Here is a 72,089-nt window from a genome sequence, read left to right on the forward strand (position 1 = left end):
TCCACGCTCAGACAACAACTCACTAGAACAAAGGACCCAATACCCAGCATGAGCCAAACTAACGTAGTTTACAAAATACCATGCAAGGACTGCACAAAACACTATATAGGACAAACAGGAAGACAGCTAACAATCCGCATCCACGAACATCAGCTAGCCACAAAACGACATGACCAGCTATCTCTAGTAGCCATACACTCAGACAACCAGCAACATGAATTTGACTGGGAAAACACCATTATCATAGGACAAGCCAGACAGAGAACAGCCAGAGAATTCCTAGAAGCATGGCATTCATCCCCAAACTCCATCAATAGACACATTGACCTGGACACCATATACAAACCACTACAGCTGAAACTGACACCCGGAAACGGCAAGAACATCCATCAACAGACACATCGAACTGGACCCCACATACAAATCACTGCAGCTGAAACTGACACCCGGAAGCGGCAAGAACAAACCAATATAAATACCGGAAGAAACATCAAAGCAGCGCTTCACACGAGGCTCCCACCGCACTGATGATGTTCCCTAGCCAGGGAACGAAACGTTTGCAGCAAAAACTTCCAGCTCGGCGAGCAGAACCACAACATAGTCTTTTTCTCTTTGCCATGGTATGAGTGGTGTGCCACTGGGATCAGTCTTGGATCCAACTTTTCACAATTTATGTGAATAACTTTAATGAAGGGACCACATGTATAGCTTCTAAATTTCTGATGACACAAAGACAGGTTGAAAATTAAGAGAACATAAGGAAACTAAAAGGGAATTAAAGATAGGTCCAGGGAGTGGGCCAAGTGCTGGTAAATGGAGTATAATGTGGGTGAATGTGAAATTGTCCATTTTGACAGAAAGAGTAAAGAAGAATTATATCATTTAAGATTCGGAGGTGCCAGTGTTGGACTGGGGTGTACAAAGTTAAAAGTCGCACAACACCAGGTTATAGTCCAACAGGTTTAATTGGAAACACACTAGCTAGTTGTGGAGTATAAGATCGTAGGACACAGAATTTATAGCAAACGTTTACAGTGTGATGTAACTGAAATTATATTTTGAAAAAGACCTAGATTGTTGTTAAGTCTCTCATCTTTTAGAACAGGCATGTTACTGTCAATTCTTTCATATGTAAATTGCAGAACTTTCTTAAAGTTACATTCTCAAGCGAACTTCAAAAATAGGTGCCATGTTGGCCCAGAAAATGTATTAAAGGTGTGAGATGCCCTGTGTGAGGCTGTCTGTGCCACAATGTTCAGACTGATTCTAATGTAAAAAAATGGATTTACGGAATCTTACATGAATTCATGCAGTTTTTGAGTTAAATAAAATGTAATTCTCCAAGTACAACATCACCCCACAAATTCATGTGTGTGCGCGTGAGGGGTGGGGTGGCATGAGTGTCTGTGAGACTGTGTGTGTGTGTGAGAGAGAGAGAGAGAGAAGGGGTATAAGTTTGTGACAGGATGCGTGAGAGAGTGTGGATCATATGTGTGAGCGTATTAGAGAAAGCTTGTGCATGGGAGAGGGTTTGTGTGAGTGTACAGGTCTGTAGGAGTGTGTGTGTGTGTATGTAGTGCAGTCAGGTCACCTGTAGTGTGACATGAACCCAAGATCCTGGTTGAGGTCATTCCCATAGGCACCAAACTTGGCTATCAGCCTCTGCTCGGCCACTTTTCATTGTTGCCTGTCCTGAAGTCTGCCTTGGAGGACGATCACCTGAAGGTCCGAGGTTGAATGTCCCGGACCACTGAGGTGTTCTTCTACAGGGATGGAACACCCCTGTCTGGTGATTGTTGTGCGGTGTCCATTCATCCGTTGCTGTAGCCTCTGCTCGGTTTCAACAATGTACCATGCCTCAGAGCATCCTCGCCTGCAACGCATGAGATAGACAGCGTTGGCCGAGTTATGAGTACCTGCCACGTACAAGGTGGGAGGTATCCCCACATGTAATGGTGGTATCCGTGTCGACATTCTGACACATCTTGCAGCATCTACCGTGACAAGGTTGTATGGTATTGTACTGAAAGCCGGGCAGTGCAAACAATGATCTGTTTAAAGTTTGGTGGTTGTTTAAAGTCAAGACGTGGAGGCATGGGGAAGGTCTCAGTGAGGTATTCATCCTCATTGACAATGTGTTTCAGGCTGCAAAGAACATGGCATAGTTTTTCAGCTCCTGGGAAATATTGGACAATGAAGGGTACCATGTCAGTTGCAGCAAGTGTCTGTCTCCTGAGGAGGTCATTACGGTTCCTCGCTGTGGCACGTCAGAACTGGCGGTCAATGAGTTGAGCATCACACACTGTTCTTGTGAGGGCAACATTGAGTACTTCCAAGTGGCCATCATGTTCCTCCTCATCTGAACAGATCCTGTGTATGCATGGCGATGACCTCAACCGGGAGCTTGGGTACACACACACACAAACACACAACTTCTCTCATACACAAGCTCTCTCTCATATGCTCACACGTACACTCTCACACTCCCCCTCTCGCAGACTTATACCCCTTTACACTCACACACGAACACATACATACACACACATTCTCAGAGACACTCATATTCCCCCTGCACACATACATGTCTAAGTTTGTTAGGTGAATTTGTACTTGCAAAATTACATTTTTTTTTACTTAAAATCTGCATGAATCCATGTAAGATTCTGTAAATCCATTTTTTACATTAGAATCAGTCTGAACATTGTGGCACAGACAGCCTCACACAGGGCATCTCACACCTTTAATACATAATATGGGCCAACATGGCACCTATTGTTAAAGTTCACTTGAGAATGTTACTTTAAGAAAGTTCTGCAATTTACATATGAAAGAACTGAAACCAACATGCCCACTCTAAAAGATGAGAGACTTAGCAACAACCCAGGTATTTTTCAATATATAATTTCAGTTACATCACACTGCAAATGTTTGCTATAAATTCTGTGTCCTACGATCATATACCATACAACCACTTGATGAAAGAGCATCGCTCTGAAAGCTAGTGCTTTCAGATAAACCTGTGGGACCATAACCTGGTGTTGTGTGATTTTTAACTTCATATCATTCAAAGATTGCAGAGATCTGAGATACAGAGGGATCAAGGTGTCTTGGTACATGATTCACTGGTTAGTTGAGAGGTACATCAAGTAATTAGGAAATTTATTGGAATGTTCTTTGTTTATTATAAGGAGAATTGAATACAGATGTAGGGGATTTATGCTAATCGCTGGAATGAACAGGTCTGCTTTTGAAGAAATGTTGGACAGACTAGATTTATATCCAATGGAGTTCAGAAGCAAAAAAGGCAACTTGTTTGCAGTGTACAGGATCCTTAGGGGCCTGACAGGGTTGATGTGAAAAGAATATTTCCTGTTGTGAAAAGTCGAGGATTTGGGGACTCTGTTTAAAATAGGCTACATGTATTGACAGCCAGAAGCATGGAGTATCCCGCATAAATATATTGAAACAAAGATTGGCAAATATGTAACAGATACCAAATAACAAAAGAAATTATGAAAGTGTATATAGGGTAGGAGCAATGCAGTGTTAGAAAAGCAAAACTTTGATTTTAATTTTTAAAAATTAGCTTAATATTGTGCATGCTGAGTCATAAATAATAAATGGAAGATATGTGAAGTCAGCAATCATCATTGGCTCATTGGTGTCAGCAAACCTATTGTTTAAAATAAGGAATACAGTGATGTTGAGAATTTCTTTTCTCCTAGAGGATTGTGGACCTTTGGAACTCTCTTCTTCACAAGGTAGTGGAAGCAAAGTCTTTGAATTTTTTAAGGCAGGGGTAGATTGCTTCTTGATAAAGAGGTGGAAGGTTAACAGGGGGAGGCAAGAATGCTTGCTGTTTGATTCATTGTTGTCACATACAGTGAATAATGGCGTCGAGGTTGTAATCAGATCAGCTATGATTTACTCTTGCTGCTAATTCATATGTTTTATTTTAAAACGTAATTTATATACTTTATTTTATACCGAAATTGTAAGTTTACATCTACCTTGAACCCGAATCAGGTGAGGCTTCTGACCGTCCAGCATCGACAACCCTCCAGTTCCCCTGAGGGAGACAGGGAAGCTGACACCATACCAGAAAGGGCTCATTCACTACAAAATCTCGAATTAAAGCAATTTCCCACCAGAAGGAAGGTTGAGAGCTGAAATCAGTCTGACTCCTGTCTCTTCTTTCCTTGGGGAAATTTCAGCCCCAAAGACATTTGCTCAGTTTTACTGCCTTTATCATAATCTTTACAACTAACTAATGAACAAGGCAAGCCGACTCCTTGAAGATTGTTAAAAAAAAACAGTTTGTGCAGTGACAAACAGTGAAATGAATGGTTGGTCATATAAAAATATTAGTTTTTATATAATTGGTTCACATATAAATGTTTATACATGAACATACGCAACATAAATATGAAAAATCAAAATGCTAAAGTATTGTCACAGCATAGTCCTGGCAAAATACTTTTTAAAAAATTCTTGACTTCACTGTTATCCTTGAAAATGATGCACTCCACTAGTCCATCTGGCATATTAATGGAGAATTTCACCATCTCTAGTTAGATGAAAAGATCAAATGTGAAGAGATAAAGAACCAAGTAATCAGATACCAACCTGAAACATCATTTATCAATTCAGGCAAATATTCAATTTGGTTTCCATCAAAATCGGTAACAGAAGAAAAATGAAGACATGCTTTAATATAGATTATTGTGTAATGAATATGGCAATGGCAATATAAGGAATTCTCACTTTAAAATAAGGACAGAGCTGCTGTTTACTTTGATCATTTTATATTTTTGTTTTGCATATTTATAATTTGCTGTTTTAATTTTCTTTTTGTTTTAAGAATTTTAACTCAAGGTTTGAAATAGAACGCATGGCATGGGCTATCTGTCTCTCACTATAAACGTAGGATTATTGCAGGAGCACAGCTCTCTGAGTATCCTAAGCAAAATGGAAATGGGTTGTAGACTTTCCAAACATTGAATCACATCTGACATCTCCCAGGGAAATGAAGGGTTGGCAAAACACAAATCCTGTCGAATCACCTTAATCAATGTCTGTTGAGTTGACTGCTGCAAGACTGCTGCAAGACTGAATGGCTTTTAAGGAGAGCAATGCATACCAACCACTTAGGGGTGAGGAGGGCAATAGCCTTGTGCTACTATTAAGAGACAATCAATCCAGAGTTTGAGGTAATATTCTGAGGACCGAGGTTCAAATCCTACCATGGCAGATGGTGGAATTTGAATTCAACAAAAATCTGGAATTAAGACTCTAATCACATCCATGAAATTGTTGTCAATTGTTGGGGAAAATTCCATCATGTTCGCTAATGTCCTTTAAGGAAGGAAATCTGCCGTCCATACCTGGTCAGGCTCCGTACTCAGAGCAATATGGTTGACTCCTAAACGCCCTCTGGGCAAGAAACGCTTGCCTGTCTTGTGATGCCCACATCTCATGCGTGAATTTTAAAAATGCAGGAGATGCCAAAAAAGGGAAAAAGGTTGTATTCATGTCATGTCTTTCACAACCACTGGATATCACAAAGTGCTTTGCAATGAATAGAATACCTTTATAGCATAGGTACTACTGTAACATAGGAAATGTGGCAGTCCATTTGCCAACAATGAACCTCCACAAACTGTAATGAAATAACGACCAGATATTTTATTTATTGTGACATTAACTGAGGTGCAAACAATGGCCTGGGCACCAGGCTTAACACCCTAGACGTTCTTTAAAAGAGTCCCCTGGGCACATGTAGAGGAGATGGTTTTCAAACTAATACCACACAGTATTTCCCCTGAGGCCATTGCAAATCTGTGGAGTGAGAAACTGAATCATTCATAAACTGAGACCTCTCTCAGAGTTGTCTGGGGAGGGAGACAAAGAACTGTAGAAGCTACAGCATTCAAGGCAGGAGAATCAAGTCTGTAAAGTGATACGTGATGGAAGTAACTATTTGCCAATGTCAGGTTCAAATATGAAGCACCCATAGTTGTACAGCTACTGACACTCACACGTGGACAATATTTTACTCATATAACCAATCAAATACTGGTTTACTCTCTGACCTCTATGGTTCTCACACAATAGTCCTCTGTAATCACCCCAATTTTCACACTGAAGTGTGTAACTTCACATTAGCCAATCTGTCTCAATGTGTAAATTTCTTTTGTGGCCTAAATTACCCCCATTCCATCTTTTACCACCCTTTTCCTGCCTATATGCCTGGATGTAGGTTTCCTCACTGAGCTGGAAGGCTCATTTTCAAGCATTTCATCACCATACTAGGTAATTCCATCAGTGAGCCTCCAGTAAAGCACTGGTGTTATGTTCCACTTTCTATCTATGTGTTTAGGTTTCCTTGGCTTGATGGTGTCACTTCCTGTGGTGATATCATTTCCTATTCTTTTTCTCAGATGGGATCCAAGTCAATGTGTTTGTTGATAGAGTTCCGATTGGAATGCCATATTTGTAGGAATTCTCGTGCATGTATCTGTTTGTCCTGTCCTAGGATGGATGTGTTGTCCCAGTTGAAGTGGTGTCCTTCCTCACCTGTATGTAAGGAGACTAGTGAGAGCGGATCATGTCTTTTTGTAGCTGTTTGATATATCCTGGTGACTAGTTTTCTGCCTGTTTATCCAATGTAGTATTTGTCACAGTCCTTGCATGGTATTTTGTAAATGATGTTGGCTGTATAGGGCCATTCAAGTTCATTAGCTGCTGTTTTAGTGTGTTGGTGGGCTTATGGGCTACCATGATGCCAAGAGGTCCGAGTAGTCTGGCACTCATTTCCGAGATGCTTTTGATGAAGGGGAAGCATGGCTAGGGTTTCTGGGTGCATTTTCTCTGCTTATTTGGGTTTGTTGCTGAGAAATCGGTAGACTGTGCTCATTGGGTACCCGTTCTTTTTGAATATGCTGTATAAGTGACTTTCCTCTCCCTCATAGTTCCTCTGTACTACTGTGTGTGATGGCTCATTGAAATATTTCAACCTCAACCTGAGCTACAAATCTTCTCAAAACTGGCTAACTTATACACCTCTTTGCTTCTCTTAATTCCTTTCTCACCATCTCTCTGAATCTTCCAAGGTTACCTCAGATTAGCATGGGACCTCGATCAGATGAGCCAAGGAGTGGCAGATGGAGTTTAATTTCGATAAGTGTAAGGGTTGCATTTTGGAAAAGAAACCTCGAGCAGGATTTATACACTTAATGGTAAAGGTCCTGGGGACTGTTGATGAACAAAAAGACCTTGGAGTGTAGGTTCATAGTTCCTTGAAAGTGGAGTTGCAGGATAGTGAAGAAGTCTTTTAGTATGCATTCATCTTTTGGTCAGAGCAGTGAGTGTAGGAGTAGGGAGGTCATGTTGCAGCTGTACAGGACATTGATTAAGCCACTGTTGGAATATTGTGTGCAATTCTGGTCTCCCTGTTGTGGGAAGGATGTTGTGAAACTTGAAAGGGTTCAGGAAAGTTTTACAAGGAGATTGTCAGGGTTGGAGGGTTTCAGCAATGAGAGGCTGAATAGATTGGGGCTATTTTCCCTGGAGCATCGGAGGCTGAGGGGTAACCTCATCCATGTTTATAAAAACATGAGGGGGCTAGATGGGGTAAATAGACAAAGTCTGTTCCCTGGGGTTGGTGTCTCCAGAACTAGAGGACATAGGTTTGGGGTGACAGGAGGAAAATTTAAAAGGGACCTGAGGGACAACATTTTCACACAGAGGGTGGTATGTGTATGGAATGAGCTGCCAGAGAAAGACGTGGAGGCTGGTACAATTACAACATAAAGGCATCCTAGCACGTGAATCACAAAGGCTTGGTATGCGGTACGACAAGTAATTACAAAATGGAATGTTAATCTTTTTTGTCAGGGGAGTTGTGTACAAACGTAGGAATACAAAAGCTGGGGTAGGTGAAGATCTCGAATATTCAGATCAACCACAAACTTAGTGAATGGCAGTTCTGCTCCTGATATACATGTTCATAGGTAACACATTAAGGAAAATCAAGCATTATCAATATTTATTTTGAAAATGTAGCTACTTAACTTGTTGAGCATGGTTATTTTAATGTTTTTTTTGGAAATATTTAATAGTAAAGCATCCTCCTTTCCCCAGTTCATCATTCTGAGTTCAAAAATAATATATATGGATATCTTATGAAAGCAAGCTTTTATATTCGAGACCAAGTGTAAGTACAGGTTAAAGATATAAATCAGAAGTGTGGATATATATAAAATGAACATGCTGAGCTCACTTTAAGCACAATGTGACAAACAGAATTGCCATTATCCAGCCTCACTAATTGGTAAACATGGTTACTAATTTAATACCACTTATTTCTGGCTTGTTGTATAGCACTTTGGAATGCATGAGTAATGTCAGAAAATTAGATTTAAATGTCACTGCAGAGCTTAAGCAACATACTTATAAACCTACAGCCCATGTCTCAATTTCCTCTCAAGAAGAACACATTAAAGAGCAGGATCTGTCCATTATACCATCAACAGCACTCTGCTTTATGACCATTAGCAACAGTGTTGTCTGCAGTACTAATGACTCATTGTTAAACGTTTAGCGTTCTGAAGCATTTATTGGCATAATAGGTTTCTGCCATGGCATAAAATGGACTGTACCAAATGGCAAAGCCCCAGGTTCCATTCTGGTCCAACAACTAGCTTAGGTCAGAGGTGAGGACAATTGGCATTATTGTCGAAGAGCTCAAGAAAAGAGGTACTTCTGAATGACCATGGCTGTAAAATTCACAGGGTTCATCAAATGGGACAGAACTGGAATCTGCTCTGATGTCCCTCCATGACTGAGTAACTTCCCAGTAGATGGAGGAGCCGGTGTTGGACTGGGGTGGACAAAGTTAAAAATCACAATACACCAGGTTATAGTCTGACAGGTTTATTTGCAAGTCCAAGCTTTTTGGGCACTGCTCCTTCGTTCAGGTAGCTGATGGAGGAGCAGTGCTTCCAAATAAACCTGTTGGACTATAACCTGATGTTGTGTAGTAGTTCAGGCTCACATATGAATGATCACTTAAGTGAATCACCAGATTGTGGGACTGTTGGAGCTACGAAGAGGAGTTCTAGTTCCTTTAGTCTATCCACTGTTCAACTGGATCCTGGCTGATCTGTGACGGAAACAGAGTTACTCAGCTTTGCTCCATATCTCTTTACCCAATAAACCTCAGTCTCAAAAGCTCTGATTGTCTCCCAGCATCCACTGGATTTCAGGGGAAGGAAGAGCACAATCCACTGGCCTTTGTGTGAAAACATTTTCTTGATTTTTCTTAAGAGCAACATAGCTCTAATTTTGAGGTATTATCCTTTTGTTCTGGACTCCACACCAGAGAAAACAGCTTTACTGCTTACTGTCAAATGATTTCAATGTCCTGGGTTTCAAATCAATCCTTAGTTCATGATACAAACCAGAAGGTGACTAACATGTACCTTAGGGTTACAGAACACTCACAGAATCTGCACAGAGTTGATCTTGAAAGCAGACCTTTAAAAATACTATGGTAACAACGCTTGTGTAAGCTCTTGTTATTTACATTTCTTAACAGCAAGCCATTTTAAATATATCACCATAGAAACACCACCAGTAAAATCAGTCCAACATCAATAATTCAATTAACCTTTCTGACATGCTTTAATAATGAGAATAGAACAGCAATACTCATTTTTAGATACACATTGCATTTCCATGTCTCCCTTTCCAAGTCCAGCATGAGATAATCTTTACAAGGACTTCTTCAGACACTCCCATCTTGATCATTTTGGAAAAAAGTGGCTCACAGAGGAACAGGTGAAGACGACCAGATGTGATGTCAACTAGCAGCTCAATATCCCTGGATATGGAGTTTTCAGGCGGGATAGAATGAATGACAAAAAGAGGGGGAGTATCAGTAATGATTAAAGAATCAGCTACAGTTGTGAGAAGGGATGATATACTTGATGGGTTAACAAATGAGGGTTTATGGATTGAGGTTAGGAATAAAAAAGGGGCAATCACACTACCAGGAGTATATTACAGAACTCTAAATAGTGGGAGGGAGATAGAAGACAGAGTCATAGGGTCTTACAGCACGGAGACAGGCCCTTCAGCCCAAACTGGCCCATGCTGACCAAAATGTCCATCCATATTAATCCCATTTCCCTGCACTTGGCCCATATCCTTGGCAATATATGTAGGTATCTATGGGCAGTAACAATAATAGGAGTTCTGAGGAAGGGTCACTGGACCCAAAACATTAACTCTGATGTCTCTTCACAGATCCCTGCTGGGATTTAGGAGCAACTTCTGTTTTTGTTTCTGATTTATAGCATCTGCAGTTCTTTCAGTTTTTATATCAATGGACAGACTTCTGCCTGTAGGAAGAAGATGACAATGTTAGTGGGAGATTTTAGCTATCCCAATATCAACTGGGTTTCAAACAATGTAAGGGGCATGGAGGGTGAAACATTCATGTACTGTGGCCAGGAATATTTCTTTAAACAAAAAGTGACAAGCCCAACGAAGGGAAGATGCAATTCTGGATTTAGGTTTGGGAAATGAAGGAGGGCAAGTGAGTGAAATGGCAGTGGGTGACCATATCAGGGATAGTGACCACAATTCCATTAGATTTAGTAACACTGTGGAAGTGAACAGAGGTAAGTCGAGAGTAAAAGGTTTTAAACCGGGGAAGGTAAATTTTACAAACTGAGAAATGATTTGGCTCAGTGGACTGGACAGGACGGTTTAAGGATAAACCAACACTAAACCAACCAGTGAGAGGCACTGAAAAGTGTGATCCTTGGGGCACAAAGCAAACAGGTCTCCTCCAAAATTAAGAATGGTGCTGCCAAATCTAGACCCCCATGTTGTCTAGAAAAATATAGGGAAGATTAAACAAAAAAAAGAAAGTTGATGATAGTCACAAAAGACTCAAAATGGCAGTTATTCTCAAGGAGTATAGAAGGTACAGGGATGAAGTAAAACAAGAAATGAGGAAATCAAAGAGAGAAAAAATACTAGCAAGTAAGACAAAGGAAAGCCCAAAGATGCTTTACCAGTATATATAAAGAGCAAAAGGATAATTAAGGAAAAGGTGGGAGCTATCGGACATGAAGAAGGGATCTTATGTGTCACTGCAGAGCATATGGGGAGAACTTAATCCTTTGTCTCCATATTCACAAAGCAAAGGGATGATGTGAATATAATCATTAGAGTGGGGTTGGAAAAGCACAGGTAAGGCAGCATCCAAGGAGCAGGAAAATCAACATTTCAGGCAAAAGTCCTTCATCAGGAATTCTGTTGAAGGGCTTTTGCCTGAAATGTCGATTCTCCTGCCCCTCGGATGCTGCCTGACCTGCTGTGCTTTTCCAGCACCACTCTAATCTCCAGCATCTGCAGTACCCACCTCTGCCCTGATGAGAATATAATACAAGAGGAAGAGTGAGACATATTGGGAGGCACGGTGGCACAGTGGTTAGCACTGCTGCCTCACAGCGCCTGTAGACCCGGGTTCAATTCCCGACTCAGGCGACTGACTGTGTGGAGTTTGCACGTTCTCCCCGTGTCTGCGTGGGTTTCCTCCGGGTGCTCCGGTTTCCTCCCACAGTCCAAAGATGTGCGGGTCAGGTGAATTGGCCATGCTAAATTGCCCGTAGTGTTAGGTAAGGGGTAAATGTAGGGGTATGGGTGGGTTTCGCTTCGGCGGGTCGGTGTGGACTTGTTGGGCCGAAGGGCCTGTTTCCACACTGTAAGTCTAATCTAATCTAAATCTAATCTAATATTGGACAAAGTAATCATAATGAGACAGGAAGTGTTAGAAGAGTTGGAATCCTTGAAAGTGGATAATTCGCCACAGCTGGATGGATTGTTCCCTAGGGTGTTAAAGGTGTTCAGAGGGAAAATAGCAGATGCTTGGAGGCTACCTTCTAATCTTGACAAGGCACAAGTGATGTGCTAGAGGACTGGAGGAATGCAAATGTGGTTCCGCTGTTTAAAACCGGTACAAATGAAATGTGAAACAAATATACACCGCTCAGTCTTATTTCAATGGTAGAGAAATTGTTAGAATCAATCCTGAGAGATTGGATAATCTATAAGTTATAATTGCATGGACTAGTCAGGGATAGTTGAATGGTGTCGAATTGAATCCATAGTTGGCTTAGTGATAGGACTGTCTCACGTGGTGCTCCACTGGCCTCAGTGTTGGAACCCCTGCTGTTTGTTTTATGCATTAATGATTTGCACTTAAACATGGGGGGTATGGGGGGTGGGGGCACAAAATTTGCATAGACACAAGAATTGGATAATGTTGTGGATAGTGTCAGGGCTGTAATCTCCAAAATGGGTGGACTGGGCAGAAAGTGGCAGGTGGGGTTCAATTCTGATACGTGTGAGGTAGGGAGATTTACGGAGATCAAACAGTAAAAGGAACTACACAATAAACAGGAGTATACTGTGGTGGTAGATGAAACGAGAGCTCTTGGTGTTCAAGTACACAAATCCCTATGAGTAGCTAATGTTGTAAAGAAGACATATGGAATGCTCTCCTTCATTGGCAGAGATGTAGATTACAAGAGGATGGATCTAATGATGAAATTGTCTAAGACATTGGTGAGGCCACAACTGAACTATTGTGTGCAGTTCTGGTCACCACGTTACAGGAAGAGAGTAAATACTCTGGAGAGAGTGCAGAGATTGACAAAAATGTTGCCTGGGCTGGTGAATTGTAGCGAGAAGGACAGATTGGAGAGATTGGGGTTGTTTTCCTTGGAACAGAGAAGGCTGAAGTGCGATCTGACTGAGGTTTACAAAATTGTGAGGGGTAGAGATAGAGGAGACAGGATAAACCTATTTCCTTTGGTTCAAAAACCAGAGATCACAGATTCAAGCTTAATGGGAGAAGGATTGGGGGGATATAACAAATGGTTTTTTGGCAGAGGGTGATAGGTATCTGGATCTGAACTGGAGGCAGAGATCCTAAACTCTGAAAAAGTACCAGATCTGCACCTGAAGTGCCATAAGCTGCAGGACTATGGGCCATATTCAGCAAGGTAACAAAATAAATATCATTATGTTGTTATGAGAAATGATTTCTTTGGGTTTTTTTTCTAACTGATTCATATATTAAATATTAGATAAGAAAGACCATAAAATTTAAGACCAGAATTAGGCCACTCAATCCATCTAGTCCACTCTGCTATTCAATCACAGCTGATGCATTTCTCAACCACATTCTCTTGCCTTTTCCCCCTAACCCTTGATCCTCTTCCTAATAAATAACCTATCTAACTTGCTCTTAAATACACACAACAACTTGGCCTCCACAGCCCTCTATGGGAATGAGTTCCACAGATTCCCCACCCTCTGGCTGAAGAAATTCCTCCATATCTCAGTTCTGCAGGGTCATCCCTTCACCCTGAGGCTGTGCCCTCGGGTCCTAGTCTCTCCTCCTAGTGGAAACCTCTTCTCCATGTCCACTCTATCCAGGCCTCTCAGTATTCTCGAAGTTTCAATGAGGGCCCCCCACCACAGCCTTTTGAAATCCATTGAGTACAGATTCAGTGTCTTCAATCACTCCTCATATTACAAGCCTTTCATCCCTCGGATCAATCTTATAAACCTCCTGTAGACCTCCTCCGACATCAGCACATCTTTCCTTAGTTACAGGGTCCAAAACTGCTCACAATATTCCAATTGCCATCTGACCAGAGGCTTATGAGGCATCATTATATTCTAATCTTCTTGAAGTGAATGTTAACATTGTATTTGCCTTCCTAACTGCTAAGTGAACCTGCATGTTAACCTTGAGAGTCTTGGACTAGTATTCCCAAGGCACTTTGTGCTTTAGATTTCCAAAGCTTGTTTAGGAAATAGTCCATGCCTCAATTCTTCCCTGGGACTTTTTTCACTGGAGTGTAGGGGGTTGAGGGGGTGACCTTACAGAGGTTTGTAAATCATGAGGGACACAGATAATGTGAAGAGGAAAGGTCATTTACCCTACATAGGGGAGTTCAAATCTCGGGGTCATATTTTTGAAGGTGAGAGGAGAAAGATTTAAAGGGATCTGAGGGGCAGCTTTTTCACTCAGAGAGGGGTTCACATTGTAATAAACTGCCAGAGAAAGTGGTAGAGGCAGGTACAGTTCCAACACTGAAAACAAAATGGTTTGCTTCAATGCTGCATGCTCTATGAATCACACTTTCCCACATTGTATTCCATCTGCCACTTCTTTACCCACTCTCCCAGCCTGTCCAAATCCTTCTGCAGCCTCCCTCTTTCCTCAGTACTCCCTATCCCTCCACGTATCTTTGCGTTATCTTTAAACTTAGTAACAATGCTGTCAACTCCTTGATCCAGATCATTAATGTCTGACGTGAATAATTGTTGTCCCAAGACTGACCTCTGTGGGACTCCACTAGTCACCAACTGCCATCCTGAAAAATATTCCTTTATCCCCACCCACTGCTTTCTGCTGGTCAACCAATCCCCTGTCCATACTAGTATCTTGCCCCTACACCATGGGCTCTTACCTTGTGAAGCAGCCTCATATGCAGCACCCTGTCAAAGGCCTTCTGGAAATGCAAACACATCATGTCCACTGGTTCTCTTCTGTATAATTTGTTCGCTAACTCTACAAAGAATTCCAACGAATTTATCAAGCATGATCTCCCCTTGACAAAGCCATGCTGACTCTGCCCTATTTTACCATGCACTTCTACGTATGCCACAATCTCATCCTTAATAATGGATTCTAAAATCTTCCCAATAACTGGGGTCAGGCTAGCCTGCCTTCCTTCTTAAACAGGGATATAACATTAGCCATTTCCCAGTTCTCTGAGACCCTCCCTGACTGCAGTGATTCCTGAAGGATCACCACCAATGCCTCCACTATCTGCTCAGTTGTCTCCTTCAGAGATTTTTGGTGCAGTCCATCTAGTCTGGGGGATTTATCCACCTTCGGATGTTTCAGCTTTCTCAGCACCTTCTCCTTAGTGGTGGCTACTACGCTCACCTCTCTCCCTGACTCTCTTTAAATCCTGGTATGTTGCTGGTGTCTTCCAGAACTTAAAGACAGTGAAAACTGATACCAAGTATCTCTTCAGTTCTTCAGCCATTTCTTTGTTTCCTATTACTACTTCTCCATCTCATTTCCTTTTGTCTATCTCTTACATTTTAGATATCTGAAAACACTCTTATATTACTAGTTAGCTTATTTTCATATTTCATCTTTTCCCTCCTTATTGTTTTTTTTAAAAAAAAGTTATCCTTTGCTAGTTCCCAATCCTCCGTGTTCTCACTAATCTTCAACACATTATATGCTTTTCCCTTTGCTTTTATGCTGTTCCTCACCTCTGGCGTCAGCCATGGTTGCCTCATCTTCCCCTTTATACGTTTCTTCTTTCTTGAGAGGAATTCCAGTTGTGACTCCCCCGAAATCGTTCTATTGCTGCTCCACTGTCTATTTGAATTCAATCATATTATAGTCACTGTCCCCTAGAGGTTCTGTCAGCTTAAGCTCCCAAATCAAGTTAGGCCACTTTTGGAATGATATTGTGAAACTTGGAAGGGTTCAAAATGTTATTCAAGTGGATGTTGCCAGGGTTGGAGGGTTTGAGCTATAGGGAGAGGCTGAATAGACTGGAGCTGTTTTCCCTGGAGCTTCAGAGGGTGAAGGGTGACCTTATACATATTTATAAAATCATGAGGGGCATGGATAGGGTGAATAGCCAAGGTCTTTTCCCCAGGGTAGGGGAGTCCATAAATGGTGGGCATAGGTTTAAGGTGAGAGGGGAAAAGATTTAAAAGGGACCTCAGGGGCAACTTTTTGCACGCAGAGGGTAGTGCACGTATGGAATGAGCTGCCAAAGGAACTGGTGGATGCTAGTACAATTACAACATTTAAAAGGCATTTGGATGGGTATATAAATAGGAAGGGTTTAGAGGGATATAGGCAAAACACTGATTAATGGGACAAAATTAATTTATATCGGGTCGGCAGAGATGGATTGCAGGGCCAGTTTGTGTGCTGTAATGCTCTATGACTCTATGTTTGCCTCATTACAAATCAACAAATCCAGAATTGTCTTTTCCCTAATGGGCTCTACCACAAGCTGCTCCAGAAAAACCATCTCGTAGACATTTCACAAATTATTTTTCTTGGAGATACGCTACCAACCTGATTTTCCCAGTCCACCTGCATATTGAAGTCTCCCATGAATATTGTAATAGTGCCTTTCTTACATGCCTTTTCCATCTCCTGATTTATTTATTTCCCCACATCCTGACTCCTTCTCAGAGGCCTGTACATAACTCCCACTAGAGTTTTTTTTCTCCTTTGTGGTTCCTCAACTCTACCCACACAGATTTTGTGTCTTCCAACTCCATATCACTTCTTGCTATTGGTTTAATTTCATTTCTTACTAACAAGACAACTCCACCCCCCTGACTATCTGCCTGTTCTTTCAAAAGGACATGTATCCTTGGATATTTAGTTCCCAGCACTAATTCTCTTGTAGCTAGGTCTCTCTGAAACCCACAACATCATACCCGCCAATTTCAACCTGCCCTACACGCACATTTACCCTGTTTCCTACACTGTAAGCATTTACTGTGAGCTGCTGCATTTTGGAAAGGCAAATCAGAGCAGGACTTATACACTTAATGGTAAGGTCCTGGGGACTGTTGCTGAACAAAGAGACCTTGGAGTGCAGGTTCATAGCTCCTTGAAAGTAGAGTCACAGGTAGATAGGATAGTGAAGAAGGTGTTTGGGATGCTTTCCTTTATTGGTCAGAGTATTGAGTACAGGAGTTGGAAGATCACTGTACAGGACATTGGTTAGACCACTTTTGGAATATTGTGTGCCACTTTGGAATATTTTTATCAGAAGGATGTTGTGAAACTCGAAAGTGTTCAGAAAAGATTTAAAAGGATGTTGCCAGGGTTGGAGGATTTGAGCTACAGGGAGAGGCTGAATAGTCTGGGGCTGTTTTCCCTGGAGCATTGGAGACTGAGGGGTGACCTTATAGAACTTTATAAAGTCATGAGGAGTATGGATAGGATAAATAGACAAAGCCTTTTCCATGGGGTGGGGGAGTCCAGAACTAGAGGGCATAGGTTTAGGGTGAGAGGGGAGAGATAATAAAAGGAACCTGAGGGACACCTTTTTCATGCAGAAGGTTTTGCCTGTATGGAATGAGCTGCCCAAGGAAGTGGTGGAGGCTGGTACAATTGCAGCATTTAAAAGGCATTTGGATGGGTATATGAATAGGAAGGGTTTGGGGGGATATGGGCCAGGTGCTGACAAATGGGACTAGGTTAGGTTACAATTTCTGGTTAGCATGGATGAGTTAGACCGAAGGGTCTGTATCCGTGCTGTACATCTCTACGACTCTAAGTACAGCATCCTCGTTCTTGCACTGACCGCCCCTTCTCATAGTTGGTCCCTTATCTACCATGCCGGAGGTTCGATTCCTGAGCCTTTCCACTCTGTCTGGCCTATTACTTGTTCTGGAAACTTTGATAACCTCTTCTGAGCCTCCCTCCCCTTAACATTCTTCATCACTTTCAATGCAACTGAACCAACCCACTAATTATTAGTTCAAAGCCCGATCCACAGCCCTAGTTATATGATTCACCAGGACTCTAGTCCCAGCATGATTCAAATGGGGTCTGTCTGATCGGAACAGCTTCCTTCTTCCCTCGTACTGATACCAATGTCCCATGAATCTGAATACATTTCTCCCACACCAATCTTTGAACCACGCATTAACTACTTTAATTTTGTTGATCCTGTGCCAATTTGCTCATGGCTCAGGTAGTAATCCAGAGATTTGTACATTTTTGTTCATTTAGATATTGCAATTACAGAGCAACCAATGCATTCATTGAAACCAATAGTTTTACACCTTAATTTAAACTCATTTTACCTTCTTTTCTCTTTCTTCGTCATGAACAAACCCTCTCTCTTTGGCCTCTGCCTCTGTCAAAAGTATGGAATAAAACCCATTTTTCAACATCTTTCAGTTCTGAAGAAGGATCACTGGATCACAGCACCCAGCCCATGTCACTGGACTCAAAACATTAACTCTCCACAGATCTGGCCAGATTCACTAAATTTCTCCAGCATTCTCTACATTTCTTCCAGTTTTCCAAAATCCGCAGTACTTTTCCTTTTTGTAGGATTTTACAATGAAACACATCCACTTACAAGATTATTTTATATATTAACAAAGAGATTTGCATTTATATACTGTAGCTGCTTTCATGACTTCAGGACTTCCCAAAGTACTTTTCACCAATACAGTACTTTCTGAAGTGTATTCACAGTTGTAATGTAAGAAACATGCAGCTAGTTTACATGCAATAAACTCCCACAAGCTGTGACATAAATGACTGAACAGTTGTGGAAAGATCAATAAGTATTGGCAAGGACACTGGATAGGGCTCTCCAGGTCAACTTTGGAAAGTGCCATGGGACTTTTTACATCCATTTGAGAGATCAGACCCAGTCTAATGTCTCACCTGAAAGTCTTATCCAAAAACGTTATATTACTACTTAGGAACAGCGGCAGAAAATCTACAGGTACAGACTGAAGTCATGACAGAAATATTAAAATATGTACTTTGACAGAGTTTTAAATAAATGATAATGGAAATACAAAGAACAAAGTTTTTACTTTGCAAAGCCGAAAGTGAGTCAACATTTGGTGCAGAGAGATAGTGTATTCAGGATTGTTGAAAGAAGTCAGCAAGGAGGGAGCAAAGTCACCCAGTGCAATTGTTCAACCTCCTTAGAAATTTAATTGTGGGAGGGAATCAGAGGGGAATTAATGTTAACAGCTTCACTCAAGAAAGATAATGGGTTATTTATAAATGTACTGATCACAGTTATATTTAATATTTCAGATGCTCTATCTCATTGCTGTCACCTCGAATGCTATAACCTCCAGTGACTCCCAACCTATAACATAATTGTAGGGTGCCAGTCAAATCAATCTTCACTTTCACAATCTCGAACATTAGCTGAACCCCTCAATTTGATTCCTGCGAATGGAATATTCTCCATCTCCATTACTACAGGTAGTTCTCAGAAAAACACGTGTTTCGACAGCAATATTTGGCTAGAACGACACTGAGCAATCAGGGAGCGGTACTTTTGAGAACAGTTACCTCTGTTCACAGAGTGCGATTCCAGCGGGCATTGCTTCACATGCTTCATTCTGTGCATGCGGCGATGTCAGTGCCAGTCTTTGTGCCGTTTTGCACACTTGCTGACAGAGCAGCTTCCTGTGAGGGGTACTGTACAGAGAGCAGCTTTGTGTGAGGGGTACTGTACAGAAAGAGCTTTCTAACAGAGGTATTGAACAGAGAGCAGCTTTCTAGCAGAGGTATTGAACAGTAAACACAAAGTGTCACTACGTACTGAGGTTCTACTTGTCCCCGGTGTTGCGAAGGATGGGCCTGGCCTCGCTGCCGCGGAACGCTCTGAGTAGTTGGACCGTTCCGTACCACCTGTCCTTAGTGGAGAAGTTTATGAAGAAAAGCTCCTTTGACCACAAGTCCATCAGGAAGTGGTCAGCACGTAGTGTCCTTGAGACCCTTCGGGAAAAGGAGAGGGCGGATCCTATTGAGCGGTTCCCTGAGCAGACGGTCAAAGCCATTTGGCAGAATGCCTCATCGCCAGAACTTTTCAACAAGCAACAAGACATAGCTTGGCTGGTGGTGAGAAGGGCTCTGCCTGTGAGATCCTTTATGCACGCCCGGACTGTCAGCCACACCGCACGCTGCCCTCGAAGTGGATTGTCACACACCTCCTTCTGGAATGTGCCTATGCAGAAGAAGTCTGGAGAGGAATGAAGTGGTGTTTGTTGAGGCTCGTCCCGAGCAGCGCCGTGACGGCCTGTTCCCCGGGACGCACACCGAGACAAACATCAACTGCGCCTGGAGGATCATCAATTCGGTGAAGGATGCTCTCTGGTCAGTCCGAAACCTGTTGATCTTCCAGCTGAAGGAGTTGACCCCAACGGAGTGTTGCAGACTGGCACATTCCAAGGTCCAGGACTACGTGTTGAGGGACACGCTGAAGCTCGGGGCAGCTGCCGCCAAGGCGCGGTGGGGAAAGACCACCGTGTAACGTCTGCCTGTCTGAGCACATGGGGTTGACGCAGTAAGGGGGCTCCGCTGACCCCCCAGCTAAATATGTGGATAGTAATCGTACAGACCTGTATATATGAATGATTACTCTGTCTCTGTATGCAAAGAAATGGAATGTTTACGTATGTATGGCATGACCAATTGTACAGACCATCAAAATATTTTATGAATAAAGTATATTTTTGAAATTAAAAACATTGAACAGAGAGCAGCTTTCTGAGAGAGGTACTGTACAGGCAGCAGCTTTCTGAGAGAGATACTGTACAGGTGGAGCTTTCTGATGGAGGTACTGTACAGACAGCAGCTTTCTGAGATACATTGAGCAGCTCTGTGCATGGTACACTATTCCTAGATTATCCCTTTTTTGAAAAGCTGGAAGGGCATGGTGACAAGAATGTTAGCAAGAAATGTCCTGGTGATAAAATTGTGGGTGGTGAAAGCAAAAGGAAGTCTATAATGCTGGAAGAGAAATTGGATATTATAAAGCATTTGAGCAAAAGGAGAGAATATGAGATATAGCTCTCTTTACAGGAATAAGGGAGTCTACCTTACACACCATGATGATCCTCCATCCCTGTATTAATAATATTTTTAAAATGTGCTGTGTTAAATTTACTTTTGTTTCATTAACAAATATGATTTACCTTCATTCAGGCTGTACTATACTTTCTGTTAGACTTTTGGGTGATTTTTGACTGATCGTGAGTGATATACATTGCTGATCTGCTCCTAACCCCATTGGTCCCATTGCTTATATGAAGCAATTTTCTATTAAGCGAGGCATTGCTGGAATTATAGGAGAACTATCTGTACCAGTAATCAACTGCTAATTAGCATTTACATTTTACAGAATTAGGCAATGATCTTTGGTTTCCATCATATATGAAAAATTGAGCCTACTGTTTTTCAGAATTAAGAGAAATATATAAATCACCCCATCCCCTCTGTCATTTTTCCATCATTCGTACAATTCCTGGTTGGGTGAGGAGATCATTATTGCAGGGGATAGGGGTCAAAAAAATCCTTCAAGTTAATACACCAGCTCTTCTGTAATGCATACAGCAGCCTTAGTGGCAGAAATCTCACAAATTTCAATTGTCAAATTCATCATGAAATGGAATTTTTATCGCTTCATCTGTTGAGGACGCTGCCATCAGTAGCATTCAACCTCTTGACATGGTTGTTCTCATTAGAAAGCTGTACAGTGACTACTCTTTCAAACAAATTAATTTTTCATAGGAAGCAATCTCTATGTTCAGTACTTTGGTTCTTTCATACTGGTGCAAGTCTTGATTACCATCCTCCACCTCCTATGCTATAGTAGGTTAAAGCCCACACAGCACCCGTAATTGGTTGTGTGTGTGTCAACACCCAGAATCCTTCCCCATTGAACCTTGAATCTCTCAGCTCTTCATATAAAGTTCTATGTTACAAGATGTGAAGCTAGATGTGGCGGAGAGAGTGACAGTGTTGAGGGAGAGGGAGGAGGTGGGTGTGGAGCAGTTTTATCTTTTTATATTGCCTTCCACCCTGACTCAAGAGACACAGCAAACAAAAAGAAATTCAATTTTGTTGGTTTTCTTGAAGGAAGAATGACACTACAAAGCCATGTTAACATAACAATTCAAAACCAGTTCAACTCTGAACTGCTTCACTGCATCTTGCATCCCTGTTTCGGCGACTAGGGAAAAGTCAATCTAATCTAATCTCACAAATCGAGTTGAAGCTACAGTGTGCATGTAATATCCTCAAGTCTGTGGGCCGGCATCTGCTGCCTCGAGCGATGCATTGCCTCAGCTTAACTAACTCATAAGATTGGAAACACTGGAGATGACATGCCAGCAAAAAGCACTGATGCAAATGACTTCAGAGGGTTCAACATAATTTTCTTGAACCACGCATATAATTTAAATAAACATTACTGTGTAGTTAGACGATGATTAAAGAGTAGCTGTCAGCGGCACTGCAATTTTTATTGCTGCATTTATATTATAAATCTGCTCCAAGGAGAATAGGGTTTGTGAGATGCCGAAACTGCACATGCTCTGCTTCATAATGCTACAGTGGCTCTGGTGACTTCTGTATCACAATCCACTTCCCTGGAGGTCCACATCAGGTCAACAATGTGAAAAAAATGAGACAACCGACCTGTAGTCTGAAAGACATTTGGGAGCGAACCTTCCCAGGCGCTGAACAGCACAGGCATTGGCAAGAAAGTTGGGCAAATTGTGTCAGGTGGCTAGCGAGGAGCTGTTAGACATCAAGACGAAAAGATCCATTTTCCAACTAAATGCTGAACAGCCAGACAAGATTCCCACCAGTGAGCACCGAAAAGCCAATTTATCTGTATTAGCATGCATTAACATCCTCATTATTCCGTCAGTGTGCCTCATTGATACACAGTTTTCCATTCTGTCACTTGATGCAGAGAAACTAGACAGTAACAATTTTTCAGCCATGAAAACCACAGCTTGGTTACTTGGTGAGGCTGGCTTACTGCTTTCTCCTCTGGTCCTCCTTTCATCATTAACAGCCCTCAGCATATACAAGGGCAGCAATGGTACACAGAACCCTGCCCAAGGAGGATGGCAGCAAAGTGGAATGCCAGTTATCCTGTGTACAACGTGTCCAAGGCAAATAAGCCTCAACTGTGCAGGGCAGCTGTGGACTGGCAACACTTGACCAGGGCATGGCTGGCTTGTAAAGGTGGTGTAGGCACAACAGGCCAGGAGGATGAGATGAGGCAGCTGCAATCAGGGTGAGGTACCTAGGTAATGAGGCAGGTTAGAGAAGGTGACTGGGTTAATGGATAGAAACTTTCCACGAAACTCACCAAAAATGACACTTTCTGGTCAGATTCAGCCTTCAGTGACTGCTAGCTAACAGTAACATTAGCCATGTCCAACCTCTGCCCTTCTGGACAATACAGACGTAGCCCCATCCTTGTGCTTCTTCAGAGTTCTGTACAGTACAGAATCCTCACACTCCACGAGGGTTCCTATGACAGAGGAATACCGCTCACATTCTCACTCAATATATAGCCACAAACCCTCAAGACAATGTAGAGTACAGAAATCCTGTCTCTTTTTTGCAGCTTTACCGATGCCCTCCCTCTTTTGATCCAACACTAGAACACAACAATTCATTATTTTGGGGAAAGTCAGTGGATTTACCATTTACACAAAACCTAACTTCTATAATCAAAATGTTAGTAGGTATTATTGGCATCAGGAGATAGGAGCTTAGAGGAAAAAAGGCTAATTATCTTAAAATAACATCAGCAGTTTGTCCATTCATCTTCCAATAGGTTGTAAATACTACATAAAGATGCAGAGTAAGGGATGATGAGTGGAATAAACCTATGGAAGTGATAAGTAATAAACCTGATGTAGAAGCAAATTCCTGCAGATGCTGGAATCTGAACTGAAAACAACAAATGCTGGAGATCACAGCGGGTCAGGCAGTATCCGTGGACAGAGAGCACTAATGTTTTGAGTCAATTCAAGAACTGATGAAGAGTCATCTAGACTTGAAACATGAGCTTGCTTTCTCTCCATGGATGTGCCTGACCCTCTGTGGTCTCTAGCATTTTGTTTTCAGCGATAAACATGAAACTGTGTATGTAAAAAAAGTGCAGGACACCATCACACCATCACAGCCCATATTGAGTCTCCATTAGCATGAGACTGTAACAATGTTATAGCAATGGCTTTGACTGGGACAAGGGAAAACGTTTCAGCCTGCATCCCTTGTAGGCTTGGCAACTAGATTCACAAAAAACACAATAATGGACAGTGAGAGAAAAGAGTGATAGTGGGCAAGGTATAGAAGAACTGGTGGGACAAGACTGGGAACACCGGCTAAATTCCGAATTGACAGGGGGAGTGACTTGCCCATGATGAATTTAGGGACGTGTGAAAATGTTAACATTGTGGTAACAAACACAGCCGTGGTGAGTCTCTTTGTTAATGGAGTGTGGGGAAAGAAATCACATGATCATAAATGAGATACATCATCAATTCTCAGCAGACCAAACAGGTTGTAAATTAACAAAAGACAAGGACAGCGACAGAAATTCCTGGAAAAGATCAGCAGGCCTGGTACCATCTGTGGGAGAGAAACAGAGTTAACTTTTGGAGTCCAGTTCGGAAGACAGGCTACCTTTTTTCTCTGACATTGAGTTTTCAGAGAAAAAGGGGAGAGAAAAGATATAGGTAAGGATATAGGTAGAAGTGAAAATAAAAGTAATTTTACAGCAGAGCACCCAAATTGTTAGGATGTGTTCCTCATGGTCAATTGATACTGGTCACAGACTTACAGAATTGGAACAAGTCATGGAGAGAGATGAGGCATCATACACTTTGTATGCACATTTGTTGGACAATTTATGAGGACCAGATTATATCAGATGACAAAACATTGTAAAGTAATATAAAGATGCAGGACACGGCTATTGGGACCACCTTCTGTACCAGAAGGGGCCCATGAAAGGAGGAACGACCATTGTTAAAGACAACACTGGGAAAACCATCAACAAATACAAACCTAGACTCAGTGTGCTAGATAAGGGCTAGAAGAGAAGATCATGGATTGGGAAAATGAGGTAAACACGCGGGAAGTCATTAAAAAAAAACTGTAAATGTTCTGGAAGTGAACCTGGAATGAAATATGGTAAAAGATTGCTGGAAAAGATCACAAACTTGCAAAAGGAATTCTGATCATTGGAATGGGAGATTATAGATCAGTAGACCAGAACAAGGGTATGGACAGATCTTAATTTGACAAGAACAACAACTACTTAACAAACTGGGAAAATCATAAAACATAGAAGCCCTTATGACTGAGATATTTTCATGGCTACAAACTAATTAGAAGATCAGTTGATGAAGATTGCTAGACAAAAAGAGGTGTCCAGCTGGACAGAATGTGGTGGACACACTAATTGACCATAGCTGCCTTCCCAGCAGGCCATTGTAAGGTTCCAATTTTAAGGCTCTTACAGTGTAGTGACCATGTCCGTATCCCTTGACCGGGAGGCCAGGGTTCAGGTCCTACCTGCTACAGAGGTAGGTAACAACATCTCTGAACAGGTTGGTTAGAATAATATGTTAAATACAAAAGAAAACTCAAGGTACAAAACAGCAACTTTGTCGTAAAGATGAATATATGCAGTGACAATGCTTCCTGATGTTATGTGTAACATTCAGTTTTGAAGAAATACTTGCTGACCAAGTTGTTAAGGTGGAGTACTTTAACAGTGAGAGTTGAATGTGGTTTCTATTGATGTTCTGTGGGCTCGGTATTGGGTCCCTTGTGGTATGTAGTATATAATAAAGATTTGGACTGAAATGGAGAGGCATGATGAGGAAATTTTCAAGTGGTACAACAATGAATGCCCAGTGATGTTATTGCTACACTATTAATCCAGAGGCCCAGGAAATGTTCTGATGACCTGGTTTCTAATCCCTTGAGGAATAGTAAAAATTCAGTAAAAATCTGGGATTAAAAGTCTAATGAAACCCATCCAGTTCACTAAGGAAAGGAAACTGCTGTCGGACCCACATGTAACTCTGGACCCACAGCAATGTCGTTGTCTCTCGCCTTCCTTCTGGGTAAGTATAAATGGACAATAATGGTATGCTAGCTAGTGATGCCCACCTCCCAAGAAAGAATTTAAAAACATTGGCTGGGTAGTTGGTAGTGAAGTGGATGGTGTTGAGCTTCTTGAGTGTTGTTGGAGCTGCCCACATCCAGGCAAGGTGGGAGTATTCCATCACACTCCTGACTTGTACCGAGTAGATGGTTAACAGGCTTTGGAGAGTCAGGAGGTGGAACCAGAAAAAAGGTTCTGACACAGATTGTAGTCATTTCAGCCATCATGTATGGCTAATAAACTAGCTACTCACTCTGATCCCACCTTCAGGTACCTGCTTTGTAAGTTACGGCATTTCAGGTGCAGACCAGAGAACTATTAACCACCTCAACCACCAAACCTGGCAACAAATTCCAGATATCTTCTGGATGACAATGTTTTTCCTTTCGTCTCTTAAAATCCTTCTAGCAATTATTTTAAATCAGTGTCCCTAGACCTGTCATAATTTGACATAGCTCATTCCCAGCTTCCTCTGTTTCTAAGGATTAGCAACTCTATCTATTCCACCTAATTGTTCCACATATCTGTTATGTTCTTGTCAATGTCTTCTTCACTGTCTCCACAGCAATTGTTTCCTTCCTGTAATATGGTGACTAGACCTGTACACAAACTCTAGCTGTGGCTTAACTACTGTTCTATGCAGTTCCATCACTGCATTACTGCTTTTGCATTCTTACATGGTTCAATAAAGAGAAACGTTCCATATGCTTTCTCTACCACTTTGTCTACCTGTCACGCCAGCTTCAAGGACCTGGGGACATGTACTCCAAGGCTGTGGAAACAGGTCTTACGGCTCCACAAGTCCACACTGACCCTCCGAAGAGCAACCTACCCAGACCCATTTCCCTCCGACTAACACTACGGGCAATTTAGCATGGCCAATTCACCTGACCTGCACAGCTTTGGACTGTGGGAGGAAACTGGAGCACCCAGAGAAAGTTCACGCAGGCAGTCACCCGAGGCTTAAATTGAACCTGGGTCCCTGATGCTGAGAGTTGAAAAATGTGGTGCTGGAAAAGCGCAGCAGGCCAGGCAGCGTCCAAGGAGCAGGAGAATCGACGTTTCGGGCATAAGCCCTTCTTCAGGAATGTGGCTGGTCTGCCAAGCAGGCTGAGATAAAAGATAGGGGGGAGGGGATTTGGGGGAGGGGGTGCTGGGAATACGACAGGTGGAAGGAGGTGAGGGTGAGGGTGATAGGCCAGAGAGGGGGTGGGGGTGGAGAGGTCGGGAAGAAGATTGCAGGGCAAGAGGACGGTGCTGAATCCAGGGGTTGGGATTGAGATAAGGTGGAGGGGAGGGGGTGGGAAATGAGGAAGCTGGAGAAATCTACATTCATCCCGTGTGGTTGGACGGTTCCTAGGCGGACGATGAGGCGCTCTTCCTCCAGGCCTCGTGTGGCCAGGGTCTGGTGATGGAGGAGGCCAAGGACCTGCATGTCCTTGGCGGAGTGGGAGGGGGAGTTAGTGTTCAGCCACCTCTCCGCCCCCCACCCCTTCTCCGGGCTATCACCCTCACCCTCACCTCCTTCCACCTATCGTATTCTCAGTGCCCCCCCCCCCCAAATTCTCACCCCCCCTAGGCACACCAGCCTCATTCCTGAAGAAGGGCTTATGCCCGAAACGGCGATTCTCCAGTTCCTCGGATGCTGCCCGGCCTGTTGTGTTTTTCCAGCACCACACTTTTCAACTCTGGTCTCCAGTATCTGCAGTCCCCACTTTTTCCCTGGTGCTGAGAGACAGCATTGCTACCCACTGAGCCACCATGCTGCCCCATCACTTAAAAAAGTAGATATTAATCATGGATAGTCAACATTTCTTCTCACAACTTTCCCACCTATTGTGCATTCCCTAGTTTTGTTTCACTCCCTGAAACATATTACCTCACATTTCTTGGGATTGAGTTTGATTTTCCATTCCTCCACCCCACTCAACCATTGACAAACCCATTCACTTCATACTACCATTAACATCCATCCACTTCACCATCAACTACACAGCCAGTTACTGGATCATTTGGAAACATCCCAATCATGCCTCCCCCTTTCAATCCAGATCATTAATATGTACAATATACCATAACGGACACAACACTGGGTCCCATGAAATGTCAATGGAAACTGCCTTCCATTCTCAAACATCAATCATTACCCATGTCTCCTGTCACCAATCTAACTTTGAACCTAATTTGCCACATTCACCTGCATCCCATTGATTTTAAAATTTCTGACCAGTCTGGAATCTTCGAGTAAAAAATGAGGTCTGCAGATGCTGGAGATCACAGCTGAAAATGTGTTGCTGGTTAAAGCACAGCAGGTTAGGCAGCATCTCAGGAATAGGGAATTCGACGTTTCGAGCATAAGCCCTTCATCAGGAATGAGAGCGAGTAGCCAAGCAGGCTAAGATAAAAGGTAGGGAGGAGGGACTTGGGGGAGGGGTGATGGAGGTGGGATAGGTGGAAGGAGGTCAAGGTGAGGGTGATAGGCTGGAGTGGGGTGGGGACGGAGAGGTCAGTAAGGAGATTGCAGTCAGATACCTTACTGACTTGCATCTAAATAAAAACATCCACTGAACTGTCCTCATCAAGAGGAAGAGCCAGATCTTCAGAGAAAGAGAATCCTGTGTCCAAGCAAGAAATAGACCAGCTAATAAGCTAACTGGTCATTTCAACGGGTTTTGTACTCTCACTAGCCCTGGAGCCAGTTATGACCAATTAGAGCTCTGTGCCATGTTAAAAAATGCTACTGTTGAGGAGGTTCTGAAAGCAAAAAACACATTAAAAGAAATTAAATGCTGAGAAATGCATACTCCAGCTGCTAGCCTTGGATGATCCAAAAAGATATTTTTTTATTTAGACACACCAATCTTCCAGGTGAGTGTTGAAGCACAGCAGGGATTAATAATAATAATTGTTGTTCATTTTGCTGGGAAGCCCACAAAATAAAGTATAAGTTAAAAGCACCTTAGTTGCTAAAATACTGCTACTAGTTGAAGCAATAGACATTAGGATGTACTTCTCTAATATTCTGAACAAATTTTCTACAAGGTGCGGCCTGAGAAAGTAAACTACTGCGGTTATGTGATAATTACCCTCTTTGGGATGCCATTCACCAGACAAAGACGTCACAGATAAAAGGTTAAGAGTTGGCGTAGCTTGGATGAATATGTTGCAAAGAAAAGATTTCTAAAATGAAATGGGTTGATGCAAGTCACCAATTGTCAGGCTTTTTCACAAAGAGAAATGGTTGTTATAAGAAATTATTCAATATCCTCGAAGAGGGACATGTTGTGTTATGGTGAGAACATTGAATACTGTGTGATAAGAATACGGATAACAATTATCTCTAATTGCTTTGTAATTATTGTTTGCATATTTTTTAAAGAACAGGAAATGTAGGATCTGTTAATTGGTTGTATTATAATGTGTGACAGAGGAGGAGAAACAGTTTATTTCTTTGATCACATTTGGAAATATTGACCTGAATCATACCTTTATTAACCAAGTGGCAGTTGTGTCAAGTTTTTGGAGGGGGTGTTTAACCATTAGGCCTCACTGGTATCTCTCTATACAGTATAGATCCTGCCTGATTAACTATCTATCCTGCCCCTGCAGCGTCTCTCTCATATTATTCTAGCCCCATCATACCATGGACGGTTCCCAGATCAGCTTGCCACTGCCAGGATATCTACCTTAGGACTGGTGCCATCTTAAAAAGCCATACAAACCCCATCAGTCCTGACCTGCACTGCACCATTCGTGACATCTGCCCCAGGCATGGCAGGCAAAGGAAATGTGTTGCCTCCTTTGAGGGGGACCTGGGTTTCCCACTAGTTAGAGCAGTGTGGATAAGGAAGTCCTCTTCCTCCAGGACCAGCAGTGGAAGTCAGAACCAGACCATGTCAGTCTGGTTTGAGGTTACCACCTGGGTCCATGCTGTCTCAGCTACTGGGGGAATGCACAGTAAAGATGGTACAAGATGAATGATCTTCTTCATTCTTCAGTGTAAGTGATACCATCTTCCCTCACAAAGCTTATACTGAGTCTGAGTCTTTCTCTGCTTTTATACCCATCACTATACATCATTGTCTGCGACATTTTCCCCTCACTTTATCACCCATCCAACCACCCCCCCCCCCCACCCACCCATACCACAAGCACTGCACACCCTCTGCGCTACCTGCTCACTCACTCGGGACACTTCCCCACCACACTAAAACAACTGCATTACCATACCTTTTGGCAGGAGGAAACCGCACAAAAAGGCAGAATGGGTGGTGGACTGGGTGACATTCATCTTCTTGTACCTAAAGTGGACAATATCCTGAATCTGACTGACCATGTCCAAAGAATTCAAACTTTCTCTTCACTTTCTGGGCTGGGACTCACTGAGGTTACCTCCCCTAACTTGACTGAGGCCTGCTGACAACCATAGCAATCTGTCTGACTTTGTTAGTGCAAAACAACACATCAACAAGCAGCAGCCGTGAGGGCTTGGTATCCGAGGGCAAAGTACAAGAAGGAGGAATGTAGTGAGTGCTGAGGTAGTGAGTGAAGAGCCCAGAGATCCAGCCTAGGGCAGTCCCTGAGCACACAACACCCTTACTGCAGCCTAAGAATGAGAGTTACCAGGGTAGCCCAAGGTGCATCATTGAAGTGCAGTGTCTGGGAGGGGATCAGAAATGTACCATGAGGGTTCTTAGAGACTGGAATATATCAGGTGCCAATGTCCATGGACTTGTGGAGCACATGGCTGATAGCCATGATGCATGCCCTGAGATATTGGTACCTGGTGTTTAACACTTTGGAGTGACAAGTGAGCTAAATTGACAAGTGCCTGCTGTGACTTCATGTTGAGAATTCCAATGTCCACCTTATTTATTTATTTTTTGTGATGCTGCGAGATCAAACAGACACTCCTGTTTTTTTAAAGTGCTTATTCTTTTTTGCCCAGCACCCATGGTGTGTGTGCAGGTGAGAGATACAGTGAAAGACATGATAAGATAGGAGGGAGGTTAAATACTAATGAGATGAATTGTACCATCAACAAGACATTTCAGCAGCCATAATTCTCCTTAATTGGCAATTCACCATTCCGAGTGAGAAATATGCCTGACTGCTCAGCAAAAGCAAAAAATGCAACAAATTGAGGTAAGACCAAACTTCTCATGCAATTTTGTCACAAATCTCACCTTAGCCCATAACGTTCTGACCCGGATGAGAATGCACCCATTGTGTTCAAAAGGTTGAATTCAAAGAAAATAATCTGTTAATATCTAGTTAAATTTAACAATGTCTTTATTTAAAGTTAAGAAACAACAAATGATGCCCATTGATTGCTAGAGTTCAAATATTTGGATCATCTGTGAAATAGGAAGTCAAAAGGAGCTGTAAGATTAAGAAGTTTATAAACCTCATCCACAAAGTATCTTGGTTTTTGGTCTCACTGACTAGCTGGATTCAGGCGGATATTTCTGTGCAGTAACTTTAATGTAATTGCTTTTTTTTTAAAAAAAAGAGGTAGCAGTCCCATCTTTTCGCCAGGAAATGTATCAGCTGTAGTCAAAAGATATGAAGAATTTCAGAACGAAAAATGAGGAGGGAGTATAAACTAAATCATACAATTCTAAAGAGAATACAGAACAAAAGGCCTGAGGGCTGTTCATGCATAAATTGTGGAGAATGATAGCACATGTTGATAAAGCTGTTGGGAAGTATATAGAATTCTTGACTTTACAAACAAAGGCATGAAGCACAAGAAGCAAGGAACCTACCATAAACATTTATAAAACATCGTGAAATAACCGCAGAGGATAGAATCCCATCACCAAGTCACCAGTACACTAGCTGTGACCAGCCAGCTCAGAGTCAGTCCCTGAACTGAGGAGATTCTGAATCCCATATTTATTTTTAAGGGAACATTAGGACAGATGATGAAACCATTGAGCAATGAGGCAACTTTAAAACATTCCTTAAAAGTAGGAGAAATATTGAGGGGCAAGAAAGGATTAAGGAGGGAATTCTGAATATTACAGCTGGCACCTGAATTACAGCAGGGCTAGTGATGTTGGAAATCAGGAATACAGAAGATACCAGAATAGGTGGAACACAGACGACGTGGAAGGTTATGTGAGAGGAGGATGTTTACGAAGATGTGAAGAGTTGAAGGTGTGGAAGGACTCAAAAGCAAGGTGAAATAACTGCACACAAAAGGCTAATAACCTATCATCAAGTCACCCTTTATTTGTTTGCCCACAGTACACTGGCTCTGACCAGTCAGTTCAGAGTCAGTTCCTGAACTGAGGAGATTCTGAATCACGTTTTTTTTCAATGCCCTAAACTGGAGGACACTCTAAATCTCCATTTTTTTAAATTTTATTAAACAATACAGATAACAAAACAGTTAACATTAACAGCTGTATACAGAGAAACAGCTGTTTACAAGGGAGAGGAGCAGCAAAGCCAGACCCCAAACCCAACCATCCAACCAGTTTTCAGAGAAATGAGGACAAACCTCAAATTCCAGTTTCAGTCAGCACAAACAGTAACAAATGCATACAAGACATCCAATTAGATTAGAAACAATGATAGAATACAGACCTCCCTCCCCCTTTCTCTCGGGGATCTGGGGTGGAGGCTGCAGTCCCCTGCAACCGCAGATTGCGGTGGTTCACGGACTCCCAGCCCAACTGCTTGTTCTGTGGCGCTGTGGAGTCCGTGGACCATGTGTATACTGGGTGTGGGCGTTTGCACTCCCTGATTTTCTCAAAAACCTTCTCCTCTGCTTTTGGTTGCACTTCAGTCCCATGCTCCTGATCTTCGGGCACCTGGTGCGGAGGAGGGAGGGCAGGTCTGAAGACCTCCTCGTGGGTCTGCTCCTGGGCCTGGCCAAACTGGCCATAAACAGGTCCAGGCAGCGGGCCGTGGAGGGGGTCATGAGGGCCGACTGCCTGCCCCTCTTTTGCGGTTACATTAGAGCCCGGGTGTCCTTGGAGAAGGAGCACGCGGTGTCCACCAACACCCTGGAGTTGTTCAGGGAGAGGTGGGTGCCGCAGGGAGTGGAGTGCATCATTTCCCCCTCCAACTCTATTTTGATTTAGTCCCTGCCCTCCCCATCACTGTTTGATCACACAGCATTGCCCTTTGATGTGAGGGGCACTGCTGGTCACAGGCCACTCGGGTGTTTCCTTTCTTCCTGGTGGTGGAAATTGAATAAATATTCGTGCACCTTGTGTCTCTCACTGTGTCTCACACCTGCACACACACACCATGGGTGCTGGGGAAAAAATAAGCACTACTGCAGTTAGGTGGTAGTGTGAGGGTTAATTTTTTAAAAAGTGTAAATAGAGAAAAAAAAATAAATAGGGGAAAAAATATACAGACCTCCCCCCAGCAAACCGGCAACCCATCCATTCCCCCCACCTTCCGGCCATTCTAAGGCAGCCTACCCCTACACCTCTTCTGGTTCTCGGTCCACCCCATGCCTCTTCCAGCTACCTCTAGGGCAGCCCATCCTGTGTCCCCAATCCCCCAAGGACAGCCTACCCACTTTGACTTCCCTAATTGGCCTTCACACCTTCCAGCCACCTCTAGGACAGCCTGTCCTGGTACTGCCCAAGGTGACAGTGCTGAGGATGGCCTACCCGCTTTCTGGCTCTCAGTCTGGTCCTACATACCATCTGGCTCCCACTCACCCCAACATGCCATCCAGAACATGGACTGCCCTGACACACCTTCCAGCCACCTGTAGGACAGCCCATCCCCTTCCCTGGGATAATGATGCGCAGGACAGCCCACAGACCTTCCGGATCTCAGGCTGCCTCTACGCACTTTCTGCCTCTCAGCTGCTCTGACAGCTTCCAGCCAGCGAGTCCCTATTATCCCTTTTCGGGATGACAGTGCTCAGAATGGCCTACCCACCTTCCAGCTCCCGGGCAACTGGTATTGGGGCAGCATACCCACATTCTGGTGCACAGGATGGTCTACCCACCCTCCGGATCGCAGGGTGACTGCTTTCAGGATGATTTTTGAACCTCCCAGCTCACAGTAAGGCCTGTCAGATCCAGGGACACAGACAGTGCAGGTGAGAACCCCAACAAGCAACAAGACAGAGTCAATTAGCAACAGAGTCCATTACAAGCAAACCTTAGCAGGACGTATGCACTAAATGGTAATGTCCTAGGGAGTGTTGCTGAACAAAGACCTTGGAGTGCAGGTTCACAGCTCCTTGAAAGTGGAGTCACAGTTAGATAGGATAGTGAAAGTGGTGTTTGGTATGCTTTCCTTTATTGGTCAGAGTATTGAGTACAGGAGGTCATGTTGTGGCTGTACAGGACATTGGTTAGGCCACTGTTGGAATATTGCATACAATTCTGGTCTCCTTCCTATCGGAAGAATGTTGTGAAACTTGAAAGGGTTCAGAAAAGATTTACAAGGATGTTGCCAGGGTTGGAGGATTTGAGCTACCGGGAGAGGCTGAACAGGCTGGGGCTGTTTTCCCTGGAATGTCAGAGGCTGAGGGGTGACCTTATAGAGATTTACAAAATTATGAGGGGCATGGATAGGGTAAATAGGCAAAGCCTTTTCCCTGGGGTCGGGGAGTCCAGAACTAGAGGGCATAGGTTTAGGCTGAGAGGGGAAAGATCTAAAAGAGACCTGAGGAGCAACGTTTTCACACAGAGGGTGGTACGTGTATGGAATGAGCTGCCAGAGGAAGTGGCGGAGACTGGTACAATTGTAACCTTTAAGAGGCATTTGGATGGGTATATGAACAGGAAGAGTTTGGAGGGATATGGGCCAGGTGCTGGCAGGTGGGACTAGATTGGGTTGGGATATCTGGTCGGCATGGACGGGTTGGACCGAAGGGTCTGTTTCCATACAGTACATCTCTATGACTCTGTGATCATAAACAGTTCTTTTCAAAATGTAGAATCTATTCCCAAGAACAGAGTCCACTTCAGAATGTAGAATGCATCGTCAGAGATAGAGTCCACAAAAAAAAAGGCAGAATCCACTCTGGTATGCAGAGACCACTCTTGAAGGCAGCAAATACACACCCCACAGCACACACACCGATGTTCAGTCTCCAAAGAGGCCTGGTTTATCCACGGAGAACCAAGCCCACTCACAGGAACACAGTACATTGTGAAGATGCAGTTAACTCATAGGTTTAGTTCACTCCCAAAGGTAGGGTCCACTTGCAAGCCGCAGGACACAGCTCACCTCCCAATGTGCACCCGTAGGTGTTCAAACCTTACAGAGGCCTAGTCGACTGACAAAGGTCAGGCCTACCCACAGGAACAACTCATCTGGAAAGGTGCATTTTCTCACAAGGGCTCAGTCCAAACACCTAAAAAAAAGTGAAATAACATTTTAAAAAAAGCCAGAGTGGAAGGGCTAAGCCCTGCCACAAAATCAGCATAGTACATTTCTCAAAGTAAGAAAGAAAAGAGTAACACATATGCTGTAACCAGCCAGTGAGACAACAGTTCCCTAATGAGAACCGAGTTACACCTGAAACACATTGACTGTTTAAACTAGCCAGTTTAAAAGTCAGTCCTCAATGAAAAGGAATGCGACAAAGAAGCACTACCTCAATTAGGTGGGCGGGGGAAAAAATAACAAGGAATGCCTACCAAAACGCTGGAACTGAGCAGGGAGAGGTGGACACCACAGGGAGTGGAGTGCTTTATTTCCCTGTCCAACTCTATTTTGATTTAATCCCTGCCCTCCCCTTCATTTAAGTCATCATTGGACAAGCATATGGACATACATGGAATAGTATAGGTTAGATGGGCTTCAGATTGGTATGACAGTTCGGCACAACATCGAGGGCTGAAGGGCCTGTACTGCGCTGTAATGTTCTGTGTTCACTGTTTGATCACACAACATCGCCCTTTGAGGTGAAGGGCACTGCATGTCAGAGGTAAAACAATGACTGCAGATGCTGGAAACCAGATTCTGGATCAGTGGTGCTGGAAGAGCACAGTAGTTCAGGCAGCATCCAAGGAGCAGCTTGTCAGTGGTCACTCGGGTGTTTCCTTTCTTCCTGGTGGTGAAAATTGAATAAAAGATTTGTGCATCTTGTGTCTTTCACTGTGTCTCACACCTGCGCACACACCCCCCCAAGGGTGCTGGGGATAATATAAGCACTACTGCAGTAAGGCTGTACGGGGGGGGGGAAAGGGGAAGGGGGTGCAGAAATAAAGTAAGGAGTGCTGGCTAACAAGCTGGTTATATGGTTCAGCCAGTTCAGGAATCAGGTCTCCTTCAAAACCAAGCAAAAACCAACAGCAGCAGTACACTGACTGTAGCACCATCCAGCACACTGTCAGTCCCCTAAACTGAGGGAATTCTAAATCTCCTAGTTAAATATTTTCCCCCCGTTGTTGAATTTTATTAAATACACATGACAAAACAATTAACATTAACATTCTCTGTATAAAGAGAAACAGCAGTTTACAAGGGACAGGCCCCAAACCCCACCATTCAACCTGTTTTCAGGAAATGAGTACAAACCTCAAATCCCACTTTGTCATCTCAAAACAGTAACAAATACATTTAAGACAGTCCAGTTAGCTAAGAAACTGTGCATTGAATACAGAACTCTCCCCACCTCTGCAAAAGCATTGCCAGGGTGGGATGGATCTTTAAGAATGCTGGCAGCCTTTCCTTGACAGTGGGCCTGGTAGATGAGAGGGTGGCCTTTGTGATTGTCCGGGCTGAGTTCACCACTCTCTGTAACCATCTCTGATCTTGAATGGTACAGTTACCATACCAGATAGTGATAAATCCATATAGATAACATACAGGCTGCAACTAGCCAATGAAACAACAGTTCTCTGATGATAACTGAGTTACACCTGAATCACATTGACTGTGTGGATCAGGCAATTTAGAAATCAATCCTCACTTAAAAAAAAGGAATACCACTTAAAATTGGCTACATAATTCAGTCAATTCAGGATATCAGGAATTCCCCACCCCCTCCCCAAAAGTAGACACTAACTGCAGCAGTATTAAACTGACTGTGGCCCAGACAGCGCAGAGTCATTGCCCTAAACTGAGGAGACTCAATCTCCTGGTTATATTTTTTATTTTATTAAACAGTATAATTTACAAACTATTAAACATTAACAGCTGTATACAGAGAAACAGCAATTTACAAGAGAGGGGAAAGGCAAAGCCAGGCCCCAAATCCCACCATTCAACCAGTTTTCAGGGAAAATGAGAACAAACCTCAAATCCCACTTTCAGTCAGCACAACACAGTAACAAATGCATACAAGACAGTCCAATTAGATTTTTAAAAAATGCATAGAATTTAAGACACGTCCAACAACCAAACCGTCCCTCCCACATTCCGGTCACTCTAAAGGTAGCCTGCCCTATGCCCCTTCCGGCTCTCCGTCCACGCCATGCCCCTTCTGGCCAGCTCTAGGACATCCCATTCAGCTTCCCCATTCCTCCCCCCCCCCCCCCACCCCACCAGGACGACAGCGATCAGGACGGCCTGCCCACCTTCCCTAACCGCCCTTCACACCTTCTGGCCACTTCTAGGACAGTCCATCCTGCCTCCCCAATTTCCCCAAGATGACAGGTGAGGAAGGCCTGCCCATCTTCTGGCTCTCGGTCTGCCCCTATGTTCCATTGGGCTGTCACCCATCTCGATGCACCATCCGACCTGCAGACCCCTTCTGGCTACCTCTAGGCCAGTCCATCCCTGGGACAATGAAACACAGGGCAGCTCACAGGTCTTCTGGATCTCAGCCTGCCCCTACGCTCTTAGCCACTCTGACACACCTTCCGACCACCTCTAGGACATTCAGTCCTGATTACCCCTTCTTCGTACAACAGTGCCCAAAACGGCCTACCCAACTTCGGACTCTCAGGGTGGCCTACCCAACTCCCGGCTCTTGGGGTGACCTTTGAACCTCCCAGCAAGGCCTGCCAGACCCAGGGACACACACGAGAGTGCAGGTGACAAACACAACAAGCAACAAGACAGAGTCAATTACCAACAAACATAGTCCTTTCTGTTACACAGAGTCCATTTCCATAAACAGTTCTCTTCAGAACGCAGAGTCCATTTGATAAAGTACAGGTCTGAGATGGCCCAGGGAATCCCTTGTGAATTCAACTTGTAAACCTCTCAGTTTGTCCTGGAGATCGTACCTTTAGTAGTCTGGAATAAAAAAAACTCAGTTTAATTTTAATCATCACCTTCAATCACTGTTACAACATAACACAGATACCTATATAAGCCAGGCTAACTGGATTCTAATAACCCAGGAGAATAGGACATCACTCTTCTTTCAAGAACCCTTGCAGGCTACTCCATTGTATTATCTCAAAACAGACGACCTTTATATAAAACTTTACGAAGGCTGTACTGTCACAAACACAAAGTTAAAAGCACTGCATGTTCTGAACTAGATAGACAATAATGGATAGAGTTTCGTTTCGAGGTCAGAACCAAACACTATTATTAATTAAACAAAGGAACAGCCATGAATCTTATCACTTGGTGTCCTGTTTATTCAGATTCACTGATATTAAGAACATTTGCCTTAACTGTCTTACCCTTCCCTCCTGTCTATTTTCTAGTGTGCAGAAAATGTGTTCTATAATTCAACATTACATTTAAGTCTAAATGTTTAAGGACAAGTTTTAAGGCTATAAACTTTCTCATTCCCTCCTTTTGTCATTTCATGACATCTGCATAGCTTCTACAAGTATAATTAGTCCATTCAGTCGATTATATTCTTAAATCAGTCAAGTGCCTCCTCTGGTGAGTCACTGTCTGGAGGAACAGAGTCTGAAAGATACTGGATTTCAGCATGGAAGTTCGGGCATGGACATACAGGGGTAGACAAGAGTTGATTAACCAGATTCCTCTTTTGCTCAGGTGAAAAGCAATGTACGGTCCATTTCATGCATAAACGGATGACAATGTACATTTCTAGGATGAGACAAAGGGCTATCAGTATGTCCCACACGATCCATACAGACAGCGACCGTAGCCAGCAAGTAACATCCATCCAGATGGATCAGATGACAGTGGGACAGCTATCTTCCATGCATCTTGACCCATTTTGTTGATAATATCTGTGCCATCTGAAATGTGTCTTGAGAAATCATCGATGTAGGTGCAACATTGCGGGTCAATGACTGAACAAATGTCCCCTTCTTTAGCAAGGAGGAAATCTAGCACTAGCCAATTCTGAAGCATCATCATCCGGGTCTACTGTAACTCTTTGTTCACCAGCTTTAAAGTGTGGGCAGTAGAGTTGGCAAGTTTTGCGATGTCATTTGCAAGGTCACTTATCTGATCGAGAGCCACCTTAACACCCCAGCCAGGAATAAGACCCCCCAGCAACCTGGACCACCAAGTTTGTTGATGGAAGAAGTTGTGCAAGTCCAGTTTTGTTTCTCCTCTACTTTTTGTTCCACACTGATTCACATGTTGGTGGGTGTTCCATTCATCACCTACTTCAGGTATTTCATGGTGGAGGGTAAAATGTGGTAAGGTCTGTACAAGGGCATGTCTGTACCAGTCATTGGGTAAACATGGGTAGGCTTTCTTTTCGTAAAAAATGAGGTCTGCAGATGCTGGAGATCACAGTTGAAAATGTGTTGCTGGTTAAAGCGCAGCAGGTTAGGCAGCATCCAAGGAATAGGAAATTCGACGTTTCGGGCATAAGCCCTTCATCAGGAATGAGGAGAGAGTGCCAGGCAGGCTAAGATAAAAGGTAGGGAGGAGGGACTTGGGGGAGGGGCGATGGAGATGTGATAGGTGGAAGGAGGTCAAGGTGAGGGTGATAGGCCGGAGTGGGGTGGGGGCGGAGAGGTGAGGAAGAAGATTGCAGGTTGGGAGGGCGGTGCTGAGTTGAGGGAACCGACTGAGACAAGGTGGGGGGAGGGGAAATGAGGAAACTGGAGAAATCCGAGTTCATCCCTTGTGGTTGGAGGGTTCCCAGGCGGAAGATGAGGCGTTCTTCCTCCAACCGTCGTGTTGTTATGTTTTGCCGGTGGAGGAGTTCATCAACTTTACTACCCACGAGGAGGTTGAACAGTTCATCAACTTTACTAACACCTTCCATCCCGACCTCAAATTCACTGGACTGTCTCAGACTCCTCCCTCCCCTTCCTAGACCTTTCCATTTCTATCTCAGGCGACCGACTCAACACAGACATCTACTATAAACCGACTGACTCCCACAGCTATCTGGACTACACCTCCTCCCACCCTGCCCCCTGTAAAAACTCCATCCCATATTCCCAATTCCTTCGTCTCTGCCGCATCTGCTCCCAGGTGGACCAATTCCAACACCGCACAGCCCAGATGGCCTCCTTCTTCAAGGACCGCAGATTCCCCCCAAACGTGATCGACGATGCCCTCCATCACATCTCCTCCACTTCCCGCTCCTCCGCCCTTGAGCCCCGCCCCTCCAACCGCCACCAAGACAGAACCCTACTGGTTCTCACCTACCACCCCACCAACCTCCGTATACAGCGTATCATCCGCCGTCATTTCCGCCACCTCCAAACGGACCCCACCACCAGGGATATATTTCCTTCCCCTCCCTTATCAGCATTCCGCAAAGACCACTCCCTTCGTGACTCCCTCGTCAGGTCCACACCCCCCACCAACCCAACCTCCACCCCCGGCACCTTCCCCTGCAACCGCAGGAAATGTAAAACTTGCACCCACACCTCCTCCCTCACTTCCCTCCAAGGCCCCAAGGGATCCTTCCATATCCGCCACAAGTTCACCTGTACGCCCACACACATCATCTATTGCATCCGCTGCACCCGATGTGGCCTCCTCTACATTGGGGAGACGGGCCGCTTACTTGCGGAACGCTTCAGAGAACACCTCAGGGACGCCCGGACCAACCAACCCAACCTCCCCGTGGCTCAACACTTTAACTCTCCCTCCCACTCCACCAAGGACATGCAGGTCCTTGGACTCCTCCACCGGCCAAACATAACAACACGACGGTTGGAGGAAGAACGCCTCATCTTCCGCCTGGGAACCCTCCAACCACAAGGGATGAACTCGGATTTCTCCAGTTTCCTCATTTTCCCTCCCCCCACCTTGTCTCAGTCGGTTCCCTCAACTCAGCACCGCCCTCCTAACCTGCAATCTTCTTCCTCACCTCTCCGCCCCCACCCCACTCCGGCCTATCACCCTCACCTTGACCTCCTTCCACCTATCACATCTCCATCGCCCCTCCCCCAAGTCCCTCCTCCCTACCTTTTATCTTAGCCTGCCTGGCACACTCTCCTCATTCCTGATGAAGGGCTTATGCCCGAAACGTCGAATTTCCTATTCCTTGGATGCTGCCTGACCTGCTGTGCTTTAACCAGCAACACATTTTCAACTAGGCTTTCTTTTCACATAGCCAATGAAGGCTAAAAGGAGTTCCAAGGGTGCACTTCTGTGAGTGAATGACTAGTCCACTCAGAGTGAGAGTAGAATCTTCTAAACAGTGGGTGCTATCAAATGTTCGACTGTCCAAGTGTATTAATGGATAGAGCATAGAACAATACAGCACAGAGCAGGCCCTTCGGCCCACAATGTTGTACTGAACATTTGTCCGAGGTTAAGCACCTATCCATGTACCTATCCAATTGCTGCTTAAAGGTCACCAATGATTCTGACATTGGATGGAGAGCAGGAGTATGACCAGTGTCTTTAATAATATTTTTGTCTAGTTTTTGTTTCACATGCCTCATGTAGTGGGTACCAGAAATTCTTTCAATGCGCCATTCTAACAGCGGAACAACGTTAAGGTTGAATCCTTCAGCTTTGTTGATGCACTTCACACAGCCATGCGCTCCTTCTACCGAATGGGGTTTTCCATCACAAATGAGGGATTGCAGAAGTGGGTGAGTCCTATTTACACACTGTACATCAGAATGGTGGAAGACTGAGCAGATAACACATGGATCACAGATTTTAGCTTGAATAAAGAAACCATTAGTAACAGAAGGAGGATTGGGAGTGCACAGTACTTTTGGTCTTTCTTCACCTTCCCAGCTTGTAGCTATTTAATACAGGAAACATGTGAAAGTATTTCTTTCTGTCAGTGGCAGTAGGTCGGTTAGGAGAGGATTCTGTTGAGAAAGTGTAATGGTCAGTCTCATGGCAATAGGTGCCTTAGGGTTTAGTGATTTTGGTACTATGTGCTCAATACTGCAATCTGTACAATTCACTTTGAGAGGGGAACAGACAAACATTGACGGACGTATGAGGTTCTGGAATTGTGCCGTCTCGTGTTGACTGGCATAGAAGTGTTGCGAGGATGACAATAACGTCGAGAGTAATGTTTGGATACACAATGGGAGTAGTTTAAATGACTTTCAGCTGGGCAACTGTATTCATGACTTCCCATGGTATTAGTGCAGATTTATACAGTTACATTGGAGTTTTCACCAGTCTGAGATATCACATTTTGGCACATGTACTTGGGTTAGGTTTTCATCGGATGCCTGTATCAGTACTAACACTAGGACTGTGATACAAGTTTGCAATGTCCTTTGTAGACCCATGTTGAACATTCTTCTACCTTTACTGAAGTTTCAGTTGTCAAAAGAACTTGATAAGGACCTTTCCAGAGGGAGCCCAATTTTTCACGATCAAAATTTTTCAATAGTACGTAGTCACCAGGGTTAATGTCTTTAAACATTGGAGCTCTTTCATCTTCCTTCCCTGGTACTCGATAGGCTGCTTTGACCTGTTGATGATAAGACTGCAATGCTTTGGTTAGCTTAATCAGGTACCAGTGCATCTCTTCTGCCATGACGTGCACATCAACAGGGTGTTGAGCAGTTAATGCAGACTAGGGAGTCCTCAAGGGCTTTCCATAGATCAGTTCAGCAGCCAAGAACCCAATCATTTTCTATGTGATGGTTCTCATTAAAAAAGGACAGTTGGGAGTACGTGCAGCCAATTAAGACCCGTTTCTTCGACCAACTTGCTTGGCTGAACTTTTAAATGATATCATTGACTCTTTCTACAATTCCTGCTGCTGGGGAATGGTTGGCACAATGGAATTTTTGATTCATATTCAAACTCTTACATAGTGCCTTGTTTAGCTCCGCACAGAAGTGGGGGCCATTAACGGAGGAGACGGTTACTGGTATTCCAAATCTGGGTATGATTCCCCTTATTGGAATTTTACAAGTAGTTGTTGTTGTGCAGTCAGTACAGCGATAAGTTTCAATTCATTTACTAAATACATCGATTATCACTAAGCAATACTTATAACATTGGCATCTAGATAACTCGATAAAATTGAACTGGATAGTATCAAAAGATGCTCTTGGCAAGGGAATTTCACCTGGTGGACAATATACTCCTTTCCCGGGATTATGCTTTTGACAAATTAGATAATTTGCAGCTGCTGGTTTTGCTTTTACTTGCAGGTGGGGATTCCACCGAGTTTGGAGAATTCTGTCCACCATTCCTCCCCCCGCCCCCGCCAACTTACCTATATGTGTATGAACATAATCAACCAGGATAGGCAGAAATGAGTCAGGCAGACGTGTCTGTCTTACCAGCGTAACCCAAAGCATACTATTTACATTATGATCATGGTTCATCCATCTTTGTTCTTCCTCATCAGACGTGCCCCCTGATGGATCTGTATTTGCTGTAGGTTAGGAATGGTCAGGGTGTCAGAAGAGGAAATAGGAGAGCCCCTCTTTGGTTTCCTAATCGTCATTTGAGTAACCATGTCTTTTTGCTCAAGAGCTGCTTTCTTAGCAGCTGCGTCAGCGGCGTTGTTGCCTTTAGTGACATTGAAAGCAGAGGAGTGAGCAGAACATTTGGTAGTTGCCAATTGAGAGGGAAGTTGGATGGCACTGAGGAGATTAGCAACATAGGCAGCATTGAGGATAGGGGCCCCTGATGAAGGAAGGAGGCCGCGCTGCAGCCAAAGTTGACCAAAATCATGGACACACTCAATAGTGTAGCGGGAATCAGTATAGATATTAGCTGACGTTCCTTCAGCAAGTATGCAGGCACGACGAGAGCAAGGAGTTCAGCTTTCTGGGCGGAATAGGGTTTCATAAGCCCGGAACGTCGATTCTCCTGCTCCTTGGATGCTGCCTGACCTGCTGCGCTTTTCCAGCAACACATTTTTCAGCCCGGGTTAACAAGTGCCTGATCGGTAAGATCAGGACATGGTTTAGTAACAAGGTCATTTATGAAAACACAATCATGGGGAGGGTCGGGCAACTCAAGAGGTTCTTCCTGCAGGAATGTAGCAAGGTTGATGTTAAAGCTGTATTTAAAGGAGAGAAGTGGATTCTGAGGTAATGAAATCTCAGTGACTGAGCTGAGCCACAGTGAAGTGTTGAGTACATTTAGAGGTAAGCAAGGACACCGCAGAATGGGAGGTACAGAGTCCTGCATTTTGATGTAAAGTGATATTAGAGACAGCCACTACCATAGTATGGATGGTGGGGAGAATCTGGGTGCAGGAAGGCATATCCTGAGCAACATGGCCAAACTTAGTGGAATAATAGGCAACAGGGTGTCACAAAGAGCCATGTTACTGGGCGAGAACAACTGTAGCACAGGTGTCAAGGATGGAAAAAGGGTTTTGTGCTGTAAGAGGGGTCCCTAGGGGAAGGTGACCAAGAGATTGCTAGCTGTTTCCACTCCGGCAATCAACCGGCAGCTGCTTTGGTCCAAGAAGCACCCTTTCCCAATGTCCTGGGTGATTATAATTCAAACAAACAAGTGACTGTTGGGGGACTCTAGGGGGTGGGGTACAGGATGTACAGGGAGTAAGGGGCATCATGGACTGTTGGGCAATGTACATAAGAGGACCCCAAGGTTCATTGGGATGTTGTGAATACACGGCACCAGTCCTATTGTCTGCCATAGTAGGAGGGTTCCATTTGATAGCCTGACTGACCTTCCAGAAGGAAAGGTCTATTTAAAATCCTGGGTTTAGGTTTAGCTCCTGTAGCTTGGGCTGTGTTGAGCTTGCCAATGGTAACCTGAATGTTGGGATCCTTTAGTTCCCAGAAGAAACAAACCTCTCGGCTGAATTGTGCAACCTCAGCATCTTGTCGGTGGATGTTGTGGGTTGTAATAGCTTTCTGTACCTGATCAGGTACGATGGTCACACATAGGGCATTAAATTGGGGTGATCGCCCTTGTGGATTGTTAGTGTCACCAGAGTAGGTGCCATAGCATTCCTTAAAACGGGCAAGGAAATCTTCAGCCCCTTCGCCCGAGCTGCGTTTACATGCCAAGACTTTACCCATATCAACTGCAGGACGCACTGCTTGGTGGAGACAGGTAATAATCCAATCGGTTAGTCCGGCACCAGGCCGAACCACAAGCTGGGTATGATTATTACATTGCAAAATCTCTAAGAACTTGGTCCATTTTTCATGGGAAAGGGTGCATTCTGAGGTGAAGGAGGCAGCATTATAAATGGTCGTAGTCGTAATAATGTAATTAACAAATCTCTCTGGATTCTTTCCATAATCTGGAGCCTTACTGATAATGTTTGAGTTCATGAAGTCTCCGTGGCCGATAAAGATCCACAAATTGGGCTTGTCCCGGATTCAGGGCCTGTGGGTTAGGAACTCTTGTATTCGGGAAATTTCTCTTTGGCCCTCTTACTTCAGGGTGAGTGCAAGGGTTGATATTAAAGTCCAAAACTTTAATTGTCTTTGGGATTTATTAGTGTAGGGGCAGTCAAAATCAAAGGAGTTTCTTCAGTGTTAATTGACTCTGCATGCGGTGGGCAAAGGGGTTCGTGGCAAACTGAATCCTTATTCAGCTGAACCATTGGGGAAAGGGCACGGGCCTTGGCATATTTGTCCTCAGTGTAGGGAAGGGAGTTCAGGCAACATTTTGTTTTCTAAAGCATGTTCACTTTGGGCGAGTTTCGAGGGGGGAGGGAGAAACCAGAGGAGGTCAGCTCACAGGACGGGAGGCCCATTTCTCATCCACAGGTAGATCAGGATCCTTCAGTAATGGGTCTTTGGGAGAGGGGAGGGTAGGGTGTAAAGAACAGTCTGATGTCTGGTCCTGCGCAGCTGCAGTCTGTTGTTTATTCACCTATTTTCCTTTCCTTTGGGGGCCCTGATGTTTCAGCTTAGGTTCAGAACCATCCCTTCCCTTTTTGTAAATTTTCTCCCTAGCCAATTCCAATTCTGCTTCTAAATCATATGCTTCACATTTTGTTTTAGTTCTGTCCGATCTAATTCAGATCCTACCTCAGTTAATGGATTAATTCCCCTTTTAATACATTTTTGTCTCTATGATGATTTCATGGATATTTTCCCATTTTTCCCTAGTTACCCTTTTCCACACTGATATGGCTTCTTCCTACTTACTTCCCTTCCTTTTTTCCCCAAATCCCTTGTACTGTTGTGAAACTTGAAAGGGTTCAGAAAGGATTTACAAGGACGTAGCCAGGGTTGGAGGATTTGAGCTACAGGGAGAGACTGAACAAGCTGGGGCTGTTTTCCCTGGAGCGTCGGAGGCTGAGGAGTGACCTCACAGAGGTTTACAAAATTATGAGGGGCATGGATAGGATAAATAGACAAAGTCTTTTCCCTGGGGTCAGGGAGTCCAGAACTAGAGGGCACAGGTTTAGGGTGAGAGGGGAAAGATATAAAAGAGACCTAAGGGGCAATTTTTTCACGCAGAGGGTGGTACATGTATGGAATGAGTTGCCAGAGGATGTGGTGGAGGCTGGTACAATTGCAACATTTGAGAGGCATTTGGATGGGTATATGAATAGGAAGGGTTTGGAGGGATATGGGCCGGGTGCTGGCAGGTGGGACTAGATTGGGCTGGGGATATCTGGTCGGCATGGACGGGTTGGACCGAAGGATCTGTTTCCGTGCTGTACATCTCTATGACTCTGTGTTAAATCTTGTGTGCCTCTTAGAGGCCAATCCTTTTTCTGTTGAGCAGCTGTGGCCAATATTCTCCTTAACGGTTTCCCATAATTAGAATACAGACTTAATATTTCTGTTGGGGCTCCTTTGTCTTCCATCTTTTCCAAGGTTGCACCCATTTTTATCCTACCTATTTTAAATCTCCACAAAACTACTGATCTACAGGGACTCCAACCCCCAAAAAACACAAACATTCACTCACCAACAAGCAAATGTACATCCAAACCGAATCTCAAAGGGTTAAACTTTCTGTAAGCTGCAGGGAATCTGCGATGAGGTGAGGGGCAGTGCTGAGTCTGTCTGTCTCTCACACACACAAACATTTTAGAAGATAATCTCAACCTAAAACTTTCACTAATCAATAACCCAACAACAAGACTCACGATTTCTGAAAAACATTCTCGACATTCTAAAACCATGACAGTTTCTGTTTTTAGTATCTATTTACATAGAACATAGAAAAATACAGTGCAGTACAGGCCCTTCGGCCCTCGATGTTGCGCTGATCCAAGCCCACCTAACCTACACTAACCCACTATCCTCCATATGCCTATCCAATGCCCGTTTAAATGCCCATAAAGAGGGAGAGTCCACCACTGTTACTGGCAGGGCATTCCATGAACTCATGACTTGCTGAGTAAAGAATCTACCCCTAACATCTGTCCTATACCTACCACCCCTTAATTTAAAGCTATGCCCCCTCATAATATCTGACTCCATACGTGGAAAAAGGTTCTCATGGTCAACCCTATCTAAACCCATCATCTTGTACACCTCTATCAAGTTAATTGATCTCATTTTGGGTTCCGTCAGGGTACAGTCAGAGTGTAATGGGGGAAGCAGCACTCAAAGCTGTGGACCGAGAGCAATCAAGGTATAATCTTACCTTGTGGGCCCCTTGGTCTCTGGTCTGACCCTCAGGTAAAGCTCCTCTTTTCCAGTTTCACTCAAACATATCCCTTGTTGGAACCCTGCTCGCATCACCAAATTGATAAAGTACAGATTTGAGATGGCCCAGGGAATCCCTTGTGAATTCAACCTGTAAGCCTCATAGTTCGTCCCAGTGATCATACCTTTAGTAGTCTGGAATAAATCTTATAGGAGAAAGTGAGGACTGAAGATGCTAGAGATCAGAGCTGAAAATGTGTTGCTGGAAAAGCGCAGCAGGTCAGGCAGCATCCAAGGAGCAGGAGAATCGACGTTTCGGGCATGAGCCCTTCTTCAGGAATGAGTAAAGTGTGCCCAGCAGGCTAAGATAAAAGGTAGGGAGGAGGGACTTGGCAGAGGAGTGTTGGCAATGCGATAGGTGGAGGGAGGTCAAGGTGAGGGTGATAGGCCGGAGTGGGGTGGGGGCGGAGAGGTCAGGAGGAAGATTGCAGGTTAGGAGGGCGGTGCTGAGTTCGAGGGATTTAACTGAGACAAGGTGGGGGGAGGGGAAATGAGGAAACTGGAGAAATCTGAGTTCATCCCTTGTGGTTGGAGGGTTCCTAGGCGGAAGATGAAGCGCTCTTCCTCCAACCGTTGTGTTGTTATGGTCTGGTGATGGAGGAGTCCAAGGATCTGCATGTCCTTGGTGAAGTGGGAGGGGGGAGTTGAAATGTTGAGACACGGGGTGGTTGGGTTGGTTGGTCCGGGTGTCCCAGAGGTGTTCTCTGAAATGTTCTGCAAGTAGGCGGCCTGTCTCCCCAATATAGAGGAGGCCACATCGGGTGCAGCGGATGCAGTAAATGATGTGTGTGGAGGTGCAGGTGAATTTGTGGCAGATATGGAAGGATCCCTTGGGGCCTTGGGAGGGAAGTAAGGGAGGAGGTGTGGGCGCAAGTTTTGCATTTCCTGCAGTTGCAGGGGAAGGTGCCAGGAGTGGAGGTTGAGTTGGTGGGGGGTGTGGACCTGACGAGGGAGTCATGGAGGGAGTGGTCTTTTTGGAACGCTGATAGGGGAGGGGAGGGAAATATATCCCTGGTGGTGGGGTCCATTTGGAGGTGGCGGAAATGACGACGGATGATACGATGTATATGGAGGTTGGTGGGGTGGTAGGTGAGGACCAGTGGGGTTCTGTCCTGGTGGTGATTGGAGGGGCGGGGCTCAAGGGCAGAGGAGCGGGAAGTGGAGGAGATGCAGTGGAGGGCATTGTCGATCACATCTGGGGGGAAATTGTAGTCTTTGAAGAAGGAGGCCATCTGGGTTGTATGGTATTGGAACTGGTCCTCCTGGGAGCAGATGTGGCGGAGATGAAGGAATTGGGAATATGGGATGGCGTTTTTACAGGGGGCAGGGTGGGAGGAGGTGTAGTTTAGGTAGCTGTGGGAGTCAGTCGGTTTATAGTAAATGTCCGTGTTGATTCGGTCGCCCGAGATAGAAATGGAAAGGTCTAGGAAGGGGAGGGAGGAGTCTGAGACAGTCCAGGTGAATTTGAGGTCGGGGTGGAAGGTGTTAGTAAAGTGGATGAACTGTTCAACCTCCTCGTGGGAGCACGAGGCAGTGCCGATACAGTCATCAATGTAGCGGAGGAAAAGGTAGGGAGTGGTGCCAGCTGTAGTCTGGAATAAAAAAGCTCTTACAGACAGTTTAGTTTAATTTTAACCATCCCTTTCACTTACTAATAGCATCACTGTTACAACATAACACTGATACCTATTAGCCAGGCTAACTGGATTCTAATAATCCAGGAGAGTTGAACATCAGCTCCTCAAGATCCCTGGCAGGCTATTCCGTCGTATTATCTCAAACAGACTATCTTCAGACACAAGATTACAAAGGACTGTTCTGTCACAAGCACAAAAAGTTAACAAAAGTACTGCATGTTCTTGACTAGACATAACAGTGAAGGACAATAATTCAGGACAGAAGTTCATTGATAGAGTTTTGTTTCAAGGTGAGAATCAAACACTTATTAATTTCACAAAGGAACAGCCATGAATGTTATCACTCGGTGTCCTGTTTATTCAGATTCACTGATGTCAAGGTAAATGTTCTTAATTGTCTTACCCTCCCGGTCTATTTTCTAGTGTGCAGCAAATGTGTTCTATAATTCAACATTACATTTTAGTCTAAAGATTTAAGGCTATAAACTTCCTCACATTCCCAGGAACAAAGTCCACTCCATTATGCAGAGTCCACTCCTGAAGTCAGCAAATACACACCCCACAGCACACACACAGGTGTTCAGTCTCCATAGAGGCCTGGTTATCCACAGAGACCCAGGTTCACTCACAGGAACACAGTACATTGTGAAGATGCAGTTAACTCACAGGAGGTTTAGTCCATTCCCGAAGGTAGGGTTGGTTCCCAAACCGCAGGATACAGCTCACCTCCCAGTACACACAGACGTTCAGTCTTTACAGAGGCCGAGTCCACTAACAAGGGCCAGGCCTACCCACAGGAACAGCTCATCTGGAAAGGTGCATTTTCTCACCAGGGCTCAGTCCAAACACCAAAAAAAACCAGAGTCCAAGGCTGAGTTCTGCCACAAAATCTACATTGTCCTGTTCTCAAAGTAAAAGAAAAAAGAGCAACACACAGGCTGATTACAGCCTGTAAAACAACAGTTCCCTCGTGAGAACTGAGTTACACCTGAAACACATCGACTGTGTAGATCAGGCAATTTAAGAAATCAGTTCTCAATAAAGAAGGAATAGCAGTTAACAAACTGACTATATAATTCAGCCAGTTCAGGAATCAGGGTTCTCCCAAAAAAGCAGAAACTAACTACAGCAGTAACACACAGACTGTGGCCCAGCCAGCACAGATTCAGTGCCCTAAACTGAGTAGACTCCAAATCTCTTTGTTAATTGTTTTTGGTAGTGTTTATATTTTCCCCAGCACCCATGTTGTGTGTGCGCGCGCAGGTGTGAGACACAGTGAGAGACAACAGGTGTTGTCATTTTCCATCACCAGGAAGAAAGGGAACACCCGAGTGGCCAGCGATAAGCAGTGCCCTTCCCAGAGGGCAATGCTGTGTGATCACACAGTGAGGGGGAGGGCAGGGACTAAATCAAAATAGAGTTGGAGGGGTAAATAAAACACTCCACTCCCTGTGGTGCCTACCTCTCCTTGAACAGCTCGAGGGAGTTGGTAACTCTGCGTGCTCCTACTCCAGGGACACCTGGCTCGAATCTCCTTGTTATATATATTTTTTCTTTAATTTTTTTTAAAGTAAATGTGGTGTACAGTAGGGATTAAACCAAAATAGAATCAGAGAGGAAGTAAAACACTCCACACCCTGTGGTGCCCACCTCTTCTCCTGTTTTTTTTTCCCCTTTTTCTTTTATATTCCCCGCACAGCGGTAGTGCCTGTATTTTCCCCAGCACTCATGGTGTGTGTGTGTGTGTGTGTGTGTGTGCGCACACGCAGGTGTGAGACACAGTTAGAGACACAAGGTGCATGAATCTAATCTTTATTCAGTTTCCATCACCAGGAAGAAAGGAAACACCCGAGCGGCCAGTGACAAGCAGTGCCCTTCACATCAAAGGGCAATGCTGTGTGATCAAACAGTGAAGGGGAGGGCAGGGCAGGGATTAAATCAAAATAGAGTTGGAGGGGAATCCCCACCCCACAGCACCCACCTCTCCCTGAGCAACTCCGGGGTGTTGGCAGACACCACATGCTCCTTCTCCAGAGACACCCAGGTTCGATCTCCTTGTTATATCAGTCAGCCAGGGCTCCCTGATTGGCCCAGGTTAACCACCCCAATCAAGGAGCTCATCATCAATGAGATCCATCTGGTTCCAATCACTATACATCGTTAAAAATCGGCTGGAATATAATAACCAATTCAGTGTTTCTGCACGTTAGAAAAGGCCTTGGAAAGGGTTCACAGGTCATTTCTCTGATAGGTACTAGGAATGAGAAAATTCAGCAATGTGGGGAGAGGATGGAGAAGCTGAATTGTTTTCATTGGAGTAGAAAATAGAAAAATGAAGATTTTTGCTGAGTTGATCAACACTGAGAGGATGTGGAAGGTATGGAGGAACAGTTTCCAATTGCAGGAAGGTCAGTAACTAGAATATACGTAATTAAGATAATTGGCAAGAGGAAAGCAGCAGAGGAAGCAAGTGATTCTTTTTTGACCTAATAAGTTGTTATAATCTGGATTGCACTGCCTGAGGTGGTTGATTTGATTGGATAAATACTTCAAGAGGAGAAAATCTACCCTAGTAAGGGGAAAGAGTGGAATGCAAGGCGATGTAATTGGATAATTTTGTCAAGAGGTCAGGAACACTGTGAGTAGGAGCAGGAACGAGCCACCGGTCCACTGAGCCTGCTATGCTATTCAACTAGATTATTGCTCATCATCTTTCTCAAATCCATTTCTTAATGGAACCCAGGATCCCTTAATACTTTTAATATATAGAAATCTATGCCATTCTTGTACATTCAATGATTCTGCATGTGTTATTCTGTTGAAAAGTAGAAAGCAGATATTAAATGGGTGTAGTGCTAATAAGTCTGCTTGAAATTTGGGCTTTCACATGTAACATTGTTCTGAATGATTAATTCAGATAATTTAAATTTGAACTCACTGATAGATATCTTCAGGCCCAACACTATTGATATTACACAATCTTCCAGGAGCAGGAAGTTTACATCGACTGAAGTTATGGAGTGCTCCAGCTGACTCAGTATGGGCACCGCATGGTGGCTGAGAGACTCAGGGAGAGGGCACAAGTTCTCTGAGGGCTCAGAAGAGATTTATCAAGATGTTGCCAGGTACGGAAGGTGTGACTTATAACGAAAGACTGGATAGGCTGAGACCTTTCTCCCTGGAGCGAAGGATGTTGAGAGGTGACCTTACAGAAGGTTTATAAAATCATAAGGGGTATAGATAGGTTTAATGGTAGATGCCTTTTCCCTTGCGTGGGGATTTCAAGACTGGATTAAAGGAAAGAGATTTTAAAAAGACATGAGAGACGTTCTCTTTTACACAGAAGTGGTTTGTGTATGGATTGAACTTCCCTGAAGAAATGATGGATGTGGGCAGAATTAAATTGTTTAAAAGACACTTAAATAAGTACATGAATAGGAAAGGTTTGGAAGGATATGGGCCAGGAATTAGGGGAAGGTCATTAATGAAGCAGCCGAAGATGATTGGTTGTAGGACGCTATTCTGAGGAACTCCTACAGAGATGTCCTGGAGCTGAAATGACTGACCTCTAATCACCACAACCAGCTTTCTATGTGCCAGGTATGACTCCAACCAGTGGAGAGTTTGCCCCCAGATACCCATTAATTCCAGCATTACTCGGGCTTGTTGATGCCACACTCAGTTGAATGCAGCTTTGACGTTAAGGGCAATCAGTCTTTACCCTGGTTATTTGTGATATTTGTGATCGAACAGGAAATGCCAAGGACAGTAATGATTTGAAGGAGCCTGACTATGGGGAGAAAATGAATGAAAATCTCCATTCACAATGGGTGCATTACTGAATCATCTGCTTTGTAATAACGACATTGCAACCAAAGTTAATTTAGCTCCAGCACACTGTCACATTCAGTAACTCCCAATTTTCAGTTTTACTAATGAGATTGTCAGAAGTGGCTGCTTAAACAAAAATACTTTACAACAGGGACAACTGTTATTTAACCAGGGGACTGCTCCTCTTATTTAAATCAAACTCAAACCAAAATATTCATCAATTACTTTTACAGACGAACACACACTATCTCTGCAAATCTTTCCACTACAATTGGTACTTAGCAGGGTGTGAATAGAGGTTAGTTAGCTGCTTAGTTCATTGTGTCAGGCACAAAGGAGATAAAATGCCAAGGCTGCAGACCAGTGTATTTCATCAAGGTGCTGGCTGTACATTGCAGAGGCCACCCCTGGTAGAAGTCAGCATTATTAATATTTCTATTGTGAAACTGCATGTACACTTACATAGCAGAGATTGGACCATTTGGCCCATGATACAGTGTCAGCCCTTTGAATGAGCAATCCAATCCGAGATGCTCCCCTACGTTTACCAGTCATGCTGTAATATTTACGTCAACATTGCTTTGAAACATTTATCTTTGATACATTATTTCCCAAAACAATTTCACACATGAAACATCATCAAACTCCTCGGTTTTAAAATGAAATAAAAATGGTGGTATCATTTACAAAGCTACAGTTTGTTGCACCTGACAAAATAAACCTTAATATGGTTGTGATCAAATACTAGTCAAGGAAGGGTACTAATAAAGCTGTTTTTGGTCTTTAGCATTGGCTGGCCTGGCAGCTCATCCTGAAGTCTTGGGGACTGACGCTTGCTCATGACATTGACCATTGCAGTTCCTTATGTAAGATACAAAATGCAGCCAATTTAAAATCTGCACCTCGTTTCCATTAGTTGTGGCAAATAAATAACTAAACGCTTGGCAGCTTCAACAGGCTTTCCAAGTATGATCTTTCAGGAGGAGAAAGTGAGGACTGCAGATGCTGGAGATTAGAGCTGAAAATGTGTTGCTGGAAAAGCGCAGCAGGTCAGGCAGCATCCAAGGAACAGGAGAATCGGCGTTTCGGACATAAGCCGGAATTCCTGAAGAAGGGCTTATGCCCGAAATGTCGATTCTCCTGTTCCTTGGATGCTGCCTGACCTGCTGCGCTTTTCCAGCAACACATTTTCAGCAAGTATGATCATCATCCTTGCAAGTAACATCCTTGCGGAAATAGCTGAAGAAGCAATTGGGCCAGTCATATGTGCAAGCACATCACAAAATAAAATGGTGTGGAGAGACTGGAGGAGCTCAGATTGTTCTCCAGGCACCAGATTAAGGGTAGATTTAACAAAGATTTTCAACGTGAGGGGTTTGATAGACGAGGTTAGAAGAAACTGCTTGTCCTGTTGGGAAGGTTGGTAGCCAGTGACACAGATTTAAGGTACAGTAATCAGTGAAAGAACATGGGAAGTGGTGATGAACATATGTCTTGAGTTATGTTCTGGAATGCATTGTCTCAAAGGTTAGTGGGAGTAGATTTGTCAATAACTTTCAAAAAAATATCTGAACAGGAAGAGGAAAAACCTGCAGGTTTAGGAAAAAGAACAAAAGTAAGTGGAACAAATTGGATAGTTCTTTCAAAGAGAGCCAGCATGCCGTATAATAGACGGAATGATTTCCTTCTCTACTCTCAGGTTCTCTGCTTCATCAATGACCTTCCTTCCGTCATCAGGTCAGAAGTAGAGATGTTCACCGATGATTGCACAATGTTCAGCACCATTCGTGACTCCTCAGATACTGAAGCAGTCCGTGTCCAAATGCAGCAAGATCTGGACCATATCCAGATTGGGCTAACAAGTGGCAAGTAACATTTGTGCCACACAAGTGCCAGGTAATGACTATCACCAATAAGACACAATCTAACCACTGCTCCTTGATGTTCAATTGATTCATCAGTGAATCCCCCACTATCAACATACTGAGGGTTATCATTGACCAGAAACTCAACTGGACCTATCACATAAACACAGTAGCTCCAAAGATAGGTCCAGCATGGACCGAAGGATCTGTTTCTATGCTGTACATCTCTATGACTCTATGGGGAGTATTCCATCACACTCCTGACTTGTGCTTTGTAGGTGATGAACAGGTTTCGGGAGTCAGGTGGTAGGTTACCCACCGCAGTATTCTTAGCCCTGGACCTATCTTTGGAGCCACTGTGTTTATGTGATAGGTCCAGGGCTAAGAATACTGCTTTGGGTAACCTACCGCCTGACTCCCGAAACCTGTTCATCACCTACAAAGCACAAGTCAGGAGTGTGATGGTATACTCCCCATAGAGTCATAGAGATGTACAGCATGGAAACAGATCCTTCGGTCCAACCCATCCATGCCGACCAGATATCCCAACCCAATCTAGTCCCACCTGCCAGCACCCAGCCCATGCCCCTCCAAACCCTTCCTATTCATATATCCATCCAAAAGCCTCTTAAATGTTGCAATTGTACGAGCCTCCACCACATCCTCTGGCAGCTCATTCCATACACGTACCACCCTCTGTGTGAAAAAGTTGCTCCTTAGGTCTCTTTTATATCTCTCCCCTCTCACCCTGAACCTATGCCCTCTAGTTCTGGACTCCCCAACCCCAGGGAAAAGACTTTGCCTATTTATCCTCTCCGTGCTCCTCATAATTTTGTAGACCTCTATAAGGTCACCCCTCAGCCTCTGATGCTCCAGGGAAAACAGCCCCAGCCTGTTCAGCCTCTCCCTGTAGCTCAGATCCTCCAACCCTGGCTATGTCCTTGTAAATCTTTTCTGAACCCTTTCAAGTTTCACAACATCTTTCCGATAGGAAGGAGACCAGAATTGCACACAATATTCCAACAGTGGCCTAACCAATATCCTGTACAGCCGCAACATTACCTCTGAATGAATGCAGCTCCAACAATACTCACAAACTTTGATACTATCCAGAACAAAGTCACCCCCTTGATTAGCACCACATCCATAAGAATCCACTCCATCCACTACTGACGCGCAGTATAAGCAGAGAGTACTATCTACAAGATGCACCACAGAAAATTATCAAAGATCCTTTGACAACACCTTCCAAATCCATGACTACTTCCATCTAGAAGGATAAGGGCAGCAGGTACATGGGAACACCACCACCTTCAAGTTCGCCTCCAAGCCACTGACTTGGAAATATATCACCGTTCCTTCGTTGTCACTGGGTCAAAATTCTGGAACTCCCTTTCTAATGGCATTATGGAAGCCCAGTACGAGAAACAAAGAGGTTGTTAATTGGGGTGGGTGAGAAATGGAGAGAGAGATAAAATAGGTGTATAGGAAGGTGTGGAAAGGCGAAAATGGGTGTCAAGGATGTAACAGAAATGGATGATAAATATAAACTGCAAGGCCAGTTTATTGAAGTGGCAAGCAGTTGGAGGTTGCTAACATTTCTGACCATTGCTTGCCATTTCAATAAACCCACTTGTTCTCATGTTCACACTCCTACCTCAGATGTACTGCAATGTTTTAATGAAGAGTGTTGCAAGTTTGAGAAACAAGACCTCGTTTTGTGCTTGAACATTTTACAGCTGCTAACCCTCAATATTGAATTCTATACATTAACAATCCAAACTCATGTTGTTCCTCCATTTTTCTTGAACACATTCCCCTGTCCGCCCCCCACCCACCCCACTTACTTGTCTTGTTTACTTTGCTCTCAGCCAAGAGCACCCATTTTCGCCCTTTCACACTTTAATTTATACCTTCTATACATCTCTATTTTTCACTCACCTCAGTTAGCAACCCCTTTTGTCTTTTGTACTGGACCTCCACACTGGGTTCCTGTGCCCCATTCTCCCTGCATTCCCCCCACCCCACCACCTCCCCCTAAATGCACTCACTCACACACACACATTCACTCATGCATACATATATAGCCTGACTCTGTCAAAACCATTAAAACAACATTTTCCAATCTCTTTCAGGACTGAACAAGAAAATCAGGCTCTCAATGTTAACTCTTTCCTTTTCCACTGATGCTGCCAGACTGCCTGAGTTTTTCCAGCATTTTCTGTGTTTGTTTCAGAGTCATAGAGATGTCCAACTCATCCATGCTGACTAGCTATCCCAACCCAATCGAGTCCCACCTGCCAGCACCCAGCCCATATCCCTCCAAACCCTTCTTATTCATATATCCATCCAGATGTCTTTTAAATGCTGTAATTGTACCAGCCTCCACCACTTCCTCTGGCAGCTCATTCCATACACGTACCACCCTCTGCGTGAAAATGTTGCCCCGTAGGTCTCTTTTATAGCTTTCCCCTCTCACCCTAATCCTATGCCCTCTAGTTCTGGACTCCCCCCATCCCAGGGAAAAGACTTTGTCTATTTACCCTATCCATGTCCCTCATGATTTGATAAACCTCTATAAGGTCACCCCTCAGCCTCTGACGCTCCAGAGAAAAGAGTCCCAGCCTGTTCAGCCTCTCCCTGTAGCTCAAATCCTCCAACCCTAGCAACATCCTTGTAAGTCTTTTCTGAACCCTTTCAAGTTTCACAACATCCTTCCAATAGGAAGGAGACCAGAATTGCATGAAATATTCCAGCAGTGGCCTAACCAATGTCCTGTCCAGCCGCAACATGACCTCCCAACTCCTGTACTCAATACTCTGACCAATAAACGAAAGCATACCAAACGCCTCCTTCACTATCCTATCTACCTGCAACTCCTCTTTCACGGAGCTATGAACCTGCACTCCAAGGTGTCTTTGTTCAGCAACACTCCCTAGAACCTTACCATAAAACGTACAAGTCTTGCTAAGATTTGCTTTCCCAAAATGCAGCACTTCACATTTATCTGAATTAAACTCCATCTGCCACTCCTCAGCCCATTGGCCCATCTGATCCAGATCCTGTGGTAATCTGAGGTAACCGTCTTCGCTGTCCACTACACCTCCAATTTTGGTGTCATCTGCAAACTTACTAACTGTACCTCTTATGCTCACATCCAAACCATTTATGTAAATGACAAAAAGTAGTGGACCCAGCACCGATCCTTGTGGCACTCCACTGGTCACAGGCCTCCAGTCTGAAAAACAACCCTCCACCACCATCCTCTGTCTTCTTCCTTTGAGCCAGCTCTGTATCTAAATGGCTAGTTCTCCCTGTATTTCAGATTTCCAGTATCTGCAGAAAATCAAATCTGTTTTGTCATGGGGCTTGCTCTCACCTGATTGGAAGGTGAAAAATGGTGTGGCTTATAAAATCAGTCATATGGAACAACAGTAATACTCATGCGTTGTTTGGGAAGAGATGTTCATTGATGCACAGTTATCAAATCTTAAAAACTAATCAGTTTTTAGAGGATCTTCTTTAGAGGATCTTTAGCCTTCTAGAGGATCTGGCTGTAACTTTATCACATGGAACATGTAGGAGTGAACTGTTAAGAGTGACGCACCATGCTGAAGTAACATTCAGCCCAGGAAAGACTGACACCAAACACATTATTGTTCTGGATGTCTAACAATCTCTTAGTTGTTGAGCTGTCAAATTAACAGCTCTAAAGCTAATTATGTTTATATACCACTCTGCATGGTAGACAGTTCATTCAGATGCAGTGATTGAAGAATTTGTTTTTTTTTTACAGAATAAAGCATCTCCAGCATCCACTGCAGATATGTTTTTAATGGGGAAAGCCAAATTAGATTCAGTAATGAGCTTCAAGGACAGAGAAATGAAGCATGGTAAATCAGACCTGGTGATTTAACAGGATACTAAATTTAGAATTTAGTCAGTGGCCAGCCTTAAGAGGGCAGAGTGTTGATCAACGTTTGAGAATGGAGTAAGGAGGAGAAAATGGAAAAGTTAATTTGAAAACAAGATGGGATATTGCATTCTGAGCACTTTATATAATTTGAAACAAATATCAAGAGCAACAGAGCAATGATATCTGATCGTGTTCTGCAGGTGAAATAAATGTAGGAAAGTGAACATATAAACAAGTTAATAACAGTAATAATTACATTCCACAGGCATACTTTTTAGAATTGCAGTGAATTCTTGCAATTCAATTTAAATTTTTAATGTTGCTCAGTTTTTTTTTAAAAAGATCTTTTATGCAATGTATGAGACACAACTGGAGAACATCTATCAATAATAATTAACTGGGGTCTGTTCTAACAGTCACATAAAATGGATTGGTTCTGTAGTGATACACTGTCAAAGTGCAAAATTATGAAAATAGTCTAATTGAGATTAATTTTAATGATAACTGTTCAGGTTAATGCCTTCAACTAATATCATTCATGCAGTTCACTGCTTTCATGGACCAGTACTTCAGTACAATCTCTAAACTGTTGCTTTCTGATCAAAGATTACAGATGATTACTTAAACCTGTACTGATTACATAATAACCAGTGTGCATGTTGTGATATTTTAATTGATTGAGCTGTCCTTGCTGTGACCAGGTTACCAACAGACAAAAGTTCAAGGAGTGGAAATTGTGGAATATTTTGAATTGGAGTTAGCAAAATTACAAAATCATTCTGAAAGGCCATTGCCTTTCCAAACAGAAGTATTGTCCAGTTCCCGTTTGAATTTGTTTCTATTATATCGACAGGCAATTGGTATCGTGCAAGCACCATTCTCTTGAAATGTTCTACTTGTCTTTTTGCTGCTGAACTGGATTTGGTGCTCCCAATTAAAAATTCATGGTTACAGAAACTGTAATTGGCAGTGACAATTTGTTACAATGCTTCAGCAACTGTTTAGTGGACTCTGTAGCACAGTAGTGATATTGATAACTCAAGGCTAGACATTCCTACCTGCCCTTGATGTATGTGATACCATGTCCAAATGTATTGAATTAAAATGTTTCTTACTTCTGTAGCTGCTACAGGGTTGAGAAACTTCAGTTATGAAGATAGTTGGACATGTTTTGACTGTAAGATTTACCAGGATGTTGCTGGGACTGGAGGGATTTGAGTTATAATGAGAATCTTTTTCACAGGAGGCTGAGAGGTGATCTTATAGAATATAATCATGAACATACAGATTAGCTGAATGGCAGTGTCTTTTCAATATGGTGGGACTTATCAAGACTAGGGGACATATTTTTAAGGAGAGAGGAGAGAGGAGAAGGATTTAAAAAAGACTTGAGGGCAACATTTTTACACAGTATGTGTGCTGAACTTCCAGAAGAAGTGGTGGATGTGGGTACAGTTATAACTTTTAGACATTTGGATTACTACATGAATAAGAAATATTTGGAGAGATATGGGCCAAGTGAAGACAAGTGGGACTAGTTTAGTTGGGATTATAGTCAGCATGGATAGGTTGACCGAAGGGCCTGTTTCTGTTGTGTAGGACTCTATGACTCGAAGAGAGGCCATGTTTTCAAAACTGTGAGAGGTCTGGGCAGAGTAGACAAAGAGAAGTTGTTGCCACTTGTAAATGGATTAGAAGGATTTAAATTGACTTGCCAAGAAGTAAATGCAACGTGAGAAAAGAGAACGTGGTGTTGTAGTGATAACGTTACTGGACTGGTAATGCAGAACTCCAGGCTAATCACAGAGTAGGCTTGAATCTCGCTGCAGTTAGCTGGTGAAATTTGAACTGAGTGAAAATCCAGAATAAACTAACCAAATCATAACTGATTCTCTCAAAAACATATCCGGGTCATTTTAACATGACTCCAAAACTTCAGTTTTAACTCCCTTTGGGTAAATAATGGAATAAATGTTGGTGGGGTCAGCAATGCCCACACCCCATAAACAAACTAAAAACCAGAACAGAAATTACAGAGCAGTTAGCCAAATATCATTTGGAGGCAAAATGCTGTAGTCTATTAGAAAGGATGTGATAAGAGAACACTTAGAAAATTTAATTGGGTTTGGAGACATTCAACATGTGTTTATGAAAGGGGGGGAATCGTGTTTGAAAAGCCTCCTGTAGCCAGTCGAATCGGTGAGGGTAAAACCGTGGATGTGATGACTGAGTTTTCCAAAATCTTTTTGTGATGAAGATCCCACAGCAGAGTTTCTTTTGCAAGGTTAAAGCACACTGGGTCAGTGTGGGTGTGGGGGTCAGTGTGGGTGTGGGGGTCAGTGTGGGTGTGAGGGTCAGTGTGGGGGTCAGTGTGGGTGTGGGTGTGAGGGTCAGTGTGGGTGTGGGAGTCAGTGTGGGTGTGGGTGTGAGGGTCAGTGTGGGTGTGAGGGTCAGTGTGGGTGTGGGGGTCAGTGTGGGTGTGGGTTAAAGCACACTGGGTCAGTGTGGGTGTGGGGGTCAGTGTGGATGTGAGGGTCAGTGTGGATGTGAGGGTCAGTGTGGGTGTGGGGGTCAGTATGGATGTGAGGGTCAGTGTGGGTGTGGGGGTCAGTGTGGATGTGAGGGTCAGTGTGGTGTGGGTTAAAGCACACTGGGTCGGTGGTAAATGTATTGGCATGGATTGAGAATTAGTTAGCAGACAGGAAAGACAGAGTCGCAATAAATGGGTCCTTTGCAGAGTGGAAGGTAATAAGAAGCTGGGTACCACAGGGATCCGTGCTCGGGCCCCATCTATTCCCGGGATGTATCAATGATTTGGGTGAGGGAAACAAATGCTATATTTCCCAAGTTTGCTGACAACACAAAAAGCTGGGAGAGAGTTTCCAGGAAATGCACATAAAGGAACTTCAAGGCGATTTGGAGATGTTGAGTGAGTGGACAGTGCAGTATAATGTGAGAAGTCACTCCGCACCAGGTTATAGTCCAACAGGTTTATTTGAAATCACAAGCAGTCGGAGCACTGCCCCTCCGTCAGGTGAAGGCTGAAGTCAACTCTTCACCTGATGAAGAGGCAGCGCTCCGAAAGCTTGTGATTTCAAATGAACCTGTTGGACTATAACCTGGTGCAGAGTGACTGCTCACATTATACTGCATTGGACTATAACCTGGTGTTATGTGACTTCTGACTTTGTCCACCCCAGTCCAACACCAGCAGCTCCAAATCAGTGTAATGTGGATAAATGTGAAGTTGTCTACAGGCAGTCCCCAGGTTGGAAAGGGTTTTGTTCTTGAGTCTGTCTGCAAGTTAATTTGTGTGAAAGTGGGAACACAGTATTGAACAATATAATAAAAAACAGCCATTCCCTATGAACAAACCCTATGCATACACCGGATCTGCTCAGATGAGGAGGAACATGACGAACACCTGGAAGTACTCAGGGATGCCCTCACAAGAACAGGGTACGATGCCCAACTCATCAATCGCCAGTTCCGATGTGACACAGCAAGGAACCATAATGACCTCCTCAGGAGACAGACACATGCTGCAACTGACAGGGTACCCTTCGTTGTTCAGTATTTCCCAGGAGCTGAAAAATTACACCATGTTCTTTGTGACCTGCAACACATTATCAATGAGGATGAGCACCTCACCAAGACCTTCCCCACACCTCCACTACTTGCCTTTAAACAACCGCCAAACCTCAAACAGATCATTGTTTGTAGCAAGCTGCCCGGCTCTCAGGACAACTCCATACAATCCTGTCACGGTGGACGCTGCAAAACATGCAGAATGTGGACATAGATACCACCATTACACGTGGGGACACCTCCCACCTTGTACATGGCAGGTACTCATGTGACTCAGCCAACGTCATCTTATAAGTTGCAGGCAAGGATGCCCAGAGGCATGGTACATTGGGGAAACCGAGCAAAGGCTACGACAACGGATGAATGGGCACTGCACAACAATCAACAGACAGGAGGGTTCCCTCCCAGGTGGGGAACACTTCAGTGGTCCAGGACATTCAGCCTCGGACCTTCGGGTGACCATCCTCCAAGGTGGACTTCGGGACAGGCAGCAGAGGAAAGTGGCCGAGCAGAGGCTGATAGCTAAGTTTGGTACCCACAGGGAGGGCCTCAACTGGGACCTTGGGTTCATGTCACATTACAGGTGATCACCATTGCACTACACACACACATACACACACACAGATATTCCTACATGCACACGCGCACATACGCATGGACACACATATACACAGGCACCCACACACACCCTTACAGACACACATACTCCCACACTCACACATGCACCTCCTCACAGACTTAAGACACTCTGCACTACTACACACACACACACACACACACACACACACACACACACACACACACACACACAGACAAAGACCCACGTGCACACATATATTTTGTGGGGTGAATTTGTACTTGCAGAGTTACATTGTACTTTGCTCAAAAACTGCATGAATACATGTAAAACTCTGTTATCTCACTTATTAGATTAGAATCAATCTAAACATCAGGTCATAGACAGAGAACACAGGGGGCTAACACCTTCAACATATTGTCTAGCTATCACCATTGTTAACAGCTAACCCGAGAATGCAACTTTTTAAAAAAAGGTTTTGTGGTTTACACATGAAAGAAGTGAAACTATCACTGTATTCTAACAGATGAAAGGCTTAACAGACAATCAATGTTTCAATGTATAATTTCAGTTACATCACACTGTAAATTTTTGCCATAAATTCTGTGTGTTAGGATTGAGCCCTCCACTACTACCTGATGAAGGAGCGTTGCTCCGAAAGCTAGTGTGCTTCCAATTAAACCTGTTGGACTATAACCTGGTGTTGTGATTTTTAACTTTGAACAGTATAAAATAGCCGTTGGTAAGTATTGGAAATGTTTGTAAATTGGGGACCTCCTGCCCCGTACTTGGGCAGGAAAACAGAGCAGCAGAGTTTTATGTAAATGGATGAGACTGGGAAATGTAGATCCACACAGAGACCTGGGAGTACACTGTTCCCTGGAAACGAGTGTGCAGGGGCAGCAAACAGAGACATAGACAAATGCTGGCCTTCATCACCAGCGGCCCCTGTGTACAGGAGCAGGAACTCTCACTGCAGCTGAACAGACCTTTGGTGAGACCACACTCCGAAATGTTGGGTCTGCTTACCAAAGAAAAGAGATACTTGTCATAGAGAGGGAGCAGCAAAGGTGCACAGACTGACTCCTGGGATGGTGCATGAGGAGAGATTGGGTTAGCTGGGCCGCAATTCACAGAACATTTCAAACAATGAGAGGGGATTGCATTGTAACATAAAACTCCGACAGGGCTGTACAGACCGGATTCAGGATGATGATCCCCCTGTCTCAGGAATCCAATAAAAAAAGTCACTGTCTCAAGATACGGAGTAGACCATTTTGAACTGACATGAGGAGAAATTCCTTCACTCAGATGGTGGTGAACCTGGAAAATTTTCTATCATAGAATGCTTTGGAGACAAAATCACTGAATATATTTAAGAATGAAAGATATATTTCTACAGGCTGGAAGTATCAAAGGATATGTGAATAGAGTGGGAGTATGGTGTTAGGATGGAGGATCAGCTACATTCATGTTGAATACTGGAGCAGGCACAATGGACTGATTGAAACTTCTCAAGTGCAGGATTAGACCAATGATAAGAAAGTTTCTCATGTAGTGACTGGTTCCAGTCTGGAACGCACTGCCTGGAAATGGTGGAGGCAAAGTTCAATCAAGGTATTCAAAAGAACACTGGATGATTATTTAAATAGAAAAAATGTGCAGTGTTAAGGTAAAAGGGCACTAGGTCATGATGCTCATTTGTAAGTTTGGTGTAGACACTCAGGGCTGAATGGCTGCCTTCTGCATGATCACAATTCTTTTTTGGTTTGTGCGATCATTCCCAGTTCCTTTAGCATTGATGCCCTTGTCCCATTAAAACTTGTCCACTCTCCTATCCTGGTTATCCTCTCAGTATAGTACACATTGCTTTCTTGGACTTAGTGTGTGGTAATGTTTGAGCATATCTGGCATACAACTGCTTCAGCCATCCATCAGCAAATCAAGTGCCATTTTAAACCTCATGTTCTGTCAAAATCATTCATTCCTCCAGGTTTGACTGAGAGTAAGGAAAACTCCTAACTTCTTTTCTTGACCACAACTGACTCCTTAAGATGATCTCCCTTGCTCTCTTACGTCTAACAACTATGCAGTTCACATCAATTTTGTAACAAAGTTTGAGACTAACTTCAACTGCTAAAGTTGCCCCCTCCACCACCTCTGTCCTCACTTAACCTTACCCATCAGGCTCAACCTCATGTCTGGCCCTTATTCACTCCCGAATGTTCAACTCTAATCATGATCTCTCCCTAATCAATGCTACTTCATACACACTTCTTTTCGTTTATGTCTCTGAGGGACCTCGGAACAGTTTTTTTCATCAAGTACAGGTAATTGGGGTTGTAATTTCAAAGCAGTAAATCAATCTAGAGTTGACAATGAATGGTTATCAACCTTATGTACCTCTGTTCTTTCCAAAATTGGCTGTGTCCTGCACTTTGAATCTTAGTAATTCACTGAGGTTTCACAAAAAGAGATAAAAATATTACTTGCCCCAGCTTCAATCCATCTGAATGAACCATCTGCACTCATGTGTTCAGGTATGCTAAAACTGTGCAACACCAATGAAAGTTTAGCCAGATTCCTGAAAAGCTGGGAGAGAGTGAGAGAAATCCTCCACTTGATTAGCTCCCTCAGCATCAACCTTGATCTGGGGCCATATGTGTGATACATGCTCAGTTACTGAGTAATGAAATGGGGCCTCTTGCAAAATCTGAAACATAACTACACATACCATTCAGAGTATGGGAGCTAATTGGCAAGACATCAATTATAAAAGTTATCCTTGAACTTCTGTAGAATTCAGTTCTGTGGAACGGTCACTGGATCCAAAATGTTAACTCTGCTTCCTCTCCACAGATGATGCCAGACCTGCTGTGTTTTTTATTAGATTAGAATCCCTACAGTGTGGACACAGGCCACTTGGCTCAACACTGACCCTCCGAAGAGTAACCCACCCAGACCCATTTCCCTCTGACTAATATACCTAACACTGTGGGCAATTTAGCATGACCAATTCACCCTAACCTGCACATCTTTGGATTGAGGGAGGAAACTGGTTTTTCTAGCAATTTCTGGGTTTTTTTGTTTCTGATTTCTAACATCCACAGTTTTTTGTTTTTTTTTGAAATTCTGATGGCTCAAACAACAACTTTAAATTATGTCATGTCTTTCATGTTTGGGTTAGGGTTCCAAGCCATTTCACAACAATATGATAGGAATGTACTGAAGAAGGGAAGAGAAAGCAGTGAAAAGCTTAGAAAGCAAATCCCAGACGTTAATACCTTAGTAGCTGAAGGCAAAGACACCAATAAGAATTTTAAAACAAGTCAAAAAATAAAGTGAAATTCAGTTACGAATGTAGCAAAAGAAATACTTCACACACATAAGTATTGTGTAATTGCATATGACGGAGACTTGAAAATCCAGCTGAAACTCTTAAAACCCATATCACAAAACCAGCTTTCCCTATTATAGGATCATCTGAGTGAAAATCATCAAATGTATTTTTTATGCACACCTTCTAGAGATGTGGATCTGCCAAAGGAGATATTCTCTTTCCATTTGACAGAACACAATTCATATTCTGATGTTCAATTTTCATTGAAACATTTTCTAGAATACATAAATAAATTGAAAAGTGAATGTTACCACGTGATTACATAATAATCTTTCAATTTGATCTTAATTGGCAAATAAAGATTCGTCTTCAGAATGGAGCAAGAATTATTCTGGAATTAATAGTGAAGGAAGAAAGACAAATGAGTTGGAGCAAGGGTATGAGAAGGTAACAGCTGGAATGCTAAAATTGGTATTTAGACAGATGTTACATAAATGCAAATTACGTGCTGTGTATTGTGCCAAAATGCAGTTTGCGAAAAGTTAAAGTTGCTGAGCCTTGTAATGTAAATGCAGCAACATTCGCACAGCATTCAACTTATAACACAAGCCTGACAGCAGATTAACAAGAAAACTAGCTGGTAGCCACAGACTTCTTCAAATTGCTGCTTCTACTCTGCTTGATGAAGGTTTGAACATCACGCTGGGTGCACAGTTAGAAACTGCAAGGTCATTGTTGGGATTTAAAAATAGTCTTAAGTATTACTATGGCCTTGAGAAGATAATCAATAGAAAGCAGCAAATTACTGCAAGATAGATTCATTCTCCAAGGCATGGTTGTTCACATTCAGATTCAGAATTGAAAGCTATGTATCCATTTCGATACAACAACTCAGGTAAGACGAACTGCAATGATTGTATCTCATTTAAACTGCTGGTTTGAGTGAGTTCTGTTCTTTATTACATGTGGGTTTCCTGATTATGCAATGATTAGACCTCAAAAGTACTTCACTGGCTATGTACTCAGCTTGCGGATGTTCAAGATGCTATGCAAATGTAAGTTCTTTCTTTTGCCTGGATGCCAATTCAGCTGCCTTGTCATCTCCAAGAACAAACCAAACTGTTGAAAGAAATCCTGAATGTTCTATGGCTTTTAGATTCTGATCTAAGCTGGGGAACAAATGAGTGGACAGAACAGATAGGTCAGGGACAAGTATATGCAGTGCTGAAGGGTCTGTTTCCTGTGCTGTAACTCTCTATGACTCTATGTTTGTTTGCTGGAGTTCACTGAGGTAGGACATGAAGGAAGATTTCAAAGATAAAAATTTGATGTCAACTTGCCAAATCACAGTGAGTCAGTGGAAATTGGGAGAAAGGGATGAGAGCAGTGTAGGTAGTATGTTTTGAGATGTTTGCAAACTGCACAGTGTCAATTGATATTAAAAGAGTCAACTTCAAGTTGTTAAAAAGTCAGAGGTGATGGTAGAGGCAGAAAATGCTGTTGAGGTGCAAGACATCTATCTTGATAACAGAGTTGTAGTGATTGTCACAAGGGCAGCCAGATGAAACTCAAAAACATAGGTTCCCTAATTGGACCAGATTAACAGCCTCAATCGGGGAGCCCTATTGACAGATACAGCAGGATTGTCAGACATCGTGTTCAGGCTGAGAGCTGGCTCTCAGGGAACTGGATCAGTGTCAAGGACTCACCATATGTAAATATGAGGTGATTTGGATACTGGTCCCTGCAGAGTTATTTCAGTGGTGATCATGCTCCTGAAGAAATTCGCTTGCAACAGGCCTCTTTGAGTTCGAGTTTCTGGCATCATGCCATTATCTGGGAAGCTTGACCTGTTCAATCCTGTCATTGAAGGCTGGGCCCAGTACTTGGAAATAATACATTATTTTTTCTGTGCAAATTACATTGGGGTAGATGAAAAGCACCAGTAATTCTTCTGACAGCTTGTGGACCTGCAGTTTTTTTGGTTATTCGGAGCCCAACTTTCCCTGAGGCACCAACTATTACAACGTTTAAAGAGTTGACAGAATTGGTTAAGGAATATTACAACCCCAAGGCTCCTCTAATTCTGAGATGCTATTGATTTTACTCAGCAATTACAGAAACAGGAATCCATATCTGGATTTTTGATGAGGTTAAGAAAATTGGCAGAATTATGTGAATTTAGTTTAACAGTTCATGAGATGCAGACAGGCTGTTTGGTATGGAGGATTAATGATGTAACCACGCAAAAGTGCCTAATAAGGTGAAGCCCACTTAGACTTCAAACAGGTGCTCCAACTAGCTTTTAAAAAAACCCTGAAAGAACTGCGGATGCTGTAAATCAAAAACAAAACCAGAAATTGCTGGAAAAGCTAAGGAAGTCTGGCAGTATCTGTGGGAAGAAATCAGTGTTAATATTTTGGGTTCAATGACCCTTTCTCAGAACCGGGCTACAACTACAATCAGCTTTATCATCTGGTTCGGAATAGTTAAATTGCGTAGTAACATCGAATCAGAACAAATCAAAATAAACATGTGGTTAAATGGTCACTCAGTTCTAGGAGGGATGTCAGGGGTAGGTTCTTTACCCAGAGAGTGGTGGGGACATGGATTGCGCTGCCTGTGGGAGTTGCAGAGTCAGAATCATTGGTGACCTTTAAGCGGCAATTGGATAGGTACATGGATAGGTGCTTAAGCTCGGACAAATGTTCGGCACAACATCATGGGCCGAAGGGCCTGTTCTGTGCTGTATTGTTCTATGTTCTATGTTCTAAAGTTTCACCTGATCCATGCCTAAAGTTCCCATGAACAAAACATGTTTTTAAAGGCCTCTACACCTGAATATCAGCATTTAATCACATCTGTCTTTGGAGAAACGCAGACAATAATTTTGAGAAAGATGTTTGTATTTAAATTCAGTTGTGGCTTCACTGATTACTGTACATGGGTTGAGTGCAAAAATGACAAGTTAGCCTCTAGGACTTGAACTATTAAACATACAGATATCCAAACTTTCCACAACATCTGGCTTTGAATATTTTACGCCATTTATTTCTGCTGCAAGTGCTTCACCTGGTCATTTCCTTCAGGAGCTAACACGTTCACATCCTAATGCGATATTTCACACTGAGCATAGCAGATGGAGATACAGTGAAATGTCAACAAAAATAGTCCCAATGTGTAGTCCCAGTGGCAGGGGCCCATCAGTGCATACATGCAAAATGTCAAAATACTCTATTCTCAGTCACAGTGCATGGTCAAGACAAATAGCTCAAATAAGAGGAAGGAATGGATAAACAGTTTAATAAGCCCTGCATAGATTCAGGAAGTTACCATGAAAGGAACAGTTCGTTCTACCTTGGCTATAATTTGGAGGGAAACATCGAAGAAAGAAAAGGATAATGTCCAACGTAATGAAAAATGTACGTGTTAAAGAAAATCAAATCTAAAACTTACAAGAATGATAATAAATGAATCAAAGCATTTCACTTTAAAGGGAAGCACCTACAGATTTGCATCTCCTAACTATCAGTGACATGAGAGCCATTGGTCCTCATAACAGATCATGTGTACACTCACATTACAGAACTTGACAAGAACATAGGAAAAATAAATAAAGCCTGATAGTCATTCAATTTGGTTTATGGCTGGTCCATTCACGTCAACTCCATTTTCCCATGTTTATTAAATATCCCTCAGCATGCTCACCCTCACCCTTACCCAACAAAATCTGTCAATTTCAATGCTGAAAATCTCAATTGACCCAGCATCCATTGCTTGTTTGGGAAAGAGCTTTGCAGATTTCCACTAGCTAATTTGTGAATAAGTGTTTCCTATTTTCCAATAAATCACAAGTGATGAGGAAGGAAATTATCAACTATCACATTTTGGTGCCAACCATCTGAGTTCTGACTATTGATTCAACACACCCCAATCCACTATAATACTAAGATGACAGGCAAATGGAATTAATATAGTGAACTTTACAACTGACCTCATTTATCATGACACAAGATCCCTGCATAGAGGTCAGCTCAAGTGTTACAGAGCTTGATAAAAAGGAGAAAATAGGAAGTTCAATCTTAGTATATAGCCAGATCAAAGCAAAATTGAGGTATCCTTGCAAACAGCAAGAGGCTCGCTAATGCAAAGTACACCACTAATCCCTGGATGCAGCAAATCGTCAGATCATTGATGTTTCTTAAAGAATCCTCATACAGAGGCTACCTCCTATAGCCATGTTTCAAAAGTGAATGAAATTATTTGAAAGGATATACATAGCATGGAATATCTTTTCTTACATCAACAAGATGTGTTACATGACATGTTAGACATCAGTAATACAGTCCAACTTTCAGGTTTGACTATGAAGGACATTTGAAACACTACACTATAAAGTAGAAAATTTATTCAGTACAGAATTTCTCATCCTCCACAAAACAAAAGCCCATAAAGAGTTCATTACTGCTTAGTGTAATTAATTCCCACAGCTTAGCATAACTCCTTTGACATACAGGACAAGCTAACAAACCCCAATTTGTGAAACACAAACAAATACTCTTTCACATTTTAAATTTATTTATTTATTCAAGCTCCCAAATTAATTCAGCCAGTCAAAATCAGTGATAAAGTAGAATAAAGCAGATGGCCCAAGCTTAGATCCGTTAGCTCATCATCAAAACGACAGTAGTCAAGGCAAAAAACAGAAATTGCTGGAAAAGCTCAGCAAGTCTGCCAGCATCTGTGGAGAGAAATCAAGAGTTAACGCTTTGAATCCATTGACCGTTCCTCAGAACTGAGGAAGCAGTAATCAAGGCAAAGACTTTAATGTCCTCAAGTTAGGCTTGGTGAAACCAAAACAAAGTGAGCCACTCACAACCTGCTTGGACTTCCAAATAATCCTGTTGGACTATTACCTGGTGCTGTGTGATTTTCAACTGTGTCCACCCCAGTTCAACACCAGCACCTCCACATCAATACAATCTTCAGGAGAGGAGGAGAAAATGAGACAATTGGAACAAAACTAAAAGGACTAAAAGGATAACATTTGCCCAACCTGATGGCCACAGCTTAGCTATACTTCAATGGGAGATCAGTTAGCCAATGTGGCATTAAAATGCCACAACAAATGGACACAAAGAGCTCGAGTCATTATATCAACAGCTTTAAGTCTTAATGGATCTTTCTGTTTTCTGCCTCCTCCTCATTTCGTTTGCTAAATTTGCTGACATGATCACTGCCACGTTCATGATCCCAAGTGATAAATCACTGCAGCATTTCCAGAATGGACCGAACTAAAAAGCTCACTGTATTTAATTGATCAGGTGCAAGGAGCTTTATTTTAAATATGTTACAAGATTTATGTTGAAACTGAATAACTTTCACTTTAAACTTGCTCATGTCAAAAATAGTAAGGCAATAGTTCTAACCCTAACCTCACTCCCTTCAAAGTCAAATTAATTTGATTGCAGCAAGCAAGCCTAATGCTTTTTAAGAAACAAGTAATCCACAAAATGCATACTATGAAATACAAAAACACTCTAATAGGGAGAGAGGATGGTGAAAGAGGGAAGAAATGGGAAAACATAAGCCATATTGTAGGAGTGTCTCATCTCACTT

Source organism: Hemiscyllium ocellatum, chromosome 25 (assembly GCF_020745735.1).
Source record: "Hemiscyllium ocellatum isolate sHemOce1 chromosome 25, sHemOce1.pat.X.cur, whole genome shotgun sequence".
NCBI lineage: Eukaryota > Metazoa > Chordata > Chondrichthyes > Orectolobiformes > Hemiscylliidae > Hemiscyllium > Hemiscyllium ocellatum.